Raw genomic sequence first — 70488 nt, 5'->3', positions numbered from 1 at the left:
ACGCAATGATCGCTGGCGTCACCCCCGGAGTTCTGCACCACCGCCCTCTTCGCTCAATCGCCGCCCCGGCAGAGCACTCCATTGCCTTTCCCCGGCCTTCGCGCCGCTTCCCTTCTCTCTCTCTCCGTGCCGTTTCCTTTCCTATGCTCCAGCAGCTATAAAAGGAATGCCCCCGTCGCCAGAGTTCCCTCCGCTCTTGTTGCCTTCAGCCTTCTCTAGCTCCCTGCTCAAGCTCCTAGCGCCACCCACCCAGCTTTTGAGGAGTTCTTCTCTCAGTTCTCCCTCAGTTTTCTCCAAGTCACCAGCAGCTTGCTCCTCCGTGCTGCGTACAAGCTCTCTTGTGATCTGCAAGAAGCAGCGCCGCCGCCGGAGCATTTCCAGTCTTAGCCCTTGCTCGAAGCTTTAGTCCCTCCGCCCAAGTCTGCTTCTTCCCGACCCCAAGCTTTCCTTTCAGGAAGAAGGTGAGTTGCCGACCCCAGTCCGCCTCGCCCGACCCCTCCTATCCGCCCGACCCCGGTTCCGTCTCGTTCGACCCTGTCTGTTCCACCGACCCTTTGTCCGCCTTGCCCGAGGGCTTGGCTGTGATCTTTTTCTTCAACTCAAGGGTGTATGTGTAAAACTTGGGAGCCCTTCAGCGCTTGCGTCTAAGGACCCCCAGTTATCACATCCTCTAGTTCAAGGATCAGACCACTAGTTCCTTCCTACCCTTACCTTTTGATCATCATCAGCTCTCTCGAACCACCATAACCTCCTGCTCTTTGTTGCGAGTTTCTGGGCTCAGGCGAGCCAGTGTTGCTGTTGAAATAACCGTATAAGCTAACCCTTGCAATGCATTCGTGTAGAGCTGCACCTCGCCGACGGTTTCTACGAGCTTCACCCGGCGCCAGAAGAAGAAGCTGTAGCCGAGCTCCTGCCCTCCGAAGTCGAAGTCGCCCCAGAAGTCGAGCAGTTTCCATCCTCCTTGCTTGAAGGCAAGCCCTGGTTGCATGAAAGTCCTATGTGTTTTACCAGACTTGCGCATGCCTTCTGTAACCTGCTTGTGCATTTATGTATAGGAGTTGTGTGAAACCCTAGATGCATGACTTAGTTGTCCCCATGATCTGAGCACTAGCTGTTGGACCGAGTAGCTGCATTGCTTAACTAGGAGACGGTAAAAGTCGAGTGATCTCCTGTCACTCGCGAGTTGTAGGAGTTGCATGTTTACTCTCCTGTTATAACTATAAGGACGATGGACGGGGCAGGGTTTTGGGTAACTCTTTGGTGGTCGGATGGTCGCCCCGTCTGTCTATGAAATCTTGCTAAGGCTCGACAATGGTGGTGTTCGTGATCAAGTGTTTGAAAGTACTAGCCTCATACTTAGTATGGGATGAGGAAGCCTAGTACCGGATCGAACCTAGACGTGAGCGGTCGCCCCATTGTTCTTGGAACGGAGTTTCCCCTGCTGGTTGTCGCACGTGGTGGCAATGTGTGGTCACAGGACGGCAGAGGCCGGGTCTGTGGAACCTTGCACCAAAGGAAATGGGCCCGACACGGGTTAGGGGATTGATGGGGAAGGCCGACACAGGAAGCGACCTCCGGGTGCGCGGATGTCGTGAGGCTAGGTTCACCATGCATGGTTAAAGAACTCGAATCGATTCGTCTGCCTCTCACAGTTTGAGATTGCTTGATCGCTATGTCACCCTGAGTAAATGAGGAATCTGATGATGGCAATATTTGTTGTTATATCTACACATCTTGTTTGGCTCTATGATTGCTTAGAATAGGTTGCACAACCTAGACTGGTAAATGAACCTAGAACCGGAGCTAAAACTTGAAAATAGGGTTACTTAGTGCTTTTGGCAAACAAACCTCTAAGCCAAACAGCTTGCATGTCTAGAAGGAGGAGTAGCCCTTACTCCTATCGGTTACGTCTTGTTGAGCTTAGTAGCTCAGCCTTGTTGTGGCTTCTGTTTTCAGGTGAAGTTGCCGCTTCCGACCCCTCTCCGGTTGGTGCTTGGCCGCCCCAGCTCCCGCCAGGCTGGATGGTCGAGTGGGACCCCTCCTCGGACGGCGAGGAGAGGACTCAGTGATGTTCTGGCTGGCCTCGCCCGGACATCCGACCCCGACGAAGTCTTCCGCTAGTGTTTCTCTGTCGTTTTCTTGAAATCTTGTAAAACTCTGATGTTGGATTTTATGGCCGAACTAAATGGGTAAAACTTGTTCAACTCAGTGGACTTGTTGTATTCTCTGTAACCACTCACCTTCGTGTGGGTTTGCTAAACTCGATCCTGTTTAAGTGGTTAAATCGGATGAAATCCGACGGCACTTCGTGTTAGCTCGGTTTAGGCAGAAGTGTCGCATGTTAGGCGACTTAACTCTGCTTAATCAAGCTAATCTGAGGTGGTTCCGCCACACTCTTCTGAAGATCTAGTATTTTGTAAAGCTTTAGATCTTTCCAGTTCTAGTTTCAGCTCAAACCCTGTTTCTTCTATACATCTAACCAAGCTTTTCCTTTTCAAGCATAGTTGCTTTAGTGATCCAAATAGTTTATCTTAGAGTTTTTGTTCTACCTAGTAGTCTGATCATGCTTGTCCCTATTTTTCCTATAATCCTATATCCAGTTCATAGCTGTCCTATATCCTAGTTGTCTTGTTGTGAGTCAGCTATGTTCTTTATGGCTAAACCTTTTGCAACCATCTCTTTAGAGCCAATCTTGTTAGTTTGTTTCTCCACAAACTAGTTCAGTTTAGCTTTGACTAGTTTGTTGCCCGTGCGGCCTAGTTGTTCTCTCCGTAGACTAGTCTTTCCTAAACTATAGTTTACGCTTTTCTTCTATGCTCTAGAGTAGTCTGTTTGTGTTGTTCTCGTTTGTTTCACCTTAACTTATGCGCTAGCAGTGTGTGTTTACATGTTGCTTGATTTTAAAATCAAAGTTAAATGTGAACTTGACTAATTCTTATTCAATTAGTTTTCTAAATAAAAGTTGATTAGGTTCTATCCCGATTTTCATAAACTAAGATTTAAATGATTAATTCCTATTTATAACTAGCTCTTCTAAATAAAAGATATCTAGTGTTATACATTGGTTTTCATAAATAAAGTTAATATGCTTAATGATATTATAAATGCCTTTTCCACATTAACATGTTTAGTTGAACACGAAATACTAAGTTGTTCAATTAGATGTCTTATATACATGCTCTGGGTTTCTAAAGTTAATTGTTAAATTGGCACAACTTATACTTGAGTATTTACAAATAAAATATGATTAAGTTTATCGTGTTTTCAATGATTAAATATAACTTGCTCAATTCCAAATAGGGTATTTCTCTGAAATAACCTATGTGCATGATTTTATTTAATTAAAATGGATCAAGCATATAGTCTTTTTATTTCTTTTATAAATCAAACCTCTTGATAGTTTTGCCTTGTCGGCTATAGTTTCGTTCTCAGCATTTCCAGCATTTGCATGATCCTAGAATTGAGCTCTATCCTTTAGTACGCTCTTTTAAAGCTTTTCTTTGAGTAGTGTATTGTTCTTAGTTGTACTTGTTTGTTTGCTTGTATGTTTGTGCCAGTGATTGCATCAAGTAGAAGGATCGTTGTTTGAAAGATTTGAAGATTAAGAGAGCAAGAGCTGAAGAGCAGTAAGAATAACTTTACGTTGGAGAAAGGAAAGTGTCCCTAACCATCCTTGTACCTATGCTTTGTTCATAATATCATGATAATTTTAATTGGAACATGGAGCGACCACCTTGGAAAACAGTGCAACCACGAGAACTATATGGCTCTTGTCTTGGCTAATTAATTAGAAACTCTAGTTCGTGGTAGTTTTACCCGAAAGGGGCAAGAGGGGGAGACAGTAGTAGGTGTATAACCCGGCCCTCTTGGCAAGGGAGCTTTGCTAAGACCCTATGCCCACTAGAGAGGTTTATGCATTGCGCTGATCATGAAAACTTAGCGAGCTATCCTTACTAGGGAATCTTTGTAAAGGCCTCGTAGCGTTCCTATGCAGTCACACCTCGGTAGTGTGATGAGTGCCTGATCAGCACAGCATGGTTGCGTCTAAAGTTCTTCTAAGCTTTTACACGACTTGTGGTGAAAGTGTTCAACCTCTGCAGAGTGTAATACTGATCGATCAGCCATGCTCACGATCAAGAGTGGGCTGGACCCTCACATGATTAATCAAACTTGAAGATGGACTTAAATCGTTATTCTAGTTATTTCTTGTGGCCTTGCTGAGTACCAACCGTAAGTGTACTCACCCTTGCTTACTGCTGCTCAGAAGAGGAAGGTGTGTGAAGTTTTCTGAAGATGATGCTAAGTTCTAGGCGTACGCAACCCCAGTCGATTGCCTGTGAAGTTTGGAGTCTCCGTTTTCAAGATTAAGCTATATTTCTCTGATAGACTTGTAAGTCTTTATTTATATTTCTTTATGTGATATTGTTGCTGTGATTCACTTATGATGTCACTATATGTATGAAACTAGATTCTGGCATACATATTGATAGCACTTGGTTTTGTTTTAAAATCGGGTGTGACAGGCTCTCAGGAGCGGCGGTGATGGTGTTGGCGGTGTTGGTGTTTGAGTGCGAGTGGAGTGGAAATGAAAATGGAACTGCGCCCCTTTGGCTTTTGAAGAAGTTGATGGTGTAAACCTAGCAACAAAATCCATGGATCCCTTGTTATGGTGCACGTGATAGACGAAATCCGTGGGTTTTCTGTTAAGTCTCACGGTGTGCCTCTGTGGCTCCTCCAGTCCTCGCACTCGGGGGCTGGACGCCTATCTTAGGTCAGCGTGCCTCCATGGCTCTGCTAGTCCTCACGTTCAGGGGTTGGGTGCCTATCTCTGATCAGGGTGCTTCCGTGGCTCTGCCAGTCCTCGTGCTCGGGGGCTGGGTGCCTAATTTCAGGTCAACGTGCCTCCGTGGCTCCGCTAGTCCACCTGCTCGGAGGCTAGGTGCCTAATTTCAGGTCAGCGTGCCTCTGAGGCTCCGCCAGCCCTCACGCTCAGGTGCTGGGAGCCTATCTTAGGTCGGCGTGCCTCCATGGCTCTGCTAGTCCTCGCGCTCGAGGGCTGAGCGCCTATCTCAGGTTGGCATGCCTCGGTGGCTTTGCCAGTCCTCGCACTCGGTGGTTGGGTGCCAATCTCAGGTTAGCGTGCCTCCGTGGCTCTGCTAGTCCTCATGCTTTGGGGCTGGACGCTTAATTTTAGGTCAACGTGCCTCCGTGGCTCCGCCAATCCTCACGCTCAGGGGCTGGGTGCCTATCTGAAGTTAGCGTACCTCGGTGGCTCCACCAGTCCTCCCATTCTATGGCTAGGCGCCTATCTTAGGTTAGCGTGCCTCTATGTCTCTGCTAATTCTCGCGTTCGGGGACTGGACGCCTATCTTAGGTTGGCGTGCCTCCGTAGCTCCGCTAGTCCTCGCGCTTGCGGTCTGGGTGCCTTCCGCCGACTAGGACAACTCAGACGGTCCAGCATCAATGTCGGCTCAGCAAAATTGGCCTCGAGGTGAGTCTTGACTTGATTCTCTTCATCAATATCCACCCATCACAACAACCAAGATGGAGCCAGACTGAAAGGACAACGACGATCATTCCACCTCGGCACGAATCAAGCTATGTCCTATTTTCAATTAAATATTGTATGGCTTCTATAAATCTTCATACTCCTTGGTTCTCCTATGTTTCTTTGACTTTCGTCGACCACCCTGGTCATACCCTAGTCATACCCTGACCGCTTATATAGCTTGGTCCATCAACTAAATGGGCAGTCGAGGTTGCACCCAACAAATGCTCAGTGCATGCTTCCATTTTTCCGCACAGTTCCGATAGTTTTGCAGCTTGTCTATCTCTCTTAACAGTTGTTAAAGTACTCGGGTAGCACACGCTTTAATCCGTGAGACGGTGGAGAGGTATAGCTGCTATGTTTCTTGGTTTGCTGGGGCCGTCAGGACGGGAGGGGTAGAAAGGAATGTTTTGAGTTCCTCGAGGGCCTTGCGGGCCTCATCATCCTACTTGAACTTGTCTGCCTTCTTGAGCAACTTGAAGAGGGGAGTCCCTTTTCGTCGAGCTTGCTAATGAAGCGGCTAAGGGCCACCATCATGCCTATAAGCTTCATGAAGTCTTTCTTGCCAGCTACCTGCACCATGTTTCAGATGGTGTCCACCTTGCCAGGGTTGGCTTTGATGCTGTGTTGGCTGACCAAGAAGCCTAGGAGCTTTCTAGATGGGACACCAAAGATGCATTTGCCCGTGTAGAGTTCCCAACGATAGGCCCGAAGGTTATCGAAGGTTTGGGCAACGTCAGCGATGAAGTTTTGTTCATCTTTGGTCTTGACGACCACATCATCGACATAAGCCTCTATGTTTTTGCCAAGTTGATTCTTGAGGCAACCCTGGATTACCTTGTGGTAGGTGGCACCGGTGTTTTTTTAACCCAAAGGTCATGGTGTTGTAGCACTAGATGCTGTAGGGCATTATGAACACAGTCCTATCTTGGTTGGCGGGGTTGAGGGCAATATGGTGATAGCCCAAGTAGCAATTGAGGAAGCATAGCAGGGTGCAACTGGCCGTGGAGTCCACAACTCTGGTCGATGTGAGGAAGAAGGAAGGCGTCTTTAGGGCAGTGCCTGTTGAGATCGGTGTAGTCGATACAAATTCTCCATTCACCGGTTTTCTTTTTTATAAGGACTAGATTTGCTAACCAGTTGGGGTGCTTACATTCATGAATGAAACCAGCAGCTAAGAGCTTATTTATTTCTACCCTAATGGCCTCCTTGAGATCTTTAGCGAAATGGCGAAGCTTCTGCTTGACCAGCCTTTCTGTCTTGCTCAGGTCCAAGGAGTGCTCAGCCAGCTCCCGCGGGACACCGGGCATATCGACTGGTTTCCACGCGAATATGTCTGAGTTGTCCCAGAGCAAACTGGTGAGTGCGTCTTTCTATTTGGGGGTGAGGCCGGCCCCGATGAGGGCCGTCTTGGAGGGGTCTTCCAAGCCGAGGCTGATCTTCTTGACTTGCTGGTCAGGCTGCAGCGCCATGGGCATTGGGCTCACCTCTAGGATCGTCAACTAACTCTGGTCTACCTACTTGGACTCGGTGAGCATCATGGTTGCATTGGCTGAGTATTCTAGGGTCTCGGTGAGCTGCATGGCTTCTGTGTCACACTTGTAGGACGTTTGAGCATCGCCAAAGATGGAGAGGATGCCGTTTGGAGTCGGCTTCTTGAGGATGAGGTAGGTATGGTTGGGAATTTCCATGAACCTTGCTAGCATTTGCCTGCCAAAGATGGCATGGTAGTAGGTCTTGAAGTTGGCAACCTTGAAGGGGAGGTGCTCAGTGTGATAGTTGTCAGGGGTACCGAAAGTGACCAGCAGGATGACTCTCCCAATAGGATAGGATCCTTTGCCGTGTACTATGCCGTAGAACAAGTCTTCATAGGTTAGGAGCCGCTCCAAGTTGAAGTCCATGCATTTTAGGGTCCTGATGAAGATGATGTTCAGGCCGCTGTCGACATCGATCAGCACCTTGGAGAGGAGGACTCTGTCTATGGTGGGACACACCACTAGCGAGTAAGACCTGGGGTCCTGGAGGTGCACCCAATGATCCTTCCTAAAGAAGGTTATGGGCATCTCCGACCAGCGCAGATACTGGACTGGTGTGACGGAAATGAAGTGCACTTCCCACCTTTGCAACTTGTGCTTGCGGTTGCTACAGAAAGCTTTAGGGCCACCGATGATGATGTTCACTTCCCACTCGATGTGCTGGAACTTACCGTTGTTGTTTTCAGCGCCCTGATTGGCATCGGGGTTGGGCTGGTCATGGTGCTCTTCTCTGCGTTGGTCATCACGGTCATCACGATGGAGGTTGTCGCGGTCGTCGCGATGGTGATTGTCGCGGTAGTTATCTTCCTAGCAGTAGTCGTTCCCGCGAGGCCACTTATATTTCACCAGGGCACCGAGCTATTTCTTGAGGACCGTGCAATCCTGAAGATTGTGGCATGTGTCCTTGTGGAAGGGGCATAGGGCATTCAACGTATCATCAAACTCCTCCTGAAGGAAGGTTGTCTGCCTCACAGGGTCAGCTTCGGCGGCGAGGACCTCAAGGGCCATGTTCCGACATCGAAAGGGCTCCGACCGGGGCTAGTGCTGGTGGTCTTGATGGGTCAGCGGTTCGTAGTCGTTGTTATGGTGATTCTTGTCATCCTCGAATTGGACGTTATCGGCCTTATCTGCGTCGGATTGAAGGTTGACGATCTGCATCATGTGTCCGACCATCTTGGGAGCAGCCTGGAACATGGTGCAGAACATCGAGCGGTTCTTGATGCCGGTGCAGAAGTACTAGATGACATTGCGGTCTTCAACGCGCCTGTTGCAGTTGTCGAAGAAGCGGTTGAAATACTCGTGGAGAGTTTCGTTACTCTGCTGGTGGACTTGGGCGAGGTTTTCCGTGTTTCCAGGTCGGGTGTAAGTAGCCTGATAATTCTAGGTGAGGGATTTGGGGTATGCCCTAGAGGCAATCATAGAGATGATGATATTCCATTTGTATCCATGATTTGTATATTATGTTCATTGAATATCCATTAAAGGCTACTTGAATTGATTTGCAATTATGTGAATTGTATGCGAAACTCTTTACTTGTATGGTTATTCTAAAGTTGTCCCTAGTCGGAGTTCATGTGAGGACACACATGAATATTAGACTAGCACATGTATTAGTTGATGACTATGTTTCACAAGTCATGGACATGGAGATGTTGAACTAATAATGTGGACACATGTGGAGACATGTGCTAGGACTGACCCAATACGAGAAGTAGTTCTCTCTTTAAAACAACATATACGCTTTGTCCTTAGACCTGAGATTGTCGCATGTATTCTAGATGTGGATCGACCTACTTAGGGGCTATCAAACGCTACGCCGTAACAGGGTAGTTATAAAGGTAGCTTACAGGTTTGTCAAGAAGCATGCTATGAGACATGGTCAATCAAGATGGGATTTGCCCCTCTCTGATTGAGAGTGATATCTCTGGGCCCCTCGAGTGATCGGATCCGAAAATGCATGGCCATGCTACGTACGGTTAAGAGTTAACCTACAAAGGGATTCCGGATCACAGGATCGAGAAAGAGCGGTCGGCTTGAAGCTAGACCAAATATCATGAGGCAAAGGGAATAGCATGTATATTATGTTGTGATGGTTCGTCTGATATGATCTTCGTGTGCGTATAGGAGTTGGCACGTCTTGCTAGAGGCCGCTACCGACTATTGGGCCGAGTAGGAGTACTCGGGCCATGTCTATACGTATCCGAACCCATAGGGTCACACACTTAAGGGGCTGGAAGCCCAATTCAGATCAGATCCGAGTTGGATTAGGTTTAGAAGTACTAATGGGCCTCGGATCCAGAGGCCCGTCAGGAACCTCTATAAATAGAGGGGTGGGGGCGCCCTAGGGTTCACACCTTTTTGGCGAAACACACCTGCCGCGCCTCCCACGCCCTCGCCTGTTGCAACTCGCGGATCTAGCAGTCTGGCTTGCGACGCTTCCTCCCTGCACGTGTGGATACCTTGGAGGTGTTGCGCCTGCAGCACTTGGACGAGCCATCGACGAGCCGCCGATGAGCCACGACGAGCCGACGACAAGCCGCGGCACCGGAGGCGATCTTGCTGCACGTGGACGAGCTGCTGAGGAGCTGCTAGACGTGACGCGATCGACTACGTACGACTACGTGATCGTCTTCACTGCATCGACGCATATCTACATCTTCCGCACCAGTAGTGCGTCGAGTGGTAATCCCGTGATCCTTATACGGCAGTTCTTCCTGGTTATACGCGGTAGAAATTTTGATTTGCGCTAGTGTAGCCTACCTCGTATCCTTACAGTGGTATCAGAGCCGTAGCTGCTTAGTTTTGGATTCGGGATGTGTGCATATGGAGATATGCGAGTTTTCCGTTTGATCTATGTTCTGGTTTCGTGCCCTTGCTGCAATGGTAGTGTAACGACATACTCCTACCGGTCGGTTTCCGCCATCGGAGTTAAGTGATACACGTAAATCCAGTTGCAGTGAGCGAAGATCAATATGATTGGTCGAATCGAAATCCAGGGTCATACGCCAGGCGCATTAGATGTGCAACAGTAGATGAGATCTACTGCCGGGGTCGGGATTTTTGCCGTTTGCGTATGCTTCGGTAAATCAGCCGTAACTTTTCGGTACGATCTTGGATCAGGGCGAATTTTATATGAAAATTGATCTACAGAAAAAGTTACACATGAAATTCAACCGCTTTGCCATTTTCGGCGAAATTAGATTTCCCAAATTTGGCTTGGAAGATGGAGTTTCGGGCCTCCGAAGTTTGGAACGTTAGGACGCCTACCTCTGTTTTGCAGGATGTATGTATGTACCTTGTGATCAGTATGGCCCCCTTGTGTATGTGATGCATGTGTGTAACTCATTCGTGACCTGCGTGTCGCGCGTACGGCAACACGGCAGGAGCTATATGTGTTGTCACTTTATTGTATTTAATGGTCTGCGTACCAATCTGTGATGATCCAAGCAACTATGTAATCTTCATTACTAGATTCTTTACTAGCTATTAGGCGTAATAGCATGCTCTAGTTCTTGGAGGACTCATCACCAGGAGGATGGCGCACATGGAACATGGAGATGGAGATCACCATGGTGAACAGGTTCTATGGAGATACTGTGTCACAGCTGTGTGAATGCTATTCTGTTTATGTTTTACTTTCTGCATGCTGTGATGTTAGAAGTAGAACGATCCCTCACAAAGTTTAAGTTAGTATGCCCTCCCAACTAAAACTTGCACCATCCCATGTCTTGTACAATTAGTGGTGGGTCTATGAAATTAGGGTGCCACTAGTTTTCCTTGACTAGACGGGTTTGTGTCGGACACTTACACGCATAAGGGTTGGTTTGCTTAACAAGGTTATCTTAACGGTTAAGGACCTTGGGGCATAAAGGTTGGGCGCCGAGACATAGAGATGTCACCCAACAACAGGAGTCATATGTGATATGATTAGCAAAAGTTGCTTACCGATCTACCTCGTTTGCTAGTGGTGATGCTAAAGCTCACTAGTAGACTTGTTAGTTGTGGATCCTGAATCACTAAGTTTCAATAGAGGGATATTTATTTTAGTGGGAGTAGATTCTGTTAAAATAGTTTAATGTAATTTGCTCAATCATGGATACGTTTGTCTTAGTGTATTTTGCATTACTTTTGTTGTAGATTAAATGGCACCTAGCAACACCACCACCTCGTTTGCTTTGCGTTCGGTCCTTGAGAAGGACAAGTTGAATGGAACAAACTACTCGGATTGGATCCGTAACCTGAGAATTGTTCTCAGGGCTGATAAAAAGGAAGATGTTCTAGACACCCCACTACCACCAGTACCTGCTGATGATGCATCTGTTGCCGTTAAGGCTGCTTACAAGAAGGCATTTGATGCTAATCTTGAGGTAAGCTGCCTTATGCTTGCTTGCATGGAACCCGAGCTGCAGATGCAGTTCGAAACAAATCATGAGGCACACGATATGATCGTGGCGCTCAAGGACATGTTCCAGACACAGGCTAGGACCGAAAGGTTCAATGTGTCCAAAGCCTTTCTGGAGTGCAAGTTAGCAGAAGGCACAGCAGTAGGACCACATGTAATCAAGATGGTTGGTTACACTCAGCGATTGGAGAAGCTGGGCTTCCCAATGGGCAAAGAGTTGGCCACTAACTTCATTCTTCCATCTCTTCCGCCTAGCTATGGGAACTTCATCTCGAACTACCATATGCATGGGACGGAGAGGGGTTTGAATGAACTGTGTGGTATGCTCAAGACAGCAGAGGTGGACATCAAGAAAAGCGCTAGTACCAGCCATGTGATGGCTGTACAGAACAAGCCTAGCTTTAAGAAGAAGGGCAATTCTTGGAAGAAGAAGGGCAAGGCTGGAACGTCCAAGCCAAACCTAGCGCCCAAGGTTAAAGCTGGACCTGGACCTGCTCCAGACAAAGAGTGCTTTTACTGTCATGAACTTGGTCACTGGAAGAGAAACTGCAAGCAGTACCTAGCTTCGTTGAAGAATGGCGGAAGTAAGAGTACTTCTACCTCAGGTACACTTGTTGTTAATGTTATAGACAACATATTTCTCGCTGATACAATTATTAATTCTTGGGTATTTGATACCGGATCGGTTGCTCATATTTGCAATTCGATGCAGGGAATGATAAGAAGTAGAAGCGTGGAAAGAGGAGAAGTTGATTTCCGCGTGGGCAATAATGCAAGAGTTGCTGCGTTGACCGTCGGAACGATGCAACTCCACCTCCCGTCAGGATTTATTATGGAGTTGAATAATTGTTATTTTGTTCCTAGTTTAAGTCGAACCATTTTGTCTCCTTCATGTTTGATGAAGGATGGTTATTCATTTGCGAGTGAAAACAATGGTTGTGTGATCTCTAAGAATAATATGTTTATGGCTTTTGTACCCATTGTGAATGGATTATTTGTTTTAAATCTTGATGGTTCACCTGTCTGTAATGTAAGTGCTAAAAGGCCTCGGCCTAATGATTTAAGTCCTACCTACTTGTGGCATTGTCGTTTGGGTCATATAAGTGAAAAGCGCATGAAGAAGCTCCATTCTGATGGACTTCTAACTTCGTTTGATTTTGAATCATACAAGACATGTGAGGCTTGCTTGCTAGGCAAGATGACCAAGACGCCTTTCACAGGATTTCCTGAGAGAGCAGTAGACTTGTTGGAACTTGTACATAGTGATGTATGCGGACCAATGAGCACGACGGCTAGAGGAGGATTCCAATACTTCATAACTTTCACTGATGATTTTAGTAGATATGGCTATGTCTACTTGATGAGGCACAAGTCTGAAACCTTTGAAAAGTTCAAGGAATTTTAGAATGAAGTTGAAAATCAGCGTGGCAAGAAAATTAAGGCCTTACAATCTGATCGTGGAGGCGAGTATTTGAGCCACGAGTTTAGCAATCATCTAAAGAGTTGCAGAATTGTTCAACAACTTACGTCGCCTGGAACACCTCAGAGAAACGGTGTGTCCGAGCGACGTAATCGAACTTTGTTAGACATGGTTCGATCAATGATGAGCCAGTCGGACCTACCGTTGTCATTTTGGGGATACGCTCTAGAAACAGCAGCTTTCACACTTAATAGGGTACCATCTGTAACACCCGCCATTTTTAGTCATCAAAGTGACTTTGAGGAATTGAAAGCAATTCGAGAAGAAAAGAAAAAGGAATTGACCGAAAATCAAATTCGGGTCAAATTTGGCCGAAATTTGAATTTTGAATTTGAAATTCAGAAAAATTCGGCGAAAATATAGAGTGGAAGTGTAAAGATGATTTGAACTTAAGGGTCAACAATTTGGAATAATATTTGATCCTAAACACTCAAAAGAAATCAGAGAAGGAAATGAAAAACTACGTTTACTATTCACCGTACGAAAACAGGAAATCAGAAAAACAGCTTCAGAGTACATTTTGGAAATTGAATTCTGATAAATTTCTCAAATAAGTAAATCAGGACAACTATACCATGTTAAAGTATGAGCTTTGGACTCCACAGTTTGAGTGTTGTTGATCAGGAATAGCAGAGGGAACCATTTCAAATGGAGGCCTAAATTTGGCACTTTGTCACAATCGGCAGCTTTGCTGAATTTTTGGTTAAGTCTGAAAATGGTATTGAGTACCTGACTTTAGGACCAATTTCTGGAGAAATTTCCTTAAAAGTGAGCATATGTTTTTGGACATTAGTGTAATATGGACTATGGAGAAGGTAAATGAATAGTTGTTGTCCAGAGAAAGTGGAAGGTTTGAATTCAAATTGGAGCCAAAAGTTAGCAACTGAGCAGATTTCGAGCTCCTGGCTGAAATAACTCTTAAGTCTGGAAAACATGATGAGTATCTATTTTTGAAACCGAATTTTGCCCAATTTTTCAAGTAAGTGAGCAAAGGCAACTAGACAGCGGTGAATTATGATCCTTGGACATGTTTAATAAGGTGTTGTTGCTCAGAGATAGTGAAAGAATCAAATTTAAATCAAAGCTCAAAGTCAGCACTCTAGCTATTTCGGCCAACTCTTGGAGCTGCAGAAATTCTAAGTCTGAAAACAGTGTTAACTAGCAATGTTTGGAGCAAATTTCAGGAAAATCCAGTGCAAAGGTTATATGGTTTCTGGTGCAAAATGGAATCCTTATTAGTTGTAGAACACAAATAGAGAATGATTGGCCTATATGGAATACAATTGGGCTACTGAAATTGGTGCCAAAGAAGGGTAAATGACCACATTTTGTGAACTGTCGAACTGAATCGCTGAAGTTCAGTACAAGTCGACAGAAACATTGGAGCTCAAAAATCTCGACCTTAGGGTGCTCATCTCGGGTAAAGGCCCATCTATCAATTAAAGTGCTCGGATCAATCTACAAGATTGCTTAAGGGATGTTCGAGAGATTGGGTTCGGATTTGCCGATTTTTGAGGCTTGAACCTGTAGATTGGGGAAGATAAAGGGAAGAAGGCAGTAGAAACAGAGCAGCGCGGCAATGCCGTGCCGCCGCCGGCTCTCGCGCATGTCGGCCAGCGCGACGGCCACCGCTGCGCCACGTCGCCTACCACGAGCCAAGCTGAACGTGGCACGGTGAAAGACCACGACGTTGCTTCCCGCACTTATCCAGTTCACCCTGCCGTTTTACATCGACAGGAATCAAGCTCGAGTGAATCAGTACCGCCGCCGGCCAAATTCACCCACGCCGCCGCCCCTCTTTGCAATTCCATCCGCCCAAGGTTCCGTCAGCTCCTCCTCAACACCCCACGCTGCTCCGTTCAGTAGTTCCTCGCCGTCAAAGCTCCGAAAGCTCCGAATCACCGCCGTACCGGTCCGCCCGCCACCACCACTGTCCTCCGGTGAGCCCTCCGCACCGCCCCTTCTTTCACTCGTTTGATCAGGTTTAGGGGGTGCTTGGGTCATGTGGATGCCGTAGAGTGCGCCGCCGGTCGTCCTCGTGCCGCCTCCGTGCGCCGCCATGGCCGGCGGTTGGCCAAGCCGCAGCCGCCCGTGGAGGGGCCGGCTCGGGCCGCCTCCCGGCGAGCGGGCGGTGGGCGCAGGTGCGCCTGACCTGGGGCGCCGCCGCCCCGGTCGGCTCGGCCGCCGGCGAGCCGCCGTTGGCCGGAGCCGTCCCGTTTTTGCCACCGGCGTGCGCCCCTGTTTTAGCGCAGGGAGGAAGAAGATGCGCCAGGGGGTTGTGAGGAAGACAGGCCGGTCGAGTGTGCTTGGGCCGTGATGCCAAGTCCCGGTGGGGGAGGCCCAGGTGGGAGTGGGAGAAAAAGAAGAAGAAAGGCCAGCTGCCGTTTTGGGCGAGAGAGAGGCGACGGCCCAGCTAGCCCGCGCTGTGTAAAGAAAAAGAGGGAGAGCCGGTGGGCCGTTTTTCTTTCGGAAGGAAATGAACCGTGCGGCCCAGGAGAAAATAAAAGAAAGAAAAGAGTGGGCCGGCACATGGTTGAGAAGGAGGGAGTTGGGCTGTGGCCTGTAAGAAAGGCAGGCCGGCCGGGCGCTCGATTGGGCCAAGTTCAGCAAGCCCGTGCGCCAGGGGAAAAAAGAGAAAAGAAGTTTGGTGGGCCGGCGGATGAAAGGTAAGCCATGGGCCGGATTAGCAGGCCGGTCATTGGAAAAAGAAAAGAAAAAGTGGGCCGCTCGCGGTTGAGAAAGAGGAGAGAAGGAGGGGGTTAAGTTGACGGGCCACCTTTTGGCCCAAGGGAAGATTTCGGCCGTGGGCCCCACTTGTCAGTGAAGAAGAGAGGAAGGAGGATAGGAGGCCGGATGGGCCCTAGGTGGAAGTGATAGTGGGTAGAAGAAGGTTAGGTGAGAGAAGTTTGGGCCGGGGGTTTTAAATAAACCTTAGGTTTTTCCTTTATTAGATAAATAGATTAAATCCGGTTTTCACCATTTAATTCACAGGAAATTCTAGAAGTGTCCAAAATTAGTGAAACCAATTTTATTAGGATTGTTTTATTTTCCTTGATGCATTAAAATTCTTAAATCCTAGGGAAAATAATAAAAATTTAGGTATTTATTTAATGCCTTTTTATGTAAGGTATTTAAATAAATGCTTAAACTTTATTAAATGTATAAAACTGGAAAAATGCTTTATTATCCACAAATTATTATTAATTCATAGGAATTAGGTTTTTGAGATTAGAAAATTATTATAATGCTTTTAAAAATAAATAAAAAGGTCTAAGATAGGATTAGTAAAGGAAATAAAAATGGTGGGTTAATCTTTGGGGTTTTTGTGTGTTGGCTTGCAACTTTATCATGATAAATTGTATAGTCCTTGTTGGCTTGCAACTTTATCATGAAGGAAAGTTGTATAGCCTTGTATTCAAAAAGTTTTGCATCTCTAACTTCTACATATACTGAATCGTAGACGTCACAACTCCTGAAGAGGAATTCATGGAATTCAGCTGGAGATGGACAACATTCGCGAAGTGTGGAGTACCTCTTTTAATAAAGAAGTTTTTCGAAGAACTAACCTTTGTTGATCCCAGGCAAGCCCCGGTGCATTTATACCTATCTATTTTGGAGTTATTATTTCATGTGTCCAATTATCGGTTATTTGATATATGTATGCACTAAGTCTAGGAGTTGCTTGAAACCTATTCTTGTGTATGATCATGCCTTGATTTAAGGACATCTTTGCCACTTGTTCAAATCTTAGAAACTACCCAAGTCTAGAATTGCTTACTTGCTTACATGCTTGGTTTACCAACCTTAAGGAAAAACTCTTAAGTCATACAGGTTGCTTATAAAGGATAGTCTGGAAGATGGAAACAGACAGAAGCTAGAGATGTAGTTCTGTCTGTTAGATTAATCTGGTTAAGGACCGATTCGTGTCTTAACTTTTGATCAAGTGATAAGCATCTGATCACTTACTAGGTATGGGACCAGTAAAGCCCAGTAGATTAGTAAATTCTATGATCAGGAATGCTTCGTACCCACGCTTGACGTGCTGGAGATTGGCAGGGGTGTAGCCTGAAACTCACATGGAGATCAGGCCAGACGTGGGGTCCCATGTGGGGGTGCATCCCTGGGTCCGGGTAGTCGTATTCCTAATCATTGACTTTGCTAATCGAGAGGTTGTTAGTACAACCTGTACAGTCGTATATAGCTGGTGATCAGGGTACTCTCCTGCAGGATGTAATTAGGTCCGGATCGCCGCAATTCTCGGTTATGAATGCACTTGATCGCTGTTGAGCATCGTAGTATAAATTCATGCAATATAAAATCTCCTGTTGACAAGTACTGTATGATTTAACCGCTGTGATTGCTTTTACTTCTGTTATCATCTAGAATGGTTAGGTAATGACTTAACTCAAATAAAAGATAAAACTAAGGCCTCACTTATAGTAAGCTTTTTCAGCAAAATTGTGTCAACCAAGCACACCCAAAGGCTGACATGCATTCCAAAGAAAACTATTATATTGGTTAGTCGGGTAAGACTTGCTGAGTACTTCGTACTCAGGGGATCCCTTGTTGTTATTTTCAGAAAGCCAGCAGGGACCCACCGAAGAGGAAGCCCCGAAGATCTAGGGTATCTTATGAGTCTCATGATACTCTAGAATAAAACTTAGAAGTTTATTTTTTCTTCCGGACTGGTTCATGTTTTAACTTCTTAGAAACACGCTAACCTGCACTATTAAGTTTATTTCAAACTATAGTTGTAATATAACGTACCTATGTTTTGTCTTTAGAAATGTAATATTTGTTGATATTATCCCATCGCGGATATTATCCTGATGTATGGCTATGAGACACGTCGTGGATCCTTCGAGGAGTCCTAGGGACACTCGACGGACTACCGGACTTAAGCTGTTTTAGGTGCGTTTCAGATAATTGCTGTTCCGACAGCGATTAGGCGCACTTAAACCAGCTTAAGTTGGGCAGTTCCGCCACACCATCTAAATCCGTAGTTAAGACACCATATGAGATATGGACTGGAAAGGTTCCTAGTTTGTCTTTTCTAAAGATTTGGGGATGTGAAGTATTTGTCAAGCGACTTCAGTCGGACAAGATCACACCCAAATCGGATAAGTGCATTTTTGTGGGATATCCAAAGGAAACTTTAGGATATTATTTCTACAACCGATCAGAAGGCAAAGTGTTTGTCGCTCGGAACGGGGTTTTCCTAGAGAAAGAGTTTCTCAAAGGAGAAAAGAGTGGAAAGACAGTGCATCTTGAAGAAGTTCAAGATGAGCCGATCGGGCAAGAATCAATAAGTGATGCTAACGTAGCAGAACAAGTTGAGATACCCATGGCAAGAGAAGCACCGCCACAACCACGAAGGTCAGCAAGGCTCCGCGAAATGCGGGAAATATCATTGTTGGACAATGATGAGCCTGCGACATATGCAGAAGCAATGATGGACCCAGACTCCGAAAAATGGCAGAATGCCATGCAATCCGAAATAGAGTCCATGGGAGACAATCAAGTTTGGAACTTGGTTGACCCGCCTGATGGTGTTAAAGCCATAGAGTGCAAGTGGATCTATAAGAAGAAAAAGGACATGGATGGAAATGTTCACATCTATAAAGCACGACTTGTCGCAAAAGGTTTTCGACAAGTTCAAGGAGTTGACTACGACGAGACCTTCTCACCTGTAGTGATGCTTAAGTCCATTCGGATTATTCTAGCTATAGCTGCATATTTCGATTATGAGATATGACAGATGGATGTCAAGACAGCTTTCCTGAATGGAAACCTAGCTGAGGACGTGTATATGATACAACCTGAGGGTTTTGTCGATCCGAAAAATACTGGAAAGGTATGCAAGCTTCAGAGATCCATTTATGGATTGAAGCAAGCATCTAGGAGTTGGAACATTCGTTTTGATGAAGTAGTCAAAGGGTTTGACTTCACCAAGAACGAAGAAGAGTCTTGTGTTTACAAGAAGGTTAGTGGGAGCTCTGTAGTATTTCTAATCTTATATGTGGATGACATATTACTGATTGGAAATAACATTCCTATGCTTGAGTCCGTAAAGACTTCACTGAAAAATAGTTTTTCGATGAAGGACTTAGGGGAAGCGGCATATATTCTGGGCATTAAGATCTATAGAGATAGATCGAGAAGGCTTATAGGTTTAAGCCAAGATACTTACATTGACAAAGTGTTGAAGCGGTTCAGCATGGAAGAGGCAAAGAAAGGGTTCTTGCCTATGTCACATGGCATACATCTCAGCAAGACTCAGTGTCCTTCGACTGCTGATGAGCGAGATCGCATGAGTAGAGTGCCATATGCCTCGGCTATTGGATCTATCATGTATGCAATGATAAGTACTCGCCCAGATGTTTCATATGCGCTAAGTATGACAAGCAGACACCAATCTGATCCAGGTGAGAGTCACTGGACAGCGGTGAAAAACATTCTGAAGTACTTGAGAAGGACTAAAGATATGTTCCTCGTCTATGGAGGTGAGGAGGAGCTCGTTGTAACAGGTTACACCGATGCTAGTTTCCAAACCGACAGAGATGATTCAAAGTCACAATCAGGATTTGTGTTCACGCTAAATGGTGGTGCTGTTAGTTGGAAGAGTTACAAGCAGGAGACGGTGGCCGATTCTACGACAGAAGCCGAGTACATCGCGGCTTCGGAAGCCGCGAAGGAAGGTGTTTGGATAAGGAATTTCCTCATTGAGCTTGGTGTGTTCCCGAATGTGTCCAGCCCATTAAATCTCTACTGTGATAATAATGGGGCAATTGCGCAAGCAAAGGAGCCAAGGAACCACCAGAAGAACAAACACGTAATGCGGCGATTTCATCTCATTCGAGACTTTGTTAACCGGGGTGAGATCAAGATATGCAAAATACACACGGATCTGAACATTTCTGATCCGTTGACAAACCACTCCCGCAGGCTAAGCATGATGCGCATGTAAGAGCTATGGGTATTAGGTACCTTCTAGATTGACACTAGTGCAAGTGGGAGACTGTTGGAGGTATGCCCTAGAGGCAATCATAGAGATGATGATATTCCATTTGTATCCATGATTTGTATATTATGTTCATTGAATATCCATTAAAGGCTACTTGAATTGATTTGCAATTATGTGAATTGTATGTGAAACTCTTTACTTGTATGGTTATTCTAAAGTTGTCCCTAGTCGGAGTTCATGTGAGGACACACATGAATATTAGACTAGCACATGTATTAGTTGATGACTATGTTTCACAAGTCATGGACATGGAGATGTTGAACTAATAATGTGGACACATGTGGAGACATGTGCTAGGACTGACCCAATACGAGAAGTAGTTCTCTCTTTAAAACAACATATATGCTTTGTCCTTAGACCTGAGATTGTCGCATGTATTCTAGATGTGGATCGACCTACTTAGGGGCTATCAAACGCTACGCCGTAACAGGGTAGTTATAAAGGTAGCTTTCGGGTTTGTCAAGAAGCATGCTATGAGACATGGTCAATCAAGATGGGATTTGCCCCTCTCTGATTGAGAGTGATATCTCTGGGCCCCTCAAGTGATCGGATCCGAAAATGCATGGCCATGCTACGTACGGTTAAGAGTTAACCTACAAAGGGATTCCGGATCATAGGATCGAGAAAGAGCGGTCGGCTTGAAGCTAGACCAAATATCGTGAGGCAAAGGGAATAGCATGTATATTATGTTGTGATGGTTCGTCTGATATGATCTTCGTGTGCGTATAGGAGTTGGCACGTCTTGCTAGAGGCTGCTACCGACTATTGGGCCGAGTAGGAGTACTCGGGCCATGTCTATACGTATCCGAACCCATAGGGTCACACACTTAAGGGGCTGGAAGCCCAATTCGGATCAGATCCGAGTTGGATTAGGTTTAGAAGTACTAATGGGCCTCGGATCCAGAGGCCCGTCAGGAACCTCTATAAATAGTGGGGTGGGGGCGCCCTAGGGTTCACACCTTTTTGGCGAAACACACCTGCCGCGCCTCCCACGCCCTCGCCTGTTGCAACTCGCGGATCTAGCAGTCCGGCTTGCGACGCTTTCTCCCTGCACGTGTGGATACCTTGGAGGTGTTGCGCCTGCAGCACTTGGACGAGCCATCGACGAGCCGCTGACGAGCCACGACGAGCCGACGACGAGCCGCGGCACCGGAGGCGATCTTGCTGCACGTGGACGAGCTGCTGAGGAGCTACTGGACGTGACGCGATCGACTACGTACGACTACGTGATCGTCTTCACTGCATCGACGCATATCTACATCTTCCGCACCAGTAGTGCGTCGAGTGGTAATCCCGTGATCCTTATACAGCAGTTCTTCCTGGTTATACGCGGTAGAAATTTGGATTTGCGCTAGTGTAGCCTACCTCGTATCCTTACACCTCAAGGGCCATGTTCCGACGTCTAAAGGGCTCCGACCGGGGCTAGTGCTGGTGGTCTTGATGGGTCAGCGGTTCGTAGTCGTTGTTATGGTGATTCTTGTCATCCTCGAATTGGACGTTATCGGCCTTATCTGTGTCGGCTTGAAGGTTGACGATCTGCATCATGTGTCCGACCATCTTGGGAGCAGCCTGGAACATGGTGCAGAACATCGAGCGGTTCTTGATGCCGGTGCAGAAGTACTAGATGACATTGCGGTCTTCAACGCGCCTGTTGCAGTTGTCGAAGAAGCGGTTGAAATACTCGTGGAGAGTTTCGTTACTCTGCTGGTGGACTTGGGCGAGGTTTTCCGTGTTTCCAGGTCGGGTGTAAGTAGCCTGATAATTCTAGGTGAGGGATTTGGCGAGCTGACCCCAAGTGTTGATGCAGCCTTGTGAGAGGTTCTCGAGCCATAGGAGAGGTACGCTTCCTATCACCACCGGGAAGTAGGCGGCCATCTGGTCGTAGGTGCCATTAGCAGCCTTAATTGCGGTGCAGTGCATCTTTAGCCAGATCGTCAGGTCGGAATGACCATCGTACTTCTCATTGATGGCTTGTTTGAAGGTGGGTGGCCACTGGACAGCCCTAAGGCGAGGGGTGAACGCGGCGAACCCGTCGATGTCCATGTCATCATCTTCCATGAGGTGGTATTGTACCAGCGTGGCCTTGGGGCGTGCACTGTTATCATGCTGGGTGGATTGTAGGCGTTGCTAGGGGTGCCGTAGCAACAGTCATACTCGTTAAGACGGCGTAGCTCCTCCTCCCGGCGGTTGCGGGCTTATCGCTCCGCGTCACGATTTGGCTAGTTGCCGACCCTTGGAGCGCCAAAGTCATGGTCATACTGGGCACGCCGGCAGATCTCCGCCTCGTCCCGCTCCTAGTGATGGTTATTGAGCTCACCACGATGGTCACGGCGGTTGTCATGGAGGTCGCAGTCAGGTGGCTGACCAGGCCGACCACGGCATTCGCCGTCTCCTCATCCATCGCGGCAACGGTTGTTGCAGTTGTGGTTATTTGGTCAGCGATCGTCATCATCGGGGTGGTGGTTGTTGCTTTGGGATTGGTCCACCTCCTCCTTCTGAATGGGTTCCAGCCAACCTTCCCTGCGGCTGCCGTGATCGGCTCGGCTGCGATCGGATCTACTCTGGGTAGATCAGCTTCGGGAGTGTCGGGTAGATGTAGATTTTGAGTGTGAAGATCGGCTTCTTGAGCATTATGGGGCCTAGGCCCTTTCCTCGATCTGGGTGTTGGCGACGCGGATGCATGTCCGGATCCACTGCAGTTGCTCCAAGTTTGGAAGGTTTTCCAGGTCAGAAAAAATAGCCCCCAGGTTGGCCTAGGTTTGGTGAAGACGTCATGACCGGCCTGCTCGAGGTCGGCCTATAGATTGCGGGCACGTAAGGAACACCTGCTTCAACCTCCAGTGTCATGTAGCCACCATTGATGGCGCAGTTGGGTGCCGACGGGATAGGCGGTGCGTCGACAGATGACGAACGTGCTCGGCTCATTCCTGTTAGCGGCGTCTGCGGCGGTCCTGGTTCCTCTCGTTGCGCCCTTCCTCCTAGGAGGAAGTTTCACCATCACGAGGAGGTTCGTCGGCGGAGACAGCGAAGACTTCCCAATCTTGTAACATAGAGCTTCCATCATCACCCTCGCCGTAAGGGTTTGGGGTTAGGGCGAAGCGAGGGACCTGGAACTTGCCGCAGTCGAGAAACTAGGTGGGTTCGGGTGGGTCGTCAGATTGGATCTTGAAAGACTGCATGAGTTTTTTGAAAAATACAACATCTGAGTTCTTGATGCCAAAAGGGGCATGGGGAGAGCCCTATGCCAACTTTTGGGGGTGTAGTGCTGCCTCAAAGAGATTGATGCACTCAGCAATGGTGTTGCTAATGCGATCAGGCCCCGCAATTAGATCGGAGGGTGTCGGTGGGCGGGTTGCTGCGAGGATGTGTGGGACCCTCTCTGAGAGAGAGAAATCGCCAACCTTCTAGGCAAGCGGCGTGATGATCCTCGGGTGAAGACCTTGCTCCGTTGAAGTAGATCCAACGGATGCCGAGCTGGCGGCGGACGCTGAGTCGGCGAAGGAGGCCGTGGAGTCAAAGTCCACTGGCATGCTCCTGAAGCGGAGCTGGGTTGGATTGGTGAGGAAGTCCTTCATGCTCTTAGGGAAGATGACGCCGGGGCGGGATGCCATCGAGTCATTGCAGAGGATCTCACGATCACCCCTACATGGCGCGCCAACTGTCAGATTTGGTGACCGGTAGTCCATCAGGGGGTTACCCAGGTGGTAGATTTGTAGGCGGGGGAGATCGTAAGACCAAGAACTTGAATGGTGATGTAGAGACGCAGGGTTTAGACAGGTTCAGGCCTCCGGAGAGTAATACCCTACGTCCCGTGTTCTGGTGGTTTGTATTCCTGATCGCAGGTGCAAAGAGTTAACATGAGGTGGGATAACCTACCCTCAGGAAGGTGCCCCTAGCCGCCTTATATAGGTTGATGACTTAGGCTTACAATCCGATAGGATCTAATCCTAGTCAGTTGTTACATAGAAAACAATTTGAGTCGATTTACAATAAGTATCTTGTGATATCCGGACTGAATTGATTCACCCGACTTGCTGGCTTGTGCTCCAAATGTCTTCATGCCTTGGTCCGCACGGCGTGGTCGGGTGGACACCCTTGTCAGGGCCGGCCAATATCCTGGTCAGTGGGGACCTGTGGGTACTCTTATCCCTCAAAAATTTATCCTTTTTGTTTCTCCATGCACATGTGGAGTTTAAGTTAAAATTTTGGATGATGATAGTAGACATCATAGCACTTGTTAGAAAAATTCATTGTGAAATTTTTATCAATATATTGATAGGATACGATATTTAATAATAAATTAATTCTTGTGATACAAAATTAAATAAAAATAATGATGAAAAATTCATAATATAATTTTTAACATACATTGTTGCGTCCACTACCACCCTACAAAATTTTAAATTGAAATTGAACTTGTGTATGAAGAAAAATATAAATTGTGTTAAGGGTAAATTGAACTGAGTAGCATAGTTTAGGGATATATTGAACTAAAGAATACTTTAGGGGTACGAAGACGACATGCTCATTTCTATATTGAACTAAAGAATACTTTAGGGGGATGAAGAAGACATGCTCATTTCTTTTGGCCCGAGATGAGAACAGGCATAGGAGCATTCATTGCCCATTACACAATTTGTCAAAAGGCTAAATCACAACTTAATCCTTATAGTTTGCATATGCATATTCCTATTCCTAGTGCACCTAGGAAGGATATTTTTATAGACTTTGATTTCGGATTGCGTAGGGAGGGATAACATTTTGTTGTTATGCTGATTTGTTCTTTCATGAAATAGTTCACTTGCATTGAGTGCCCAGTACTATAGTTTCTTATTTGTGAAACTAAATTTCTTACCAATTTTGGAGCTTTACGGAGCAAATTGGAGCCTCATTTTTTTCTATACTACTTTTCATCCCAAACTGATTGACAAACCGATTGACTATCTTTGTTTTTAAAGAGAACATATGTGATAGGAGCACATGGCCCATGTTGAGCTTTCTTATAATCGTTCACAACATTCTAATGCTAAGATGTGCCCTTTTGATATTTTTTATGGTTTTGTGCCACGTGCTCCTACTGATTTGTTTCCTCTTTCATCTTTGAAAAGATTGAATTTTGATGCAAAACAATATGCTGGACTTATGTTAAATACAGCATGAGACCACTAAAGAGACCATAAAATGCATGAATGCTAAATAAAAACTTTCTGGTAGTAAGCACTTAAATGATATAATTTGACAATATGTCGGGTAAACCGCTGAATATCTCAATCAAAACATACACCACGAATCTCACGCGATGGTGCGCATAGATAATTCAAACAACACAGAGTTAACAAAAATTAAGGTATAACACTTAGCTTTTACAAGAATGATACATAGCTTTAAAATGCACAGCGGAAAGAAAATTGAAATTAGGATAAATTAAGATAGAAGAAAGATAGAAACAATGACGAGTAGAGGACAACACATTGAGCCCATCAATATGCCATCACAAGGAACCAACACCACCTGAAATAGGGTCACAAACAACAACTCTAAATATACTAATACTCAGCAAGGCTTACCCGACTAGGGACAAATAAGTTATGTACACAATTGAGAAGCAACATGATCACGATCAAAAAAATTTATTGATAAAAATTAAGAATTACTAATTGGATCAAAATTCACATGTCTATCTATTTTGCTTAATACGTTATAATTGTAATGTTTGGACTGTAGATGTACCAATTTAGCAAGTTATTGCATTAAATTCAGTATTTTACAAGTTGTTGGACCAATCTGCACCTAGTATCAAGTTGTTATATTAAATTGAGCATTTTATAAGTTGTTGGACTAATTTGCACTCATCTGCCAAATTATCGTATGGTGGATGCAATTTACTCTAGTCAAGCCATCAACATCCATCAAATTAAAGTTTTCCCGTCTCAGCAAAAGGCCGGAAACACACTAGTAACTACTCATAGTCAGCCAGACAATAAACATTTACAAATAGATTCACGCCACAACAAACAAAAACATGTTAATGGAACATGAAACATATGCTTGAAAGCATACTTGTACAATATTTCGTATTATGGATAGAAAAGTAGCTTAATCAGTTTGGCTAATTCAACTAATTCATTTTTAATGTTAGAAAGAGAAATGATATAGTAATTGGTTAAGCTGAATAAATTAGAATTTTGATTATATTAGTTTGATTTTATGGTTCATTTTTTCTAAACTTTTAAACAGAGAAAGTTCGGGCCTTCTTTTTTATTAAAAAAATATATAAAGTTTGCCTGAAGTTTCCGACTTGTAGTATCCAGGTGTTCAGAAAAGCGAGTTCCCAGTGTTATTCCTTGCAAAGACATGTGCATGACATGCGCACACGAAGTGCAAATGCGTTTATTTGATGTCTCGAATGCTGCTGTAGCTCCTCTGTTTTGCGTTTAAAGCAGAGAAACGTCCTCTGTTCTCGTTCAGTTCCAAATCCAACCGTCCAAGAGTCAGCCCCACGCCCAGGCGAGAAAATGGAGGCGCTCGTGGTGCGGCGGCTTGGTGAACCCACGGCGGCCCCCGGCGGCGAGGCCTCCCCGTTCGCCGCAGTATCCGGAGACCATCCGGTGCCGGAGCTCTCGTCGCCGACTGCCGTTCGGGTGCGTGTCGCGGCGACCAGCCTCAACTTCGCCACATTCCTCCAGTTGCAGGGCAGGTACCAGGAGCGGCCCCCGCTGCCGTTCGTGCCCGGCTCCGACTACGCCGGCGTCGTCGATGCCGTCGGGCCCGGCGTACGCGGGCTCCGCCCCGGCGACCGCGTCTGCTCCTTTGCGGGCCTCGGATCCTTCGCCGACTTCATTGTCGCCGAGGAGAAGCAGCTGTGAGTTTGTTTCTTCTGATATCTTTTGGCTTAGAAGCATCGAGTTGCTGTTTGATGTTGCGGTGGTTCGATCAGAACCTCGATTCGGGGTCTCTAGGGATAGAGTTTTAATGGAACACGGGTCCTTGGAAGATTAGGTGCGGAAAGGGGATCTCAGGAGCATAGGCGATATTCACTGTCTTATTGAAACTGATCAATATCTTGGTACTTTGTGTAGTAGGTTCCATAAATTGCGGGCTTAACAGTGAACATGAACATGTATCTGTTGAGTTCACAATCCAAAGATGGTCCTCCTTGTTTGATACAGTATTAATTGTGTTAGCTTGGAACTTGCATTGCAAATATATAACTGAAGATCGGGGTTTGTGTTCTTGTAGATATTAGGTAGGCAATGTACAGATAAACAGATAATACCTTTCTTCACCATACTCTGCTGTTAAGAAATAATAACAATGCAAATTACTGTTTTTTTCGACGAACAATGGAGGAGAGTTGTGTGTCATTTCATTAAGAGAGAACATGTACAACAAGTCATGTTACCATAACCCAACCCGAATACAAAACCCACTCCAGTTAACTTGGTCAAGCTCAAGCATCAACATTGTTATGGTTTTCTCAAAAATGGATGCTGCTAATCTTGTAGTGGATGTTTGGTATCCCCATTTGTTTGGTGTTTATTTTTAGTTCAGAACTTCCAGCAGCTGAACCATATCACAAGGACGCTTCCTGTTAATAATCAAGGATATGGCTTTTATCTTAGTAATACTTAATATGCATAACGACTGACATAGTACATAACATAATCAGTTCAAACTGAATTACTGCTGTCACTTCTGTTTGATGTAAATGTGTGCATGGAATCGAAACAAATGTTGTGTCATTTATGTATTAGTTATTTTATTTCTTTTATGAGATCTGCTGCTCAATCGGTATCATGTTTTTGTGAATCAGATTTTTAGTGCCTGATGGATGTGACCTGGTCGCTACTGGGGCTTTACCTGTTGCATTTGGTACATCACATTTGGCCCTCGTTCACAGAGCTCAACTGAAGGCTGGCCAGGTCTCCTTTCTTCCATGTGATATGATATCTTTTTTTCTCAATTACGCAAGAGAGCTGGATATCATTGCATTAAGAGGAGGAAAAGTACATAGAGAACATGTAATATGGCATATGTTTTGAACTGGTGGGATCTGTGATATGATTCTTTTGGGCATTTTGATATTAATTCTTAGTTGGAAATACATCTCGAAATGTATTACTAGATTAAATTCCTTCTACTGTCCATGTCCTAGACTAACATTTGGATCGCAGGGATTATAAGTCTGTGTACTATGATGTTTATTCTGTGAATTCTGTAGACACCAGAGTAACAGACTAGTCAAGGTGTAGAGTTTTTGCAGTGTAGACTTGAAGTTGCCCATACAGTATGCATCTGTTCATTATCACAATGCTTTGCTGTGGTTGATAGAAACTCACAGGATTTTTTCTCATGTAGTTCAGTGAACTAATGCCTTGCACATCACCTAATATTAGCTGATAAGAATATGAAGGTTGGTTGTGATGCTCATTGTGTGTTGCTTGTCTTAATACTTATGATACATGTAAATACCCTTGATAGATGTAAATGAAAAGCTAATATGCGACAATGTGACCTATGTATCCCAGTACTTCATTTATTCTCATTTGGTTGTTGTAATTTCAGGTGCTACTTGTTCTTGGTGCTGCTGGTGGTGTCGGGGTATCTGCTGTGCAAATAGGAAAAGTTTGTGGTGCTGTTGTTATTGCAGTTGCTAGGTGATTGCCCTAGTGTGATTATTATTTCGCAATTTGGAATCTTTGTCGACCGTGTAGTGTTTGATGTCTAACTATACCTTCTCGTTGACTTTAGGGGGGTTGAAAAATTGCAATATCTCAAGTCCATAGGAGCCGATCATGTAATTGACTCAAGCAAGGATAATGTTATAGAAAGTGCCAAGTTCTTCTTAAAGGCTAGAGGCCTGAAAGGTGTTGATGTTTTGTATGACCCTGTTGGGGGCAAACTTACTCAAGATAGCCTGAAACTTCTCAATTGGGGTGCGCACATTCTGGTCATTGGATTTGCCAGTGGTGATGTACCAGTTATTCGAGCGAATATTGCTCTTGTTAAGGTGCGCTTATGCTCTTGCTAAGGTGTGCTTATGCATCAAAATATCAAGAATGTGGTTTTTCAGATTATCTTTATACTGTATTTTGGCTATCAGCACTTCTGCTGTGCCCCCTGTTTAAATTCACTACATTCTTAGAACGTAGTGTTTCTGACACACAAATCTAGAATTTGTATGTTCTTTTTGTCTGTCTTTTCTTGGTAAATTAAAAGGAAAACTAGAAAAACCTAGGAGGAACTAGGTGGCTTTGTATTAAGAAGAGAATAGGCAACCTCAACCAACTGAGCTAGGCTCAGATTCGTTCTTTTATTGGTAAATTGAAAAGAGGGTTCTGAATATGGAAATTACTACAAGATAACATTTGAGCTAGTTGAAAACTAATCATGTAATCAGTAGCGAACTTAAAGTAATGCTGGTTGCACCAGAATGTTTGTGGCAAGAAATAAGAGAAACAGTGTAATCAGTTAGTTGATGGCACATATACTGAATTTGAAGTTGGTATAAGGGGTCATTGGTGCTGGTGAAGAGAAATGCTTAATATCTAAGCAGTAAAGGGAAATTTCTGGAATAAGGATACTTACTGAAGACACAATTATTTTATTCACAAAGCTTCTGAAATAAGGATACTTACTGATGATACAATTATTTTATTCACAAATTATCTGTATTAATCACTAATAACTGCTCTAAAAGAAGAAACAACAAACTAACTTGTGCTTGCTGCTTCAGAACTGGACAATTCATGGTCTGTACTGGGGAAGCTACTCAACTCATCAGCCACGAGTACTCATTGACTCCCTCAATGAACTCTTGTCATGGCTTTCAAAGGGTCTTATAACTGTTCAAATTTCACACTGCTACAGGCTTGCTGAGGTAAGCAACATTGAATGGTTATCATGTTTCACATCGCACGGCCCAAAGGCACCAAGTTAGTACCAGGGTGGTCTAACTTGTAAGCACACACTATATTGCTTTCTATATTGTTAGTTACTTACTCCATCCATCCCAAAAAACAAGTCATTCTGGGATCCAAAATTTGTTCCAAAAAACAAGTCATTTTACCTTGTTCATTATATGCATGTGCATGTGGTAGTCAATTAGTGCCAAATATGTCTAATAAATAGGAGGCAACCAAGGTCATTTTACTTCCTTGTTAATCCGTAATAAAATTCCTACAGTGACTTGTTTTGTTGGGATGGAGGGAGTAGGTAACATGTTGTTTCTGGTGTCAAAATTGCTCTTCAGTCTTCATTATACTTATCAAGCTACTACTTTGGGCAATGTTAACATGGTAATGCTATGCAGCTGGAGCATACTATCTAGACAACAGCCCTTCTCCAGCTGAATGAATAATTATGTGTTTTGTTAAATTTCTTCGAACAGAGTTTCAATGAATGTATGCCAATCATCTCGAATAAAGAATGTATGTGAAGGAAGGGGAATGGGGTATGGGAAAGAACGGGTGTGGGTGGTGCAGGAAGGAGAATGGGGTAAGGGAGAGAGGACAGAGGAGGTTGCAGGGTTCATACCAGTGGTACGGGCGGGACCCTGAACTTGATAGGGAAGTACATACTTGGGATGGTGGGGAGCGGGTGCTGGAGCTGGGAGCGCTGCCAAACATGGTTTTAAGTCATTATGTTGGAGTGGGATATGGGGAGTACATGGCTTTATCATACTTAGTAATGATTATTATGCATTGGTTCATTATCTAAAATAGATTGTGGTTGAGCTTTGGAATATCTGTAATCTGAGCCAATTCTTTTCTGGGGTGTAATTTTCCACAGGCCCATCTCGCTTTTGCTGCCCTGAGGGATAGGAAGGCGGTTGGCAAAGTAATGATTGTAATGGCCTCGTCAGCAAAATCAAGGCTCTGATATCCTTCAGCACAAGATTATGAAGCATCTACTGTGTATCTCTTGTATCAATTGTAGAACACAAGATTATCTGAGACTGAAGTAGTTTCCCTGTCAATGCGTGTACAATATTGACAAAAGCAATCGAAGAAATAAACAGTTTACCTTCTCACATGTTTAGCTGCAGATACATCTGATGGGAAATAACTCTGCAATGCCATTGTTGTGAGTAGTGGCAAGTAAAATGAATACAATCTGAATAATCAGCATCTAGGTGGCAGCTGGAGAGGAAACTACACCTTTTACTATGGTCTGTCTGTCTGCCCGACTTGAGTTCTGGGCTTCTGGCAATGGGGGGAACCCATGACCAACAACAGAGGCATGTACCTGCTTTAATGCTTATGTTCAGTCATCGAAGTTGGAAGCTCGCTAGCTCATTTGTTATGCTGAAATTGAGGCTGTTCGCAATACTCTGGAGTTCCGATGGCAAATCTGAAACGCTATCATTATATGGCTCTTCCCAACTCGGTAATAGACAGATGCCATTATATGGCTCTTCCCAACTTGGTAATAGACAGAGTTGTGTTCTTGTTGGGAGAGAGCTAGGGTTAGGGAGAGGAGAGGAGAGGCTTAGATCCACTAAATCCATCCAATAGAAACTAAAATTCGTGACGGATTTTGAGCCTCCCTATTCTTGTTGGCTTCCACATCTTGTATTGCTTCTTCATATAGTGCGCCGCCGCCTGTGATTTTTCCACGCAAGAGGTTTCCACGTAAATCTTGGTGTCTACTCTTGATTTGGTATTTCCCTTGCCATATGTGTTGATTAAGTCATCATCTTGCTTGCTATTGATCCATATGTGAAGTGGTTGCTTGTATGGATGAGTTGGCATAAGAGGCATGTGTGTTCTTTGATATGTTGATATGAGATGATGGGGATTGATATTCTAGTGAGCTACCTGCTGCAAGTATTTTGTTATTAAATCATTGGACAGCTTGTGGTTTGAAAGTTTGAAGCATAGTTGCTATTTTGTTCATGCTTACGAGGTGTTCGGTGAAATGCTTATGACAAGTTAGTTTGCTAATTTGATTATTCCGCTGCTCCATTGTTATCACAAGTGGTATTAGGGCTCTAATTATCAAAGGCACAAATTAATCTTGCTGATTTGGTTCAATATGTCAGCATTAGAAGTGAGCAAGTTTGATGGTAATGGTGACTTTAGGTTATGGCAAGTGAAAATGCAATCTGTCCTAGTTGACAAGAGTTTAGATATTACTTTGGAAGAAACTGATCTAGATTTGGCTAACACATCAAAAGATAAGTTGAAGAAGATAGATAAGAAGGCATTGGTAGTGTTCCGTTTAGCTCTTGCTGATAATGTTATGATGCAAGTTTGTGAGGAAAAATCTGCTATGGCACTTTGGAAGAAAATGGAATCTGTCTATTTGGATAAGTCACTCTCAAGTCGTTCCTACCTCATGATGCGCTTGTTTAGGATGTGTATGCAAAAAGACACTCCTATCAAGCAATATATTGATGAGTTTAACAAGGCAGTGCTTGATTATCAGAATGTTGCCAACTCTATGGATACAGATCATTTGTCTATTTTGTTCTTGTGTTCACTCCGAGATTCTTATGATAGCATCAAAGATCAGATCCTTCATGGCACAAATTCTGTTTCTATGGATGATATCACTTCTATACTTTTGTCTAAGGATTTGCTCAAGAAGTCTCATATGGAGAGTCATGGCCAAAGCGATGGTCTTGTTGTGAGTCGTGGGAGATCCATAGAGCGTTGTCATAGTAGTGGTAATGCTTCTGACAGTGGTAGGAGTAAATCTAAGGGCCATTCAAAGTCACGTCCGGGCAGCAAAGGCATTGCAAGGAATTTGGTCATTCAAGTGGGATTGTTCCATATTGAAGAAAAAGAGGGACAAGCAAGGTGATGGAAACAAGGGTGAGAATTCTTTAGCAGCTAGTGTGGTAGTAGAAGATGGTGATTCAGTTGGTTCTAGTGAGTTACTTGTTGTCAGTGCAGACATTTCTTTAATTGGGCAGCGTGCTTCTAGTGTTCAGCTGGTTGTGATATGAGCTTCAACACTAGTTGAATTTTTTATTCTGCTTGTTCTTACCATATGTGTCCATAGAGGGAGTGGTTTGCTACCTATGAGCCATTGAATGATGGCTCAGTTTCTATGGGCAATGACACAAAGTGCAGACTTGTTGGTATTGGCACAATCAGATTCAGGATGTTTGATGGTATTGTTCGTACACTCATAGATGTTCACCATGTGGTTGGGATGAAGAAGAATTTGATCTCTTTCAAGGTACTTGATCAGAAAGGCTACAAGTTTGTGATTCATAGCTATCAGATCAAGATTTTTAGGGGTTCCTTGTGTGTGATGAAGGCTCTTACTACTTCAGATACAGATGACTTGTATTTCTTGCAGGGCAATTTGCTTACTAGGTCAGCAGCAGTGCCTTGTAGTTCCCAGGTTGATGATGACACTATGGCTGCATTGTGGTATATGAGATTGGGGTACATGTTAGAGCGTGGTATGGCAGAGTTGAGTCGCCATGGTCTGTTGGGCAGTCGAAAGATAGGTAGTTTGCAGTTCTATGAGCATTGTGTTTTTGAGAAGCAAACTCGTTTGAGCTTCAGTAGGTCAGTCCACATGATGAGGGCCATTCTTGACTATGTGCATAAAGATTTGTGGGGTGATGCACCGGTAACATCTATTGGAGGTGGAAAATATTTGCTAACCTTTGTTGCTAAAATGATTTCAGCGGGAAGGTTTGGGTCTACATCTTGAAGTCCAAAGATGAGACATTTGCTCATTTCCATCAGTGGAAGGCTATGGTGGAAACACAAATAGAAAGAAAGGTCAAATATTTGAGATTAGATAATGGTACTGAGTTCCGCTTGGAAAAATTTGAGAAGTATTGTCGAGACGCTGGCATTATTCGACACTACACCATAGTTGGCACTCCACAGCAAAATGGAGTAGCGGAACGTATGAACAAGACACTGTTATAAAGGACTTGTTGCATGCTCTCTCATGCCGGGTTACCACAGAGTCTTTGGGTAGAGGCAGTTACCACATTATGCTACTTGGTTAATTGCTTGGCTTCGAAACTATCGAGTGTAAGACACCAGAGGAGGTGTGGTCTAGCAAGCCACCTCCGTATGATCACTTGAGGGTATTTGGTTGTTTGGCATATGCACACATTCGTTAGAACAAGTTGGAACCTTGAGCTTTGAAGTGTGTCTTTCTTGGTTATGGTGATGGAGTTAAGGGGTATCGTTTGTGATGTAAAGATTCTAGACCCCCTAAGGTGATCGTCAGTAGAGATGTGACCTTTGATGAGATGGCGATTGTTACTCCAGCTTGTGGGTAGTCGGAAGAGACTTCTACTTCAGGTGGAACTTCTTCAGGTGGTGGTTCAGGAGCAGAGCAGGTAGCACAGAGGGTAACATTTGAGGTGAAGACTCCAGTGACTGAGTCTACTATAATTAACAGTCAGCAGCAGCAACCATTATTGTTAGAGTCTGCAAATGGTGTTCAAGGTGACACAAATGAGGCAGATTTGAGTTAGATGTAGCTGATGGTCAGTTAGTGGATACAGTTTCAAGTGGAGCTTCATATGCTCCAGACTCTCCCATGGTACATCATTCATAGAGACAGAGGAACCCAACAAATTTCTATGGAGAGTGGGTCACACCAGTAGCGAGAGGCAGAGGTACAGCTGCCTTCACTTTGATAGTTGTTGAGGATATTGTTCATGATGAGCCTAGCACTTACAGAGAGGCACTTAGTAGTCCTCAGGCAGCTAGTTGGGTCCAGGCTATGACAAAGGAGATGGAATCATTGCATAAAAATAATACTTGGGACTTGGTGTTGCCGCCCAAGGGGCACAAGATTGTTGGTTGTAAATAGGTGTTTAAGCTCAAAGATGCTTCTCCAGATGTTATTGCTCCAAGGTACAAAGCTAGATTGGTGGCTAAGGGCTTCAGTCAGAAGGAGGGAATTTATTACCATGAGGTATTTTCTCCAGTTGTGAAGCATACTTCAATTTGTGCTTTGCTACCTTTGGTTGCTCTATTTGATTTGGAATTAGAGCAAATGGATGTGAAGACAATATTTCTTCATGGTGAGCTGAAGGCAAAGAAAACCATGTTTGTTTTCTAAAGAAGTCATTGTATGGCTTGAAGCGGTCTCCAAGGCAATGGTACTATCATTTTGATTCTTATGTTAGTAGCCATGGTTTAAGTTCATATGATGCGTGTATGTTTTAGCAGGTGCTTGCAGATTGCTCAAGGGTGTACATATTGCTTTATGTTGATGACATCCTTATTGTAGGAAATAATTGTTCTGCTATTGATGAAACAAAAGCCATGCTCAAGAGTGAGTTTGAGATGAAGGATTTGGGTGCAGCCAGGAGGTTGTTGAGATGGATATTCGCTGTGACAGGTCTATGGGAAGACTTTGGCTTCACATGTCACAAGCGAAACCTGTTGCTACTCCTTTGCCAGCACATTTCAGGTTGTCTACTTCATTAGGGCCATTAGATACAGAGGAGGAAAGGTACATGTCTAGAGTTCCTTATGCTTGTGTCATTGGCAGTTTGATATATGCAATGGTTTGCACACATCCAGATATTGCACATGCAGTTAGTATTGTGAGCCATTTTATGTCAAATCCAAGCAAAGAACATTGGAAGCCAGCACAGTGGATCCTCAGGTATCTTAGAGGCAGAAGCAAATATGGTTTGATGTTTAATAAGAGGACAACAAATCTGGGACAAGTTGTTGGTTATTCTTATTTTGATTTTGCTGGGGATCTTAATGAGAGGTGCTCCCTCACTAGTTATGTATTTCAGCTTTGTGGGTCTTGTGTTACCTGGAGGGCAACCTTGCAGCATACAATGCTCAACTTGGGAGCTAACTTGGGAAAGAACAAATACCAACCAAGTTCAAGCAATGCTCAAACTTGGCCTTTGGGACCACCTTGGTTAACATATGAGCTGGTTGTCTTTTGTGCCAATTTTCTCAACATACAAAACTTTCTTTTTCACATGAAACCGAATAAAGAAATTTCGCACATCAATATGCTTAGTCCTCTCATGAAACTTTTCATCATTTGCAAGGTGAATCACACTTTGATTATCACAAAAGACAACACGATCAACTTGCTCAATGTCAAATCACTAAGAAAATTATGCAACCAAATAGCCTCCTTCACTTCCTAAGTTAAAGACATAAACTCAGCTTCTATGGTAGATAAACTAACTGGTGGCGATGAGTTTGTTACATGTTGATTTACTCACTTGAAGATGAAGCATTTGAAGATTGAACTTTTTGGCATCAAGAAGCTTGATGTGTTTGCTCTATAGTTCATTTGTCGCTGAGCTGGAGAATTGTAATGTGCAGCTCCTAATTCACCAAATTTGGAACACATTAGCTCATTTGTTATGCAAAACAAAACCTATACATGTTGTATGCTGAAATTAGGGCTGTTCGTAATATTCTGGAGCTCCGACGGCAAATCTAAAAAGCTACCATTATATGGCTCTTCCCAACTCAGGAATAGACAGAGAGTTGTGTTCTTCTTGTTAGGAGAGAGCTAGGGTTATGGAGAGGAGAGGAGAGGCTTAGATCTACCAAATCCATCCAATAGAAATTGAAATCCGTGGGGGATTTTGAGCCTCCCCATTCTTGTTGGCTCCCACCTCTTGTATTGCTTCTTCATATAGTGGATTGCTCGCCGCCGCCTGTGGTTTTTCTCCGCAAGGGGTTTCCACATAAATCTTGGTATCTACTCTTGATTTGGTATTTCCCTTGCTATATGTGTTGATTAAATCACCATCTTGCTTACTATTGATGCATATGTGATGTGGTTGCTTGTATAGATGAGTTGGCATGAGAGGCATATGTGTGTTCTTCGGTATGTTGATATGAGATGATGGGGATTGATATTCTAGTGAGCTAGCTGCTACAAGTATTTTTTTATTGAATCATTGGACAGCTTGTGGTTTGAAAGTTTGAAGCATAGTTGCTGTTTTGTTCATGCTCAAGAGGTGTTCGGTGAAATGCTTGTGCTAATTTGATTATTCCGTTGCTCCATTGTTATCACACTTAATCATATATCATTGCTTTGACTAATAAAATAAAATAATGGAATGTCATAAACTCCTAATGAACTCTTCTTTCTTCTTTCTTCTATTATAAAAAAGCGAACTTTTCTTCTAGTTTGTTGAAGTGAATATTTCTCAAACCAAGGTTACATTTGTACATAGGCTTTTCTTCCAGCAACTGCACTGTTCTTGAAATTGGTCTTTTACAATTTATAGCGAATGGCTTTGCTCCTTGTCCCTATATGCAATTTAAACTAGCTGGGTAGATAGTGCAATAAGTAGTAGGTGTGGTGACTCATGAGTGAACAATACGGGTTACCATTGACACAAGAGTTCGCAACACTGAACTACTTCTGTCCAAAATCAAACTTAGTTCTTTGCAAACAACATGAATCATGTACTTTGCCAATTTGGAGCTTCTTGAGGAGCTTTATCAAAAATACGTATTACTTGTGGGGTAGATTGTAACCACATACATGCGAGTCACATGTCAATTGCAAGAGACAAGTGGGTCCTAAGTATGAAATTTGTACCCATCCAAAGAAATCCCACATCGATCAATCTAATCAAGATGTTTGGTGCTGAATTACTTCTTCTCCTAAGTATGAAGCTAATTTTAAGATTGCTTTTAAATCAGCATAAGTTAGGGAAATTTACTCTTAACTTCATAGGTGAAGATCCATGTGCCACATCATGTTCCTCGTGGCCCAAAATGAGCAGGGAAGAACAACTTTACACTAATTTAGTTTGACACCAACAAAAACAGACACCACTACACATGTCCAGTTCTCCAATTCTTCAGTTATAGCATCGAGATCTCTGCAATGACCTTAGCTTTGTCGATCTCAAATTGTTGATCCTCTAGTAAAACATGAGAAATTTATCTTAGGAGACCAACTTCTTTATGACTATAGAAATAATTATGGTATAACTTTTACCTTTGTCTAGAGAGAAGTCTGCTAAAAACCTAATAAGCTTGGTTTTGTTGGCGGACAGTATGCCGACAATCTCAGGTGGCTTGTCTTGATTGGCGGCAAACAACTGATTTGTAGGCAAACAGATGTTTAATTACTTCTCTAATTGAAGAAAAATAAAGTTATCATGTTTATGGAAAGATGGTTGATGGGATACTATACTTTGAAGACATGAAAAGCCTCGAGTTGAATAGCCTTGCTTTGTTCCTGGTAGTAGTAGAAAATAAAAATGAGAGCACAGTGAAAACATATTTCCATACATTGACATTTCTAACTGAACACACTAAGGATTTTTAGAGGAAAAACAACACACATATGGGATATAGCACACAGAGTTCACAGACAGCAAAAGCACGTGCTTTTGGTTTAGCAGCGTAATAGTTTAGCAGCATTATCCATGTATACTTAAGATGAAGAAACAATATCTTACCCTTAGAAGGTTCATTAGAATTATAAGGTTCTCCTTTGAACTAACATAGCAAATCATCACTGGAATGTTTGACCTATCCAGAAGAATGTCTCCCAAGAGCTGAAAAAGATGCAAAATGGCATAGGACAAATCAGCTAATACCAGCAATCATCTAGAAATTACTGTTGTGGATGAGAGCATAACTAAAAGTTCACCCCCAAGAGTTTGCTAATACTTTATATCTACCAAGCTCCAAAAAAATGACTTTACAAAATGAGAAAAGAAGATAAATTACGTACCTGAGTAGCTTGCCTTCGGATGATATAGTTGGGAGATGATAACAATTTGAAGTTAAATTCTGAAAAGAACTGATACGTAACATCAATTAGAAATGATGAATGTCCATAATGATAATTAATTGTATCGAGAAGGCCTTAGAAGGCTATCAAAGCATCCTCGTGCTAATAACTGAATACAGTTCCTTATGTGCAGATTCGCATAAAAATAACATAAATGGTTTAGCTCATGACAGGATAAATATCAAGTCGTCAACTCCTTAATTTAATATTAAGGCTGCATGGACTATTATTGGTATGTAGATCTCCATATCTATGATGAGAAAGCTTCGAATATGCAAATTACCGGCTATGTCTTGTTGCTACACACGTGTCTTGTGTTAACATCACACAAAGAAACATGCCAAGCACATAAGTTAGCAGTGATGGGTAAATATTCAAATAATCAGCTAAAAATATTTACCCAATCATAATTCCTGGAAAAGAACTCAGCGGCGCTTGATTTATGCCTTGTCAGTAGTTCCTGTTACAAGTTAAACAGATATCGATTGGTATTACTTACACACCACAACAATATTTCACCTTGGAATCTACTATATTCTTTGTCTATAGTGATGTGCCATAGATCAATGGTTTTACTTAAGTAAATTTTGAAATTCTTAGAAAATGCAGAACAGAATGAATAGAATGAATAGACAAATGCTATATGTGTCATATGAATTTACTTTGCAAACTTGTTCCCTTTTTCTATTTGACATGTTGAATTTGACAACCACATAGTCACCTTAAAAGTCCTGAAGGCATCTGATGCTATGTTGAAGTCAGGAAGCTGTATGTAATCAAAGAACTTCTTCATGTGTTGAGAGTCTAATATATATCTACAAAAGTTAAAATTCTAAATTAGACATCCTAAAACAAAAATTAATCCCTAGCAAGTAGAGAGGTAGCCAACTTCGGTCAAAAAAGTAGAGAGGTAGCCATGAATGAAAATGATTGTGTTTTGAATAAATAGGATATATAATGGTATCAAAATAATTGTTAGGATTTTATACTATGTTCAATGTTCTACCCACAATAAAACTAGATAATTTTGGTAAATATGTTTGTAGAGACATATCTCCCTTTTTTGAATGAGACGACATTGAAAAAAGGTGGTAATACCGAGCAGCAACTTGGTGGCGTATGCAGTCCCTCAATATAGTGCTATAATGTATTGCAATCTCCACATTGTCATATCTGCATACATACATGTTAGAATAGTACAAAACTTATTTTTGCTAATTCCAAATAATAAATTAGCATAAGATGCCAAAAGTATGTCAAAATATCATATTCTTCAATAGAAAAGATAATTGAGGTCCTCAATGGTTTAACCAATATAGCACACAACTTAGTGTAAGTGCACAAAAACAGTTTAGAACAAAGTACATGGAAAGATACATGAAGAAAACTTGAAATAAATAGATGCGAGTATTAGCTGGCTAGCTAATTACTTACCCAGACATTAGAATGTCCAAAAGGTCTTTGTTTGCTTCCAAATAGTTGGATGCAATAATCCTCGAATCAACCTTTTGCCTTTGTAGATTTGCAATAATTTGAGTAACATCCTTTTGAGTCTATACAAGCAAAAGAATGAGAACATCTAAATTCATGTATAGTATAAATAGCTCCTGACATATGTCATGCTATTATGCATTGTTCAAATTGGATACAAAGCAAGTTATTCAACAAAGATGAACATGAAATTCCTTAACATACTTCTAAGTCCAAATAGGGAAGGCAAACAATTAGTAGACGCAGGGTGTTCATATTCTCTTTGAAGAATTCCTTGGTCAAGTTTGTGCAAGCTTCAGTGACAGGCTCCGCATCACCATTGCCATAGAGAATACACTTCATCTCCCTTATGCTTTTTCTTAGATCTGCCATCTGCAAAGCAATGCAACTATGGATTTAAAGCACAAGGGGGTAAGTAGAACAAGCATACAAACATATACTTTTAATTCAAGGAATTACACATCGTTTATGATGTAGAACACAATAGGAAATTGCAGCTTTGAATCATGCAAGAAACTGTTGAATTGGGATAAGAGATTCACCATACCAAGTGAATTACCATGAATCATTAACAATGGCATTTTCATAGTAATATCAAATCCTAGGCCTCGACTTGTCATTGATTATTCTGTAATCCAAATCTGAAACACCCATTGAGCAGTTGATCACCCCCACTCATTGGTTTCATGATTACTTGTTTGAACATATATAAAGATCATATATTTAATCTCAATGTAGATGGTGTTTCAGTTGACAGATCTGCACACTGAAAAATAGAATAAAAAGTAGCACTGTAATAGCTGCAATTTTTCCAACAACTATCATGAACAATCGCATGAAAAATGTGCCTGAGCCTGGGCAAACAAACAAATATAAAGAGAAAAGGAAGAATCACACACTGGACAGAATGAGTGTAAACTCAAATAAAGTAATGAAACCCACATCACACAATAAAACATCCCTAGAGAAAATGTTGATGAAAAGTCACATTACATACGGCTTCTTTAGGACAAAATTTGATAAATAGAAAAGAGAGACATAGAGAACAACAGATAAAATGGCATACCACTTTTTGTTCACGCTTAGGGTCATGATTGTTGCTGCAAGCTTCTCGATCTTCTAAAACATTGCTAAGCAAGTCCCTTGAATGACGCACCACATCCACTGGGCACCTCACCTTTGATTGGAATAGCCACCATCCCCTCCTTCCTGTTCCACTCCCCATCGCAGCGGCTGTAGTTGTGGCAATGGTGGCAGCGGCACAAGGCCACAGGCACCCCGTCATCTTCCCCAATTAGACTTCCCTTCTTCTAGATTTTGGTCTCCGGTGAGGCCCTCGCCAAAGGCGATGTCGGCCCCACTGGACCTTCTCAACGGCTATGATCCACGGTCATTTTCTGATTTTTTTATTTATTCTTCTCCTATCTATGTATGCATGCATGCTGTGCTTGCCTTATTTTTGTCCCATCCACACCTTGTCAAGGATCAATCCATAATTAGGGGTGAGGTGAGGAAATTTTAGCTACCTGGCTATTTTTTTTGGTTTGATTGATTCTATTTTTGTCATCTTCCTATATCTGGCTCATTTTTTATATAATTTTTGCATGGTGGCCATTGAATAGCATGTGCTGTAACATTACCTTTGTTACCGTATACCTTTATAATTTTCACATGCCGTGATTCCATTTTGGTAGGTTCAAGTGGCATTTTGATTGGTACTTGTAGCATCATGATTTTCTCCAGTTATCTAATTCTTTGGTAGCAATTGTATTTCTTGCAATTGGCCTATCCTAAATAACCCAAATAGGGATCACTAAAAAGCATCCATTGAAGTGTTGGTTCCCCTTGACATGTTCAATCGGAATGTTATCTACCCAGAACTGGGTATTTTGCAAATGACACAATGGATTCTTCTAATCATCCTTATAGTTCAGCAATCAAGATACCACAGAATTAAATCTCCAAAATTGTATCATAAACACACCAAAAGTACTGGGAGTCAGACTGAAACCATCACTACTGGCCATTGTTGGTACAATTACAATGCGAATAAATCCTCAAGCGCACCAATACCGTTGTAACTTTCACCTCAGAGTATTCCAAGGGTATCAAATCCAAGGGAACATGTGTGTATACCTATGACTCTAGTATCCAAGGACCATAATGATAAAGGTAGGCGAAGGGTACAGAGGATTCCTAAAGATAGCACTTCAGCTAAGTTAGTGGTCGATCTCTTGGTTAAAGATACTTGTTTTGAGCACCAGCTTACCTACATCAAGTTAGTGGTCGATCTCTTGGTTAAAGGCTTTTTAAATTTTCAAATAAATTTTCCATGCATTTAAACATCAAGAGCGAAGATCATGTCATCAAACCATATCACAAACATCAACAACTTAGATGGGCATGCTGTCCTAAATATTTTTGTTCCCAAGCATCAAGATGATAAGCATGGAATAAAACATATGCAAGCCAACCATAAGAAGCATGAAGAGCAGGTGGAACATGTTGATTAATTTTTGTCCAATCAGATTCAAAATTCATTCAAACTCATGAATTAGGGAGATCAGGGAGTTAGAGACACAAACTAACGCGGTGGACGAAGATGAGCTTGAGTGGGCCACCCTCTAGGTCAGCCAAACCATGGGTTCGGCCGAACCCTTATGGGCTCGGCTCTAGTTCCCCTTTCACGTACGTGCTGGTGCAGCATGGTTTGCTCTGTTTGTGGGTGTTTGGTGCATCGTGTCAGCACTGGAGAGTCTGTGGTTCTCCCCCACACCTGTTTGTACCTATGTGCTTCTTCCAACAAAGACAAGCAAGTGATGCAAAGGACTGTACCGAGTTGGATGACTGGTGAGCTAAAACTTTATTGAATTCAAAATTGAGGCTCTTGCAAATCTGATTGGAAAATAAATGAAAGAAAATAAACCTAACTAAAAGCACCTAACGGAAAGATACTAGGGGCACATCTATGGTGCGGCATCGTAAAGATCGTTGTGCCCCATGGTCTTGTACAAGCACTTCATCTTAGTGCAAAGACCGTGGTGGAGGGTTCAGAACTCATCCTTAAGTTCCTCCATTTCTAATTTCCTCTCCACTAAGCCTCCTATTTTCTAAGGGCAAATCTACGATCATGGAGGATAGATGCTTAACTATGTGGGCCTTGGAGATTTCTCATCACTACCCTAAAAGTGGCCCTCTAGCCTTCTGATTGGCAGTGGTGAAAGGTGCCACTTGACCTTGCCACCTCTCGGAGATGACTTGAAGAACTCAGCCAGCTCCTTGTCCTTGGGTGTGAGGGCCAGCTTGAGCCCTTTCCCGTACCCGCCGTTTGGGGTTCGCACCCCAAACACCTCAAAGCAAAATGCTAGAGGTGGTGTCTCCGGGGAGTAGGATGCTGATCCCATGCTGTTGCATCCTCCTGACTTTGACGGCCCTGGGATGTCAATTCCGTGGAACAGCTGGATAATCGCCAGCTCCTTGGGGCGAAGATCACCATTGTTGGCCTTCTGTAGGGACTCAACCCACGTGTCCTCTATTTCTACATCCTCCTGGGCGAGGGTGAGCACGCGGTCGAGCAAGAGGTCGAGGCGGTGCGGCCCTGGGTTGGCTGAATCCCCAGTGGCACCTCTTGCGCCCCCGCTACTCCCCTCAGGTAGTAGGATAGCTAGAGGTTGAACATCAACTGCCCAGACTTCCTCCATCAACAGATCACCAACGAGGATGATGGCATTCTCTGAAGAGATGTCCCCATCAACATCGAAGGTTGTGCCCGGCTTGATGAAGGGGATGAGGCCTTTGCCAACCATGGTGGTGAGCAGGGTCTAATGGTGGAAGTGGATCTTGGTGGGTTTGAGTGGAGTGAAGAGGAGAGGAGAAGGATGAGTTTTCAAAGAAGGAACTCCTCTCTCTCGGGACACCGAGGGACGAGTCAAGGAACATTGGAGGAGTGTCTGCGCGAAGGCTGGGAGGCGACGATGCTAAGACTGGTTCAGCCAAACCCTTCTGGGCTTTGTTGGGCTTCCCGTTGCTTGTGTGCGTGCGTAGCAAAGGGAAAGAAGAGAGGGGACCAACCACTATATGTGCCGGGACTTTGGTAAAAGCTAGGATAGAGCTAGGGTCAATGACATTGACCTTTGGTTAACTTTACTTTTATCTAAGCTGACTTATATAACTATAAAGATCATGGTGGTGGACTTACCTCAACAGCATACCTTAGTCATCACGACGTATGATTACCCCATGTGATGATGATGCAATGATGATGTCCATGTGCTTGGGGTGGTGATGTCGTCCTCTTGATGCCTTTGTTCCCTTGCTTCTCTCTGTCCTTGATGTAGCCTCCCATAACCTAAAAGGTTAGCATCCCAAGAATACCCAAAGGATAAACCTTCCTTATAGAAATAGATCTTTTAAATAAAAGGAAGTTTATGATCTTGGGCATCTCATGGTGATCCTATGCTCAAAATCATACGTACGTCCACCTTGCTTCGCCTCTTGAAATGGATCAATAATGTCTTGGCTGCAAGGTTAGTGCACAAATACAACTACGAGCCGTGCATAAATATTATGATAAAGCAAAACCATATACAACCATTCTAAAGGGCATTTACAAAGGAAACCCCTAAGATGATCATACGACTCGTAGTGCCTTAGCACAATGGACGACAGATCTCAAAGATATCAAGGATAAGCATGCTCTTTGTGATGAATCGGGATGACTCTTCATGGTCATGGAGTGGGTGGCTTGATCTCCAGATAAGACAAGTCAAGAACGTCCATGGCCCCATAATGAAAGAGGATGTGCAACTCTGTGGGCCAAAGGAATGATCCGAGCTCAGATCATGAGGGAAATAAGTTTCTTTCAATTCATCCCCTTAGGTAAAAGGCTTCACATTCATAAAAGATGAATGTGGTGGCAAAGCAATTGAACCTAAGCTTCCAATAGAAGTTTATTTAATATGAAGTGTGAATATAACTTCTATTGGACATCAATCAAAATCAAGTATGGATGTAGGAGTTTGAGTTGGCATTGATCGGTAATCGAGGATAAGAATATGAGTTTAGTTCACTCGATTCGATTGGTATGGACCCTATGATCCCATGACCTAAAAGGATAAGCCCTACGGACTATGATACGGTGGTCAATGTCAGAGCCTATTCCTTGGTGTATACGAAACATCTTGGATGTTACCATGATAATGGAACGTGATGTGCTTCCTACGGTACCTCTTTCGGGAAGTTATGGTTGAAACAGACGAGTCATTAAGAATGATCCTCTTCTTTCAACCACTCCTTCAACTTTCCTCAAGATATGATCTCGAGTGAAATTCAAAAGAAAAAACCGTAAGGGGATTGGGGGGTAGGTTCGCACATGGCGCTCCATCCCCTAGAATCCTGTGGTTCAAGAGAGGTATCGTCAGCAAAGGTTTAAAAATAGTTGAGATAAAAGCTTGAACTCTGCTTATGAAAGACCTCGGTTGCTTAATGCGCTCTCCTTCTGACGGGGCATCGTTGTGCAGATCGATCGGGGGAGTAGTCTCTCGGATATGATCCAAGATTTCCTTCCCTTCTATTGAATCCTTAAGCAAAAATGAGCCTTTGGAGAGGGCGTTGAGCTGCAGGCCAGCGTCCTCGGAAAGTGCAAACCAAAAGTGTTGAAGCAACACGTGATCGGGTATGGACAGGACTAGGCAAATCTACGTAAGGGCAACGAAACAAGCCCATGCTGTTCCTAGCGATTCCTCCTCTTGTTGCTTGAAGCAGAGGACCTTCACTCGCAAAGAAGCGATGCAGATAGAGGAAAAATGGAGAAGCATAATCTAGCCCTCAGCTCTTCCCAATTATCAATCACACTTTCCTCTAAACAAAGGTACCATTTTCTTACTCTCCCTAAGAGAGAGAACAGGAAAAGCTTCTATTTGAGAGCGTCTTGTGTCGAGCCGGAGATTCTCTGGCAAGAACAGAGGCGCTCAAACTCTCGCAGGTGATGGTAGGGGTTCTCATAGCTCAACCCTGAGAAGGAATTTTCCTGAACCAACTCTATGAGCACGGGATGAATCTCGTAGCCGGATGATGAATTGGGTTCTAGAAGGTATGGCTCTGAAGACTCACCCCAAAGGGTCGAAAGGTGTGTGCGAGGATAACCTTCCATGGGTAGCGGGGCCGCGGGGGTAAAAGATAGAAATAAAGAAAAGCAAAAGATATGAGGACAACTAGGTTCATAGATAAATAACAACCATTACCTGGCAACGGCGTCAGAAAGTTTGTTGGTATAATTACGATGCTAATAAATTCGCAAGCACACGGATACCGTTGTAGCTTTCACCTCAGAGTATTCCAAGGGTATCAAATCCAAGGGAACGTATGTGTATACCTACGACTCTAGTATCCAAGGACAACCACGATAAAGATAGGCAAAAGATAGAGAGGATTCCTATGGATAGCACTTGAGGTAAGTTAGAGGTCAATCTCTTGGTTAAAGATACTTGCTTCGGGCATCGGCTTACCCCTGGTCTGCCAGGCGACTCCAGCTAACGGCTCTACGCTATATCTGAATGTGGAGGATTACAAAGGACCAATAGGGCTGTCACCACCTACGGCCTACCTCTAGCAATCCGTGGGATATAAGGCAAACGAAAGATAACCCCTAGCCTAGACACCATGTCTACGCTATTGATTACTACCGTAATCTAACTACGTATGTCAACCTGTAGCAAACTATGGCACTCTGTATAAATACAAAGTGACGAACCTGCAAGTAAAGAGAACTGATCTCACCTAGATATAAGTACTAAACTAGAAGAAGGAATCACGAATACTTACTTACTTTACTCAGAAGGAAGACATGATACTCCCTCTCTCTCCCCTATTCTAAGCACTAACCTAAGCAGGGCTTCGCCATGGAGTGGAGCACTAATTCTTCAGGTGGTGTTGTGTGGTACTTGAAGTGGTGGTGCGGTGCATTTTGAGGTGAGCTCTCGTCCTCCTTATATAGGCTCTTAGGGTCGGTTCCCGAGGGGAATATCCGGAAAATCTTCCTAACCACCATTGCATCATCGGTAACTGGTGACACGTGGCGGCGGGAGGCGACCGAGGCCACTAGGGCTTTGGCCGAACGCCTAGGCAACCGCCTTTGGATGGAACACTGCTCTGTGGGTCCACGCTTGGGTGCGAGGCGCTTAGCAGTGAATGTAGTCGGTTTACTCCCGTTTGTGGGCCCATGGATCCGCGTGCTTTCTTCTGATTGGTCGAGAGTGTGTTTCTTCCTCTTGAGGTGTGGTTTCTCCCTTAATGAACCTGCATACAAATATTCACCACACTTATGGAATTCGTTAGTAATAACTTCTACCACTACTGTTGATGCTCATCTTTTATGTGTTCATGCAGGAGTTGACAGCCTAGATTTAGTACTTAAGAGCCGTCAACAGCCACAGGTCCACCAGACACCACCCAAATTTTAAAGCCAGGATGTACTTAGGATGCAGGCGGGGCAGGTCATTAAACGAGCCCGCTTGCCTGCCCCGCTAAATCGCGCTTCGCGGCACATGTGGCGCAGCGGCAACTCCCCCCATTGTAGCAGGCTAACTCTTTGTAGAACCCGTGACGCGGTAGAGGAAAGTTACTAAAAAAACGTCCCCCATTGTAGCAGGCTAACTCTTTGTAGAACCCGTGACGCGGTAGAGGAAAGTTACGCACCATCTTCATTATTGTTGACGAAAACATATACTAGAACACTTGTGATGGACATGCAGGTGTGTCAACTGAACAACCGAGCATGTATAAGCCAAACAAACAATGGCGAACACCAAGTATCCTCATGCACTCACACAGTATACTTTACGGAAACTTGACCATGGGAGAATCTGTAAGAAGGTACTGTGCTTCGAACCCGGATTGGGACAGGAGTTTCAACGACTCCCTGTGTTTAACGCTCTAACCGGTCCGCCGCCGCGAGAAACTTGGCCACATAATGAACTATACGCAGTTAAGGATACTAAACATGGATTGTACTGCTTCAGCAGAGCTGTTTCTGCCTTCTGATTTCTAAGATCTACCACGCATAGCATCTTGGACAAGCTTGATATCTATAATCATCCTCACTAGAACCTCACACCATGATGGATTGATCAATTATTCTTTCTTTCAGAAGAACTGTTTTCTCCTGTCTAGCCTCTCTTCTCTTCTCTTCTTTTCTTTTCGTTTCTTTTCTTTTTGGCATAAACCACCTCCCACGCTAGCTTTGAAATCACACAATAAATCAGTAATCATAAAACCTGAATGAAAGAGAGAATATGCCAAATAAACATGAAAGGAAACAATAGGTGTATATCCGATCGTGCAATATTTACCTTTTAATTAAAAATAACACTATAGAAGCATCCTTCACATGCACACTCCAGGTTCTTTCACACCGCTGTCACCGTGCAGATGGTTCTTACCTTCTGCATCGCATAATCTTCCTGCCCATGCATAGGTCAAGAAATTGAAACTAACATGTCAGAAACTCATAGTATCACAAGTTTAACCAATGTTTTATCTTATTCGATGGTAAACAAGCTAAGCCACTTACATATTCTTTATTAAGAAAGGCACTTGTATATCCTCTTCCTCTATTCCTACAGTATGGTCAAAAGAACATATAGTATTTCTTTAGACTTGTGTTTGCAATTTGCCATAATATCACATGCTCAACCCTCAACATCACCATATGATGAGCATGCCCTACACAAAATGATGATACACCATCTTCCTACAAGACAAATAAGTCTCAATCAACATCAAAAACATCACGAATCACCTGAAGACAATTGAAGAGGATTGCTGATTCAATCCAAACAGCTAATAAGAACTTTGAACGATTTATTTGTGTTTTTGTAAAATTATATGCTTCCCAATTTATAACTGAAAACAATTAATGATGTTCCTATGAACTCTTACTTCAACCTTTTTATTTGAGTAACTCTTACTCCAACTGAATAGTGCTGCCCGTGGGTTGGACGTCTATGTAGTTAAGAATTTTTAAAAAGCAAAAGCAATTTAATTGCATTCAACTCTACACAAGCCTGTCAATGATCATCTAATTCCACATAAGAGATTATCTAATTTCATCACGTAGTACAGACCGGAATAAACATGACTTGCAAAAGAAAGTTGTCTACAAAGCATCATCTAATTCAACATAAGAGATTATCTTAGTTTCTCGGCCGGCCCCAGACTGGTTTCCCCAGTGGGCTAGCAGCGGATTCCAACTGTGAACCTTAAATAGAAACATTTCAGATGGTTTATACCTCCAACCTTTCCCAGTACTGGTATGATGGTTGAATTATGATAAGCTGACTCTGATATAGCATCAAAATAGCACTTCTGAATGGAACCCAGAAATACACAAAGAAGCAACATCTGGCAAATATTTGCAGGATAAAAATAAAGAATTAATCATATAAGATACTAAAATGCTGTTCTGTCTGGGGTAACAGGAGAGACTTTGTACTCTGCATTTATAAAGCAATCAGAAGAGAAAGGATGAATACGTAGTATTGCCATTCTAACTGATACATGTTCATTACAATTTGGACACAAGCATCAAGGGACACAAAATAGCAAGCTGAACCATGATGAACTAAAAGGGGCACCATTCAAGTTTTACTTACTTAAAACCAACTCAAGCCAAAGTAAAAGAGGTGTAACATTACAAAGTATTTCAAAGCAGGATTGTAATTCTCAGACACAATACGGTCAAAACATGATATTTGGTCCAATCTAATTAGAATGTACCCATCAAATTGAGAAACACTTATTTAGATACATACCTATTTACATATTAGATAAACTATTTTGTTAAGGAGTACAGTAAGCTCATTTCTTTTTTTCTCGAATATGCAGGAGATTTACATATCATTGTATTAAGAGGCAAGGAGACCAAAATAGCCATGTAAAATTACAGAAACACTACCGCACATGACCTTGCCAAAGACATCGACCAAGAATGACCAGTGCAATCTTATACAGTAAGCTCATCAGTAGCGAGAAATAGGAAGAGGAGAACATTCTCTTTAACTATTATATGCTCAAAGTGAAAAAATATCATAAGATGCACCATTTTTATGTGACAAGCAAAATATTTATTGTGCTGATATAACACAAGGAATGATGCCAGAAAAGTGTTTTAGGATTGAGCATACCTTGAAAGTAGATTATGTAAGGTCTTCCCACATAAAGATGTTGCATGAAGCAGCAACATGTGTAGGCAAAAACAAAGTACAATATACACAAGTTGGAATCTCACAGCTGACACCATTACTCTTTGGTTAGAGACAGACTTGAGGACACACAAAGCGCATGCCAGCAACAGGTCTCATTTGCTTCCATCTTCATTATGTATAGTTTGATCCCCTGAAAGTAAATATTTATCTACAAGTATCTTGATATCTGAATATGTCCTTCCATCATTAGACAGCTCCTCAACTGCTTTATTTATAAAGCCTATCATTTTCATATTATTACTGTGCACCACATCTTTTTGGAGAACTTCTTTTAAAAGATCACATCCTTTGCTGGCATGCCCATGTGATATCAAAAAATTTGTGAAATGTAATAGGGAAAAAATATCTAAGTCATAACCATTCATCTTCATCTCTTCATAATAGCTCAGTGCAGTCTCTATTCGACCACACCTGCACAATCCATTTATTAAAGCAGTATATGCTATCTCACTTGGAGCACAACTGTTTTCCCTCATTTTGCACCACAAAACAATGGCTTCATCAGGTCTTCCAGCACTACAGAGTCCATCTATCAAGCTTGTATATGTAACAACCGTTGGTAGCTTCTCTTCATCACTCATTTTATTAAAGCAAGCTATTGCTTTGTCAATCCTGCCAGACTTGGTCCAAATATCAATCATAAGATTGTAGGTAACTACAGAAGGAAACAGCCCCTTACTCAACATTTCTTCCATTATTTCTTGTGCCTCGTTAAATTTACCTGATTTTCGGAATCCATTCAGCAAGATATTATGTGCCACCACATCAGGAAGATAATATTTGGATGAAATGTCACGGAAAAGCTCTAGTGCATTGTCTATATCTCCTGTTTTGCACATTCCATTCATGGCTGCAGAGTATGTGACAATGTCAGGAAGAAAACCCATTTTAAGCATTTCATCAAGAAATTGCAAGGCTTCTGTTATCCTGCCACCGAAACAAAGCTGTTGCACCATCTCTGTGCAGTTCTTAATCCATGGTTTGTGTCCATTTGTCCGCATATCCCTCAGTAGATCAATGGCAGCATTAATGTCTTTTCTTCTACAAATGCCATAAAACAATGAATTGTATGTGAACTCTGAGGGTTTCAAACCAAGATCCTTCATTTTGTTAAACATCTCATATGCTTCATCAAGTCTATCTGAATTGCAAAACTCAAGTATCAAATTATTGAACATCAAAAGCTTTCCCTTGCAATCGAGCACAATCATTTCCTTTGTGAGAGCCAAGGCCAGATCCAGTTTCTTAAACTTACAAAGGCCACACACAACAATGTTAAATGAATCAGAGTTTGGTTTAACACCTTCACTGATAACAAACAGATGCAAACCGCCGGTGTTACCATTACTAACCCTTTGACCACCATGCACCATGGACCTGAGCAACTGATAGGCTGCTTCTATGTCTCCACTATTAACAAGCCCTTCTAGAACTACGTTATATAATGAGACGACACCGCTAGGTTTCAGATGCTCTGCATTTTCATTGATGAATGGAACAGCAGTAGTGAAATGTCCTTTGCTACAGAATGTCTCAATTATCTTTTTGAGTAAGCGGACATCAGGAGCAACCCCATTCCTCTTCATTTCCTTGAACAAGTGAACTGCCTTCCCGATCAAGTTTCCCTGACACAGACCCTCAATTAACACACTGTACATCACCAAATCCACACAGAATCCATATCTGGCCATCTTGTCAAACACCTCCATGGCCATGTCGACCCTGCCCTGCTTGGCAAACCCATGGACAAGAACACTCAATGTCTTCTCGCTTGGCCTCATCCCCAGTGCCTCCATCCTCCCCACCAGCTCAACTGCTCTGTCTACCTTCCCCCACTTGCTGAACGCCACTACAAGCGTCGTCAGCACGTGTTCATCGACCCATCCCTTCTCACTCATCCTCTGGAACACGGTGTTTGCGTCGTCAGGACGGCCCGCGTTGCAATAGCACTGCAGGAGTGAGGTGAGCGTGTACCTGTCGACACTCTCGTCACCACAACTCTCTACCATCTCGCGCAACCTCACCTCAGCTTCGTCCGCACGACCAGCCTTGGCGAGCGCGTCGAGGAGGCAGTTGTACGTGTATGAGTTGGGGATGCAGCTGAGAGTAGTCCTCGACGCATCAAAGACGCGGGCGGCCGTGTCCGGGAGGCCAGCGGCACCGAGGCGGCGTAGGAGGAACCCAAGTGCCCCAGGTGTCATGGAGCAGCGCGATGCGACCGCGTCTCCAGCGAGGCGGTCAAGGTGCGCGCGCTGGTGTGGGGGCAGGAGGGATACCATGGCGTTGAGGGAGTAGCAGGAGTGGCAGAAACCCGGCTGCTCGGCGGCCCACTGGAAGAAGTCGAGAGCGTGACGCCAGGAAGGGAGGCGTAGGATGACGGACTCCGCGGCGGGCGGCGAGAGGTACGCGGCCAGGCGGCGGAGGCGGGCCGCGTCGCGGGTGGAGCGCGGGCGGGAGAATTCGTCGAGCAGGTTGTGGGCGAGGAAGGCCGCGGGTGGGGAGACTGCTGCTGTGGTGGTGGTGGTGGTGAAGGGCCGGAGCAGGGAGAGCGACGCGCGTGCGCGGCCGAGGCGGCCGAGAGACATGGGAATGGCCGGCGGCGAGCTTGGCCTGCGCCTTGGGCGGTGGCGTCGGGGCGGGAGCCGGGGAGAGCTCGGGCGCGTTCCAATTTGATTTTCCAGCAGCGCGATGCGACAAGCGGACAAGTTAGGGGAGATCTTTCAAAACTGGGAACAAAACTCGATTGCTTGCTTTGCTGCAGTAATAAAGACCATGTTCACGGCTTAAAATTAATTTTAAACAGCTTCTTGGTGTTGGCACAAATTGTTTTTCTACCACATTTTTATTTGCAGGATCCATATGTCAGCGAAATGCGGAAGGCACCATAGCAAAAGCTGCCGCAGTATCACCGGAGCGGCCCTCAGCATTTTGCCACCGCCTCCCATGGCCAATGGCTATATGTTGCATATGCGACATATAACTAGCTATCACCTACGTGCGATATATAGTCGCTACCAGGTGGGACCCATATGCCAGCGTTGTCCTTTTCCTTCCCTTCGGCTCCTCTTGTTCATTTCTCGCGTCTGTGTTGCTCGCTGCTTGGGATTAGGGTTCAGGGCTAGCAATCCTCCACTGTAGAGGGAGGCCCTGGGGTGGCAACGACAGGTTGAGGGGGGATGCAAGGCGCCGCTAGCTGTTGGTGGCGGAGAACAACCGGTGCGCAGAGGAGGTGGCAAGAGAGTGACGACGAGCTTCGGATTAGGATGGTGGTGGGTGGTGGATGCGGATTCGGCGACTCTAGCGGCGAAGACGATGGAGGATGGTAGTTTGGGGGCGAGGACGGTTCCTCGCCAGGTTAAGGTGCGAGAGCTGCTGGAGATATAGTATCGGTGTTTAGATCCGGCAACCTATCGAGGAGATACCCAAGGTAGTGTTTTATGCATGGGGTTTGCCAAGATCAGAAACTCGAAGGTGAACTCAAACGTACGATTTAGACAGGTTCGGGCCGCTTATGTCGCGTAATACCCTACATCCTATGTGTTGGTTGGATTGTATTGATCGATGTTGTTTGGAGAGGGTCCCTGCCTCACCTTATATTGTCGAGGGTAGGGCTACAGGTCGGTTGTTTTATAAGAGTACTAGTAGGATTCGACTAGATAGTCCTACTCTAATTGCTACGAGTAGTGTCCTAATTCTCGACTAGTTCTTGTCCTCCACGTAGACCACGTCATCCTGCATTGTAGTCTCCATGTCTGATACATCTCGGTGTACAATCCCGTATTTTAGGACTGTCCAAGCCTGCTGGTGGGCCTATAGATGTATGGCAACAAGCCCCCGAGTACTTTTTAGTCAAATGCAGCAGTCCCGAGTACTTCTGTAGACGTCTTCGACTAATTTGTGGTGCTCTTTTTGAGTACTCCATTGGATTGAGTCTTCGAATGTACTCGAGTACTACCATGCGCGAGTACTACCATGCGCTTAGAAGGTGCTCAAGCCTCATTTAACTTGGTCTTGAATCTTTAATCTTTAGTCTTGAATTCTATATGGAAGTGCGATGAAAATCGCACTCCATATGAAGTAGCCCCCGAGCCTTAGGTTGAATCGAAGAATTAGGTTGAGGGTCAATCTTGTAATTTCACATCTTTTTCTCTTAAAACCCAAAGAAAAAACTTTTTATCCAACGGGCATGTGGCACACAGCTCCCGAGCTATTACACAACTAGCTTGGGTATAAGGGTTGACAACTAGTCAATGTGACCGTTTGCCTTCAGAAATCTTATCTCTTTCAAAGAAATTGGAAATCATTCCAGCGATAACCAAGGGCTTTAAAAATGGAGTGTTCCTCATAATTCTCGCCTCTCGGTTAACTGTGCCGCGGTTATAAATATCGAAGGGACTAATCCTTTCCATTTCACCTGAATCCTTGTGCTCGTTCATCTTTTGCACTCTTGCCCTAACGTCGCCGCTTGCCATTCCCGAGCTCGAGCACCGCCACCCCCCACTATCTAGCCCTCCAACTCATGCGCCAGAAGACCATCGGAGCAATGGCACCCCCTCAAGCAAGCCGGCGGAGACCAAGAAGCGCAAGGCCGCGAAGAAGGAAAAGGAGATCCAACTGTCGGCGCCCAAGTATGGAAGACCGACCAGACAGCACCGCTGAATCAGACCTGCGCCTGGAAGAAATACGTCCTGAAAGAGGCGAACATTCAGGTATTGGTGGGTGCGAATCTTCTCCAGGAAAAAGAGTTCACCGATTGGAGGGAAGCAACCAGCAATTTGTGGCCTCTGGAGAGCTACCCATATGAGACAGTTATCTTCGTGCACTTCGTTGAGCGCAAGCTGGCTCTGCCGTCATCTGACTTCTTCTAGGGTCTGCTGAGGTACTACAATCTGGAGCTAGTCCACCTCAACCCTAATTCCATTTTGCACATTGCTATCTTCATGCACCTCTGCGAAGCCTTCCTGGGCATTCAGCCCCACTTCTAGTTGTTTAGGAAGTTCTTCAGAGTGAAGCCCCAACCCCGGATGGACCACACAGAAGTAGTCGGAGAGGTAGGGATCCAGCTTCGGGAGAAGTTCAAGAGCTAGTACAATGAGTATGAACTCATAGACTCCCATTCTGGTTGGAAGCAATGGTGGTTCTACATTGCAAATCATGAGCCCCGTCTTCCCAAGGTCACCGACCACCATCCAGTGTGGAACAACCACTGGCAGGACAAGCGAAGTAGTGCCGATAGCTTTCAGCTGCCGGATTTGATTGCAAAGATCACCCACCTCAAGAGGATTGGCCTGATCGGTGTCGGTGTGGGCTTGAGCTTCATGAGGAGGCGCGTATAGCCCCTGCAGCTGTGTTGCACGTGTTGGAGGTATGCCCTAGAGGCAATCATAGAGATGATGATATCTTATTGTATCCATGATTTGTATATTGTGTTCATTGAATATCCATGAAAGGCTACTTGAATTGATCTGCAATTATGTGAATTGTATGTGGAACTCTTTACTTGTATGGTTATTCTAAAAGTTGTCCCTAGTCGGAGTTCATGTATGGACACACATGAATATTAGACTAGTACATGTATTAGTTGATGACTATGCTTCATAAGTCATGGACATGGAGATGTCAAACTAATAATGTAGGCATATGTATAGACATGTGCTAGGATTGACCCAACACGAGAAGTAGTTCTCTCTTTACACAACATGTACGCTTTGTCCTTAGACCTGTGATTGTCGCATGTACTCAAGATGTGGATTGACTTACTTAGGGGCTATCAAACGCTACACCGTAACAGGGTAGTTAAAAAGGTAGCTTTCGGGTTTGTCAGGAAGCATGCTGTGAGGCATGGTCAATCAAGATGGGATTTGCCCCTCTCTGATTGAGAGTGATATCTCTGGGCCCCTCGAGTGATCAGATCCGGAAATGCATGGCCATGCTGTCGGTGTTTTAGACCGGCAACCCGCCTAGGGGTACCCTAGGTGGTCTTTTATGTGGTAAGGGTCGTCGAGAATCAAGGAATCAATGGTGACGCAAGGAACACGATTTAGACAAGTTCAGGCCGCTAGATCGCGTAATACCCTACGTCCTGTGTGTTGGTTTGTATTGAAGTATGTTCTGGTCCTGAGGGATCTGTTTTGAGGGGGGTCCCTGCCCGGCCTTATATACCTGGGAGGGCAGGGTTACAAGTCTGAGTCCTAATCAGGTACTATTACAGAGTTCTACTCGGTATCGTCCGAGTAGTTTTCCATAAACATACAAGACTAGTCCGAGTAGGATACGCCCATCCTTGTTCTGATCACGTCCGAGTACGTCCCTTAGTGGGCCGCCCAAGGCCTACTCGTGGGTCCGGGGAGTAGTCCCGACAAGCCCCCGAGTACTTTGTAGTCGTGCGCCATAGTCTTGGGCGCTGCAGGCACTACCCGAGTTGTTTTGCGGACTGAAGTGCCCGAGTACTGTCGCGTGGCTGGAAGGTACTCTTTCTGCAGTCTCGAGTTGTCTTTATATGGTAGTGCGATGTCAATCGCACTCCATATGGAGTAGCCCCCAAGCCTTAGGTTGAGTCGAAGACTCAAGCTTAGGGTCAAACCAGCTTTTGTCCGTTTTACCCTCGGAGATCTTGAAAAAGAAAAAACTGACCAACGGGTACGGTACCCGCAGCCCCCGAGCACTTAGGCGATTCCTGTCGTTGAAGTGGTCAGCAATCCGTTGAATGTAGTAACCCTTGGATGTTTATTGCGATTAATACGCAATTTTAATCTTTCCGTTGCGCAACTGAACGCGTCGAATCCGGAGCTGGTGAAGATAAATCTGGAAAGCTCCCTTTTCGGTTGCTATGACGCCACACAAGCATTTAGATCTGTTTCTTTCCTCCTCCTTTGTGCCTTCGCTCGCTGTGTCGCCGCCGCCAGTGCTGCCACCTCCGCCACTGCCGCTTAGATCCGAGTGGAAACCTCTTAACTTGAGGTTGAGTCCTAGCGGATGCGCTCCAAGAAGATGGGCAAGAAACCTGAGAAGATCCAAGGCAGGGCTCTGGCGACGAGCAAGGTTAGATCCAAGAAAGGGAAGGAGTTGGTGCTGCCGGCACTGAAGGTGGGGCCGACGAACCAGACAGCTCCGCCGCTGCTTGGGGCAACTTGGCAACACTCTGTGATGAAGGAAAAGGGAGTCCAAGCGCTATTTGACGCCAAGCTCCTTCAACCGAAGGAAATCGTGCAGTGGCGCCCCGCATTTCCCAATGCGTGGCAGTTTGAAGAACATCCGGCGGAAACGGTGATGCTTGCTCACTTCGTGGAAAGGGGACTGGCCGTGCCTACCTTCGACTTCTTCAGAGGTATTCTCGAGTACTACAATCTTCAGCTCGTCCACTTGAATCCCAATGGAGTACTGCACATGGCTATCTTTGTTCATCTGTGCGAAGTTTTCCTAGGAGTACCTCCAAGTCTCGAGCTATTTAGGAAATTGTTCCGTTGCAAGCCTCAGCCGAGTGCTCAGCGGACGGAGGTCTTTGGAGGCACCGGGTGCCAACTCAGGAACTCGAGTGCATATATTGAGTACAATCTGACCGACTCCCATGGGGATTGGAAGAAAAGGTGGTTCTACATCGGGAACCATGTTCCTCGCCTGCCTGTGGTGACTGGTCACGCGCCCAAGCATGCGGAAAATTGGATAAGCGAGCCTGAGGATACCCTGGAACTTGATCTTCAGATGCAGCAAATCACTAAGTTGAAAGCACTCGATCTGACTGGGATCAATGTAGCAGCCAGCTTCCTGAAAAGAAGGGTCCAGCCACTTAAAAAACGCGCTCACCCGGGCAGTGAGTACAAAGGTCTAAAAGATCCTTCGCGTATGTCCGAGGAGGACATATCTGACGATGACGTGGAGGCGCTGCTGGCGAAATTCTTCAGGAATTATCAGGGAGTACCAGTTATCCCTGCGGTCCTTCGCCAGTATGAATCCTGGTACGAGCCAGAGGTGGTAAGTATTTCCTTCCTGACTTGTTTCCTTTTGACTTGTGATTCTTGTTGCTGACACCGATTTGCTATTTTAGAAGTCCCGAGTACTTGACGGCTATGTGGCACAGTCGGAAGAAGAGTCAGAAGCCGCCGTCGAGGAGTCAGAGGACGAACCTTCTTCTCTTAGTCAAGAGGCGCAGAGTAGTCCGCAAGATGGCTGCGGCTAAGTCTGTTGCAACCACTGAAAAGTCTCGGGGTACCAAGGTATGTAGTCGATAACTTGTATGTTACTGAATGAGCTTGAGATGCGTTATTGATGTGGTGAATCTTTTCTTGGTTCATGGAGGTTGTAGACAAGACTGTCTCTGAAGAGATGGCCGCGTCCGACCTCGAGGTCGGCGAGGAGGCTGTTGACATGGTGCCGGAGAAAGTGCCGTCAACAGCTTTGGCAGCCCCCGAGTTAACCGTGCCAACTCCATCAGCTGCCATGCCGCCCACTGCTGATCAGGCGGTTTTGGGGCTGCCTGCTGGAGTGGCAAAGGAGGTGTCACCAGTTCTTGCTACTGGCACCTTGCTGTCAAATGTGATCGCCAGCGGTAAGCGCTATCCTTGTCAAATGTAGTCTTTTGAGTAGTGTTGTAGTCTTGACTTCGATTTTGTAGGTCTTGGTGAGAAAACGGCGCCGGTGGCCGTTTCCGCGGCTCCGGGTACTCGGCCGCCTATTGCCGAGAGGAAACGTGTGCGACTGCCGCCACGTTCAACCCGATGAGCTCCCTTGTCCTTTTGAACGATGTTGCATTGTCTGGAAATCATGTAGTAACACTTTGGCGGTGTAGGACATGATTGTTGAAGAAGTTCCCGAGGTTGACCCGATTCGTCTTGGAGCTACGATGTCGATGCTTCAAGACGTGATTCACTCAATAGAGGAACCTGCTGCTGCATCAGGCTCGGGAAGTGTCGGCCTATCCTCGTCCTCTGGCGGAGTGCTGGCTGTAGTTGAGAAATCCAAGCAAGCGACTGCTCCAGGTAAATGCCTGTATTTTGTTATTGTAGTTGTAGTCGGTAGCTGATATGATGAATGTTGTAGGTGCTGCTCTGGGTACAGTTCCTCTTGTGGTGAGTACCCAAACGCCAGTACTCAGCCCGCCTTCTGATTTGGAGCTCCAGAGGGCCATGGATGTGTTCCGGGGCGTCCAGGTAGATATTGCTGATGTTACTGCAGGACCCGAGTAGTCGTGAGGCGTGAAACTTACCACAACGCACTCGGACCTTTTCAGGAAAGAAACCACCAACTGGAGCAGGAGTGCACCCAACTGAAAGAAGCGCTTCGGGTTCATGAAGTCGGGGCGAAATCATTTGCTGTGGAACGCGCGGATCACGTCGTTCTGTAGGAGAAACTTGAGAGCCGCTATAAATCCTTGAACAAGAAGTATCAAGGTAAGCATTGCGACTACTTTGGGTGTGTCCAACTGTAGTTGGCGGTGTCCTAAGTTCTTTTTGCTTTGTAGAGCTCAAGAAACAGGAGGTGTCTGCAAGGAACCAAGTCATTGATTGGAGGAACGCTCATGACCGAGTGGCAAATGAAACCGAAAATCTTCGAGCCGCGCTCGCTGAAGCAGAAGCTGCATGCGAGCACCAGCAGGACTGAAAGATGCAGAATGACGTGATGCTTGCCATGGCCATGGTGGCGTGCAGGGATCATGCCCAGACCTTGGGACGACTTCGTGGTAAACTCCAAGAACTGTCTGGAGAGGTGGAAGATTTGGTAAACGCTATAGCCCCCGTGGAAGGCGCAGGGCTGCAATCGCTAGTGGAGCGACTAAGAGCTACTCCGAGTAAAGTAGCAGGACTTTGCAGGACTGTTTGCAAACAGGTGCTTGCAGTTGTGAAGTCCTACTACCCGAGGGCAGACTTGGCGGCAGCTGGTGATGGCGTGGCCCGCAACTGCACAGAGGAGGCCTATGCGCAGTACCTTGAGGAGGCAGAGCCCATTGCAGCCAAGATGTTGGAGTTTGTCTCCTTAGAAGAACTTTGAGCTTTTTGTGTGTACTCTTGTTCTTGTACCAAGTATGTTGATACTTTTGAATATCAAGATTTTGGAGTTTGGGGTTCGTTTGTCTTGCGAAAAAAAGTTGTTGAATCCCGAATTGGTGCAACTCTGCTGTGCCCAACCCTTTGAGGGAGTAGCTCCGCCTCGCCTGACCCCGAGTCCTCGGGTTGGATGCGCCCGACCCTTCGCGGGTGGAACTCCACCTCGTCCGACCCCTCGCGGGTGGAACTCTGCCTCGCCCGACCTTAGGTCCCAGGATCGGAGTAGTCGGAGCCCCAGTCGTGTAGGTTAAACTTGTAGTAGTCCCAAGTATTGAGTAGTCGTAATGTTGTTTGAGTACTCATCTTTTGAGGGACACGGATGTACTGTACTCAGCTGTCCTTTGTTGCCGTACGGGTGTACTGAGCTCTTTCGTCTGTTGCGGAGGTACGGGTGTACTTTGCTCCTTTGTCTGTTGCAGCATGAGTGCAGTCACATGGATGGAGTCAGGAGTCGTCAGACTCATTGATCACAGGTACACAGTAACTCTTGGGCCGGTGGTAGGTAGAGCTTTCGGCTATAAATAGAGCCATCTGGTGGGTGAGCCAACTCAAGCTCTTGAGTAGCAATGGATTGCCTGCGGTTGCTTCTGTTTGAGTGTAGAGAGCCAGCAAAGAGCGCACCGGTGCTAGAAGATTCCTCGTAGATTAAGGCCACCTTGCCTCCACAGGCTCTTGCGCTCGTAGGGATAGCCGCGATGCTAGAAGAATCCTCGTAGGAGGGTTCGTCGCCTGCCTCATCTCGTAGCTACTGATCCAGCGGAGTACGCGCTGGAACTCGCAGCGAGTGATGGGTGATGAGTGCCGCGGTCTTCATCCCGCTCTGAAAGATGGTGGAGGTGCGGCCGTAGAGCAGATAGGCTTCGCAAGGCTAGCAAAAGAGCAGCCTTGGTTCCCTCTAGGCGCGTCTTCCTGGTTTTGACGTTGCCGCTGTCCTGGTGATGGCGGTAATGGAGTACCTGGACGTGCCTTGGGTAGGACACCAGGCGCGTTTTGCGCAGCTTCCTTGCTTGTAGGCCCCTCCTGCAGTCGGTAGACCTGAGTGGCCTTGTGATATAGTAAAAGCCTGAGACTTAAATGCAGCGCACCAGTAGGCAGTTGCTTGTAGTCTTTGTTGAGATGAGTCCCTGTACTCGTATGTAATTTGATGTACTCTTGTTTCAGTAAAGGAGAGTTGTTGTATTGATAGCGCACTGAAGCGAACACCCCTTGAAGCCGATAGCCGAGTAGTCGTCCCGAGTAGTTGCCTGGAAGTGAGTACTCGAGTGCTGCTACAGGTAATAGCGACAAAGGTGTTCTACATTCCAAGAGTTTGGAACCTGTTCTCCTGAGAGCTCTTGGAGTCTGTAAGATCCGAGTCCTGTAACCTTTGACACGATGTAAGGGCCTTCCCATGGTGAATTGAGTTTGTGCAATCCTGATGTGTCTTGAATACGCTTAAGGACCATATCGCCCGAGTTAAAAGACCTTTCCTTAACGTTGCGATCGTGGTAACGCCTTAAACCGTCAAGGTATCTGGCAGATTGTACCAGTGCTGCGCATCTTGCTTCTTCCAAACTGTCGATATCCGTTCGCCGTGTTTCTATGGCAAGCTCTTTGTCATATTATTCGACGGATGGTGATTGCCACATGATGTCGGCGGGTATTATGGCTTCTGAGCCATACACCAGGAAGTAAGGTGATAGCCCCGTAGTCTTGCATGGTTGGGTACGTAGGCCCCACAAGGCATTGGGTAACTCTTTGAGCCATCAGCCACCTTTGGTGTTGCCAACGTCATGTAGTCGTTTCTTCAGAGCATCAAGTATCATGCCATTGGCACGCTCGACTTGACCATTAGCTCGCAGATGAGCAACCGAGACATAGCGGACGTCGATGCCGCTGTTCGCGCAATATTCCCAGAAGTCATGATTGTTGAAGTTTGACCTGAGATCGGTAATAATCTTGTTGGGAAAGTGACTGGTTTGACCTCGATCCACTTGGTGAACTTGTCGATTGCCACGAGTACTCTGTTAAATCCTCCTGGCGCAGTTGGTAACGGGCCAATCATGTCGAGCCCCCAGCAGGCAAATGGCCATGTTGGAGGTATTGTGACTAGCTTGTAAGCTGGCACATGTTGCTGTTTTGTGAAGAATTGACAACCTTTGCACTTCTGGACGAGTTGCTTGGCGTCGGCTAGAGCCATGGGCCAGTAGAACCCTGCTCTGAAGGCCTTGCCGACTAGTGTCCTCGAAGAGGCGTGGTTGCCACAGATTCCTCTGTGTATTTCCTCTAGGATTTCGTGGCCATCTTCTCTGGTAACGCACTTCATGAGTACTCCAGATGATGCACCTTTCCTATAGAGCTTGTCTCCGACTAGAACGTAATTCTTTACCTGCCGGGAGATTTGCTCAGCTTTATTCTTGTCAGATGGTAGCTGGTGATCTTTGATGTAGTCGATGAAGGGTGTCCTCCAGTCATGATCTCTCAAGAATCGTCAGTAGTGGGGGCTACTGGCGGTGTAACTTGTTCAGGTATGGATGGCTTGCGTAGCTTGTGTACGAAAATTCTTGCTGGAACTTCTGCACGAGTTGAGCCCAATTTAGATAAGACGTCGGCAGCAACGTTGTTGTCGCGGACGATGTGATGGAACTCCAAGCCGGAGAATTTGTTTTCCAGTTTACGGACTTCTTTGCAGTAAGCGTCCATATTGTCCTTGTTGCGGTCCCAATCATCATTGACCTGGTTTATGACGACTAGGGAGTCGCCGTACACCAGTAGTTGTTTGATGATGAGAGAGATCGCAAGGCGAAGGCCGTGTAGCAGTGCTTCATACTCGGCTTCGTTATTGGATGCTTCCCAGAATATCTGTAGCACGTACTTGAGTTGGTCTCCTTTGGGGGAGATGAGTAAGACGCCTGCACTGGCTCCTTCAAGTTTGAGGGATCCGTCGAAGTACATGACCCAATGCTCTGGTCGTTCGACTGGAGTAGGAACCTGATTTTGGGTCCACTCGGCTATGAAGTCGACCAAAGCCTGAGACTTGATGGCTGTCCTTGGCTTGAAGCTCAAAGGAAGAGCTCCGAGTTCGACTGCCCATTTGGAGATTCCACCCGTGGCATCCCAGTTATGGAGAATTTTGCCAAGTGGGAAGTCGGTGATGTTATGCTCTTGGAAGTAATGGCGAAGCTTCCGGGAGGTGAGCAGAATAGCATATAGGAGTTTTTGTATCGGTGGATACCGAGTTTTGGAGTCCGAGAGTACTTCGCTGACGAAGTAAACAGGTCGTTGAACCTTGTAGGCGTGGCCTGGTTCAGACCGTTCAACTACCATTGACGTGCTGACGACGTGAGTGGTAGCGGAGATGTATAGGAGCAAGTCCTCATTCGGCGAGGGAGTGGTGAGTACAGGAGGCTTTGATAGAAAGTCTTTGAGTCGTGTCAATGCCTTATCTGCCTCTTCCGTCCATTTGAACTTGTCCTGGCGTTTGAGAAGCTTGAAGAAGGGTAGTCCCCGTTCTCCAAGTCTCGAGATGAATCGGTTGAGAGCGGCCATGCAGCCTGTGAGTTTCTGCACATCCTTAATGCTGGCTGGAGCCTGCATGTTTGTGATGGCAGATATCTTATCCGGGTTAGCCTCAATGCCGCGATGGCTAATGATGAACCCGAGGAGTTTGCCGGAAGGTACTCCGAAGACGCACTTAGTAGGATTGAGTTTCCATCAGAAAGCGCGTAGACTGGAGAAAGTTTCCTCCAGGTCGGCAATGAGTTCCTCCCGGTGTCTTGTTTTGACGACGACGTCGTCAACATAAGCTTCGACATTGCGATGAAGTTGTTTTTCAAAGCACATCTGTATGGCCCTTTGATAAGTTGCTCCTACGTTCTTGAGTCCGAAGGACATTGTTTTGTAGCAGAAAGCTCCAAAGGGCGTGATGAACGCTGTTTTGGCTTGATCTTCCTCTTTGAGGCTTATCTGATGATAGCCGGAGTAGCAATCGAGGAAGCATAGCAGGGCGCACCCAGCGGTGGAGTCGACCACTTGATCGATCCTGGGTAACCCGAAAGGATCTTTCGGGTAGTGTTTGTTGAGGTCGGTGTAGTCGACACACATTCTCCATTCATTGTTTTTCTTGCGAACAAGCACAGGATTGGCGAGCCAGTCAGGATGGAAGACTTCCTTGATGAATCCTGCCGCGAGTAGCTTGGCTAACTCTTTTTTGATGGCGTTGCGTCTGTCCTGAGCGAAACGGCGTAGTCGTTGCCGTTTTGGAGTAGCTTTGGGATCAACATTAAGGGAATGCTCGATCAGTTCCTTGGGCACACCTGGCATGTCGGCCGGCTTCCAAGCGAAGATATTGTGGTTAGCCCGAAGGAAACTGACGAGCGCGAGTTCCTATTTAGGATCCAGCCCTATTCCGATCAGGGCTGTCTTGGAAGGATCTCCGGTCTGAAGGTCGATCGATTTGAAGTCTTGCTCGCTGGCGGGTTTCACCTATGTGGAGCCCGGCTTGTTTTCCGGGATGTCGAGTTCAGTTGGATGGAGTTTCTTTGAAGTTGTGAAGACTTGCTGCATGGGACTAGGAGTTTGAGTAGTCGCAGCAATTTCCACGGCTTCGGTGTCACACTCATAGGATCTCCGGAGATCTCCTCGTAGCGTGAGCTCGCCTTTGGGACCTGGCATCTTGAGTACCAGGTGGACATAATGTGGTATGGCCATAAACTTGGCTAGTGCCGGCCGTCCGAGTATGGCGTGATAAGAAGTCTCGAAGTCAGCGGCCTCAAATCTGATGTACTCGGTGCGGTAATGTTGTTTAGTTCCGAAGGTGACTTGGAGGACAACTTGCCCCAATGGAATGGCCGCGTTTCCAGGCACAATGCCGTAGAAAGGGGAATCCGTTGGAGTAAGCATGTCCGTGACATCGAGGCACATTTTTCTTAATGTTTTGGCGAAGATAACGTTGAGACCGCTCCCGCCATCGATGAGGACTTTGGTTAACTTTGAACCTGCCACAACTGGATCCAAAACTAGTGGAAAACGGCCGGGTTCTGAAAATTTTGTCCACTGATCCTTTCTGCTGAAAGAAATTGGAACTTCCAACCATTTTAGCGATGCGGGGTCTGTCGGCTTGATGGCCATGACCTCCCTGAGTACGAGTTTGTTGGCTCGCTTGGATGCTGTGTCAGGGATGCCACCGAAAATGATGTTGACGGTTTTTGAGGCCGGTTGAAAATCACCATCTTCATCTTCGTCGTTGCGGGCTTTGTTTTTACCCTTGTCTCTATTTTTGGCGTACTCTTCAGGAGTTGGTGGTGCTGGTAATTCTTGCATGACACGGTGCATGCTGTAACAGTCCAATGCGGAGTGCTTGCTGGTCGGGTGCCATGGGCACTGCTTTTTGAGTAGCTCCATGAAGGTTGGTCCGTCTTCGTTTCTGTGTTGTCCTTTTTTCCCGGAGCTGGTCATGGCAGCAACAGTGTTGTCGGGCTTCCTTTTGCGATTATGATTACCCGGATAGGAATTCCGAGCATCGTTGTGACGAGTTTTATCTATGTCATTGTTGTGGGTGTTGTCGCGTCCGCGGTTACGGTGGGAACCGAACCGTTCACGTTCTTTGTCTTCTTCATCGGCCCACTGTTGCACCATGAGCTTGAGTTCTTTGACATCGGCTGACCGTCGGCGACCGAAGTCTTGGTATGTTCATCGATCGTAGAGTCCGTTTTGGAAACACTCGATGACGTCTGCTTCGGAGATGTCTACTATGGTAGCCTTCTTTTCGAAGAACCGTCGTAGATAGTCGCGCAGTGTTTCGCCCTCTCTTTGCTTAATTTGTTGTAAGTCAACCTTGTTGCCTGGTCTAGCCTTGGAGCCGGCGAAGTTGTTGGTAAAAGCCTTTGTCAAGTCTGCCCAGGAGTCGATGGACTTGGGTTTAAGTGACTCGAGCCAGGTCAGTGGTGTGGGCTCCATGCATATTGGAAAATGAATGACTTTGGTGTCGTTGTTGCCACCGGCTGCTTCGACGGCTAGCGAGTAACAGCGTAGCCATTGAATTGGATCTTGCTTGCCATCGTACTTGGTAATGCTGGTTGGCTTGAACTTTTCAGGTATTTTTGTTTTCATTACCCGGTTTGTGAAAGCAGGAAAATGATTATAGCTGTCGACTTCCCGTTCACGCCGACTGTTGAGGATTTCTCGTAGATCGCTGATGTTGGACATCTCGCGGTTCTTCCGAGTAGGGCGAACACTTTTAACCGAGTTGGTGCAGCTGGCTTCACCTACATCCTTCTGTTGAGTAGGAGTTTTATGCTTGCTTGGACCTTGGCTATGTTGCCGGGGCTGGTTGACAACATCATCGTTTCATGGGGTGGCATTTTTATCTGCAGCCCCCCTGCTTCCATCTGTAATGCGAGGAACGGACGGGATTGGAGATTCTTTGTCAAGCAGCTTGTAAGCTTGCTATGCGAGTTGTGCAATTAGTCCATTGCCACGCTGCATGAGTTGAGCTGTGGCTGCGTTATCATTGTCTTGAGGCATCAATGTCGTCAAAATGTTGATGGAAGCGATAGCTGCAAGTGGAGTGTTGTGCTCCTAAGCCTGAACTGCGTTGAAAGCCCGTTCAAGATTTGTAATAGGGATATTTGTAGCCATTGACTATCGATGCTCAGCTCGAGTAGTATTGCGCGCCCTTCGTTGCTTGCGCTGTTCAGGAGTTTCATTGTCGGTTGTAGACTCATCATCAGAGATGTTGTTGACTTGTGCTAGTCGCCCTGGGGTTCTATTCTGGCTAGTTCCCGGGTTGTTAACTGGAGTAATAACAAGTATCTCCCTGTCCGGGTAGTAGCTTCCGGAACTTGATGTAGCAATCTCTGTGTAACTTCCTTCGTGGTTGGATGTAAGTGGAACGCCTTCTTGATATGGCAAGTTGTCTATATGGGCGATGAGGCGCGAGTCGTAGTTACGGTCGAAGAAAGATGGTCGCAGTCCCGGCCAGTGGACGAATCTGCCTTGCGGTGTCGAAGTTATTACCAACCCTTGGGCTGGACCAGATAATGGTATTTCTGATGAGTAGGATAAGTTGGAGTCAACGTCCTCATCATGCCCGAGTTCAACTCGGGTTCGAGCAAGAAAATCTTGATAAACTTTTGTCGTGTTGCGAAGTCCGTGCGGGAACTGCTTTGAAGTTGAAACTGATTTGGATGCTGACTGGGGTCGCCGAATCCAAAGCGAGTCCGACCCTGAGTCTAGGGGTCGGCCGAGCCCGACCCTATGAGGGAGTAGCTCCGCCTCGCCCGACCCTAAGTGGAGCGCCGTCTCGTTCGACCCCAAGTCCTGGGGTCGGGAGAGCCTGACCCTGTGGGAGGGTAGCTCCACCTCGCCTGACCCTGAGGCCTGGGGTCGGGAGTGCCTGACCCCTGAGCGAGACTCCGCCTCGCCCGACCTCGAGTCCTGGGGTCGGGAGTGCCTGACCCTAGAGCGAGATGCTGGGGTAGTCCAAGGCGAAGTCGAATCCGACGCGTAGCCAAACTCGAACTTGTTGACTTTGAAATCTTGATTTTTTCTGGTTAGGTTTTCTGGTTTCCTCTCCTGAGTGTCGACGATCTGGCGCCGGAACGATTCCGAGCCTACGGTGACACAGAGCCAGAATCCGAAAACGAAGGTGGCGCCGGCTTCGATGAAGAAGACGGGCCCGATGATGACTTTCGCCATTGAGTTCGCGCTGAGAAACTCGACGAGTGCCCCTACCTGGCGTGCCAGCTATCGGTGTTTTAGACCGGCAACCCGCCTAGGGGTACCCTAGGTGGTCTTTTATGCGGTAAGGGTCGTCGAGAATCAAGGAATCAATGGTGACGCAAGGAACACGATTTAGACAGGTTCGGGCCGCTAGATCGCATAATACCCTACGTCCTGTGTGTTGGTTTGTATTGATGTATGTTCTTGTCTTGAGGGATCTATTTTGAGGGGGGTCCCTGTCCGGCCTTATATACTGATATGCACCCGCTAGGGTTGATTCCCGATCTTTCGATGAGAGGCATGGGATAACTCGATTGGTGGATGGAGACGACGTTCACGGCCCGACTACAGCCTTCCAAACTGCGCCTTAGCAACCGATACACCACCTCCAATGGCTGTCGCGATCTTGTGGAGCGCGTCACCCGGCCACTAGGGCACTCGTCCTGCAAGCAATCGAAGAACAAGCAAGAACAAGTAGAACAAGCAACTCAATTGCAAAAATGGAGATGAAAACCAATCTGAAATCACAAAGTTGGGGTTCTGAATCGAGTAGAACGGATGGTCTAGTCGACACACACGTCTACAAGGAAGTAGCAATGGCTAAACTTTCAACAAAACAAAACCCAATCTGTTCGTGGCGGCTCTAATCCTTATTAATACCTAGGAGGACGACCAGGGGGGTGTTGGGGTCGTGCTCCAACCCTAGGACATGTCCCTAATGGACCCAACTTGATACACGGTCCATTGGGCTAAAATAAGGCGACGCAGCACCTCTGGACAGAAAACCTCTCGGTAGTATTTCGATGATTGCGGCCGCCTAAGAATAGATATAGACATGAGTCCAGATCCATATGAAAATAGACTTCATAAGGATTCCAATAAGTACTTGAACACTCAAAACGGAGTCCGTATGTGGTCGTGGCAGCTGTTGCAAGTTAGCATAGAGTTGCAGTACGAATCCAGCCCCAAAACGTGTTGGATTGGAACTCTTTCTTTCCTTGGGCCAAAAGTGACATGGTGGTCTTGTGGAGGATGTTGGGAATACTTGGACTTGGCCCCCAATCTACTTCTTTGATCCTCCATGCCTTCCATGTGTGTTTAACACTATTTTTGATCCATGTATGTATTTCTGAAATTGACAACGAACACACATCATGGTGCAACATCGATTCATCAAATGTATCAAATACAATCATGGTAAAGGATTGTTTCACCTGTGAATCAAAAGTTACTAATGTGGTTGTATCCGAGCAGGTTATGTCCTCATCATTCTCCCCTTATTGGCTGCAAGTTGTCCTCAACTTGCTCCAATGGCATTCTAAGGTGGTGGCTTTGATGTTGGAGCACAGAGCGACGGCCATGCTGCATGGCCACAACCAGTAATGCTTCCCTTCTTTGGCTTTACCCTATTGCATATGGGAAAAACTAGAAAAACTTTGCAACACATTATTAGTGTTAGTGCAGCCCTCTATTTGATCACGGTATTGTAGCCCAAAAGGATATTTTAGAGTGGAGCAAACATAAACTTTATGCACAAAATATTCTCCTTTGCTATCATATTTGCCAATTGCATGAAACGAACAATGATTAAAACTTGGCAAACCAGAATCAAATTGAAGTTTCTCTTTTAGACAATTTAGATTACACAAAACATCAAATTCAATGTAACCCAAAGTATTTAAAGAGGATAGCAAATTCAGTTCATCCTGTGCACAAGCAATAGGATGAAAAAACTTATCTTCAGCACATTTGTATGATTCCAAATCAAAAGTATCACACTTATTCACTATTTGTGGTATAGGAGTAAAAGAATCATCAGCACACAAGTCCTCTTTATCACAAGGAACAACAAGTAATTCATTTTGTGACAAAGAAAAAGCAGCAATGGGTTCCACTATTTGTTGCTCTTCATTAGCATGGAGAGTGGACAAATTTTGGATATAATGGGTCACATCATTCTTGCAAGTATTCACAGATAATAGAATCTCCTTTTCAACATTGAGAGCAAGGCAAAACAATTGACCAATATGTATGTATGATTTGCTTAGCAACAAGGTTTGAATTTCAGAATTGAGCCCTCTCATGAATCTACACATAACATCTTCCATGCACTCATCTAATCCACCATACATGATACAAATTTTAAAATCATGGAAGTATTCTTTCACAGTCCTACTATCTTGCCTCAAGTTGTCTAATTTTGCAAGCAAATAATTAGCATAATATTCAGGAATGAATGCATCTCTAAAAAGAAATTTGAAGTCTTC

General features: G+C 45.1%; 4 protein-coding genes across 7 annotated transcripts; 1 reads left to right on the top strand and 3 right to left on the bottom strand.

The window, feature by feature from the left end:
• Nucleotides 1-7065: 7065 nt before the first annotated feature.
• LOC106804206 lies at nt 7066-8091 on the bottom strand. The gene is made up of 2 exons (XM_014804863.1): nt 7957-8091; nt 7066-7890 (listed from the first exon to the last, which is right to left on the bottom strand). Exons 1-2 carry the CDS (start codon nt 8089-8091, stop codon nt 7066-7068), a joined length of 960 nt encoding a protein of 319 aa, XP_014660349.1.
• An 18351-nt stretch (nt 8092-26442) lies between these two features.
• Nucleotides 26443-31023, top strand: LOC101768902 (quinone oxidoreductase-like protein 2 homolog). The gene is made up of 6 exons (XM_004962414.3): nt 26443-26851; nt 27803-27911; nt 28555-28646; nt 28741-28999; nt 29726-29869; nt 30781-31023. Exons 1-6 carry the CDS (start codon nt 26505-26507, stop codon nt 30868-30870), a joined length of 1041 nt encoding a protein of 346 aa, XP_004962471.1. The 5' UTR covers nt 26443-26504; the 3' UTR covers nt 30871-31023.
• Nucleotides 31024-37787: 6764 nt separating this feature from the next.
• On the bottom strand, nt 37788-41443 carry LOC101755669 (putative MO25-like protein At5g47540). Its single transcript, XM_014804862.2, has 11 exons — nt 41285-41443; nt 40423-40590; nt 40162-40280; nt 39826-39900; nt 39449-39542; nt 39128-39187; nt 38668-38736; nt 38390-38488; nt 38122-38166; nt 37924-38026; nt 37788-37846 (listed from the first exon to the last, which is right to left on the bottom strand). The coding sequence occupies exons 1-11, from the start codon at nt 41441-41443 to the stop codon at nt 37788-37790; spliced, it is 1050 nt and encodes a 349-aa protein (XP_014660348.1).
• Nucleotides 41444-47895: 6452 nt separating this feature from the next.
• On the bottom strand, nt 47896-53192 carry LOC101768645 (putative pentatricopeptide repeat-containing protein At5g08310, mitochondrial). Of its 4 annotated transcripts, none has more exons than XM_022824926.1 (5): nt 50400-53192; nt 49506-49617; nt 48788-48967; nt 48567-48677; nt 47896-48491 (listed from the first exon to the last, which is right to left on the bottom strand). In XM_022824926.1, exon 1 carries the CDS (start codon nt 53063-53065, stop codon nt 50573-50575), a length of 2493 nt encoding a protein of 830 aa, XP_022680661.1. In that variant the 5' UTR covers nt 53066-53192; the 3' UTR covers nt 47896-48491; nt 48567-48677; nt 48788-48967; nt 49506-49617; nt 50400-50572. The 4 variants fall into 4 exon arrangements, with proteins under 4 accessions (XP_022680661.1, XP_022680659.1, XP_022680662.1 ...); XM_022824924.1 differs by having other exon boundaries at nt 47896-48455; XM_022824927.1 differs by having other exon boundaries at nt 47896-48451.
• Nucleotides 53193-70488: the final 17296 nt, after the last annotated feature.

This window comes from Setaria italica, chromosome III (genome assembly GCF_000263155.2).
Source record: "Setaria italica strain Yugu1 chromosome III, Setaria_italica_v2.0, whole genome shotgun sequence".
Taxonomy (NCBI): Eukaryota; Viridiplantae; Streptophyta; class Magnoliopsida; order Poales; family Poaceae; genus Setaria; species Setaria italica.
The sequence above is the reverse complement of the archived record's forward strand: the minus strand, read 5'-3'. Positions and strand labels throughout refer to the sequence as shown.

Bases quoted from the DNA above. Each gene is read 5' to 3' on its own strand.
- LOC106804206 (XM_014804863.1), bottom strand. From the start codon at position 8,091: ATGGCCCTTGAGGTCCTCGCCGCCGAAGCTGACCCTGTGAGGCAGACA. The intron at 7,891-7,956 runs GTCCTCAAGAAA...GACTACTGCTAG, and splicing joins ACAATCTTCAGGATTGCACG to GAAGATAACTACCGCGACAA.
- LOC101768902 (XM_004962414.3), top strand. From the start codon at position 26,505: ATGGAGGCGCTCGTGGTGCGGCGGCTTGGTGAACCCACGGCGGCCCCC. The intron at 28,647-28,740 runs GTGATTGCCCTA...CGTTGACTTTAG, and splicing joins GTTGTTATTGCAGTTGCTAG to GGGGGTTGAAAAATTGCAAT. The intron at 29,870-30,780 runs GTAAGCAACATT...AATTTTCCACAG, and splicing joins ACTGCTACAGGCTTGCTGAG to GCCCATCTCGCTTTTGCTGC.
- LOC101755669 (XM_014804862.2), bottom strand. From the start codon at position 41,443: ATGGGGAGTGGAACAGGAAGGAGGGGATGGTGGCTATTCCAATCAAAG. The intron at 40,591-41,284 runs GTATGCCATTTT...ATTGCTTTGCAG, and splicing joins CTAAGCGTGAACAAAAAGTG to ATGGCAGATCTAAGAAAAAG. The intron at 38,167-38,389 runs GTAAGATATTGT...TACTACTACCAG, and splicing joins TTCTAATGAACCTTCTAAGG to GAACAAAGCAAGGCTATTCA.
- LOC101768645 (XM_022824926.1), bottom strand. From the start codon at position 53,065: ATGTCTCTCGGCCGCCTCGGCCGCGCACGCGCGTCGCTCTCCCTGCTC.